Source organism: Martes martes (assembly GCF_963455335.1).
Source record: "Martes martes genome assembly, chromosome: X".
NCBI classification, from domain to species: Eukaryota; Metazoa; Chordata; class Mammalia; order Carnivora; family Mustelidae; genus Martes; species Martes martes.
Window position 1 is genome coordinate 89,944,788 of NC_137897.1, and position 68,547 is coordinate 90,013,334.

Below are 68,547 nucleotides of genomic sequence, written 5' to 3' on the forward strand. Positions count from 1 at the left end.
GTTTATGCCTGAACATAACAGTTAAGTCAAAGGGGAGGAGAAGAACAGGAAAAACATAGTATGAACCAAAGCCCAGAAGCATGAGAGCACTGTGTTTAGCTAGACCCCAGAATTAAAATCGGAGGACTGTGAGAAGATTTTAAGGAGGTTGCAAGGGGCTAGATAATGAGGGACCTTGTATGCCTTGTAAATGAATTTGAACTTAATTTTGAGAGTAATGGAACATTAGTGAAAATGGATTTGTTCAGTGTCTACTACAAGGGTTTAGTAAAAAGTTCCATGAGGACAATTTGGAGCAATTACAAGATATTGAGGGTATCAGGAATAATTTTAGGGGGTTGTGTATGCATCGGCCAGGTAGGTAGAAGCCATGATATTTAATACTCAAATCAAACATTCTATAATTCTGTGACAAGAGTTTTTTTTTTTTTTTTCTTGAGAGACGTATTGCTAAAGAAAGAACCAGGTGATGGGTATTAGGGAGGGCACGGATTGCATGGAGCACTGGGTGTGGTGCGAAAAAAATGAATACTGTTATGCTGAAAAGAAATAAAAAATAAAAAAAAAGGGGGGGACAAGTTCCTTCAAAGTAGAGAAGGAAAGTGTAGAACTCAGTGTGTGTTTGTATGTGTGTGTAGCCGTTGCCTCAGTTCTCATGGCAAAACAGCCACAGTAAGCTCCTAGTGCCCGGAAAGGAGCAAATTATCCTCTCCTTGGCCTTGATTAACTTTGGATTCACACGCAGGTCTCTCCCTGTCTCTCCAGGAGACTAAAGTACCACAGGGATACTCCAAAGTTCCCAGAGAAGCAGGACCACCTTGGCGGAATACTATGGGTACTTTTCATAAAAAATATCTTGCCAGCTCCTGCCTAAAAATGGTTCTTCAGGGCCGCCTGGGTGGCTCAGTCGGTTAAGTGTCTCCCTTCGGCTCAGGTCATGATCCCGGTGTCCTGGGATTGAGTCCCACATCGGGCTCCTTGCTTGGCGGGGAGCCTGCTTCTCCCTCTCCTTGTGCTTGCTCTCTCCGTTTCTCTCCCTCGCTGGCAAATAGACAAATAAAATCTTTTAAAAAATAAAAAATAAAAAAGTTTCTTCAAGAAGTGGCTACACAGATGCATTCTGTTTTCATGAGTTTTGACAAGACGTTGAGATTGTTGTGTTGCATTCAGGCCTTATTAAAATGGAAACCTGTTGTTAACAATGTGCAGAACTGTTGCTCTCCGTTGTTTACAAATTTCCTATTTCTAGAAAGCAAATATTCGATGTTTATTTTCTGCCAATGGCAATATACTAAAGGTGAAATATGCAAATAGGGATACCTAATGATTCCAAAGAAGGAATCTTGAGAAACCAACTCTTTGTTTGGGGCTACAGTGTGCCCGTTTCTTCCTTCCTACGAGATGCTGCATAAGACCTCAATGCAATTTGAGCTATTGAGTGAGAAAGATGTAGAGATGCTTGTGTATCGGCCAGGATTTTGGCAGGAGATGGGACATACACGTAGCTTGGATTCTGAGTAAAATGGAATGAAGGGACTCTTCGTAGGGCTGTGAGCAAGTTTAAGGGAACCAACAAGAAACAGCGAGGTACTTAGAGATGAGCCACAGAGGGAGGCTCTCCTCTTTAGGCCAAGGAGAAATGGGATCTGTGGAAGGGCATGGGGAGTAACAAGCGGGGGCTAGGATTACAAAGGATCATGGCCACTGCTGGTGCAACCCCAATGGGCAGAGAAGGAATTTTAATGGATTTGGGAAGGTGAGACAAAAGGCGAAGAACCAATACACTTATAAATTATTTATTCTTTGGGGAGGTGGTTTTTTCATAGCCCAGGCAGCCTTGCAATGAGAAGTATGTACGAGTTAACATTGTGGTCAGGCTTAAGTGATCATTTGAAAGTTCACAGATTGTCTTTCCTGCAGTTCTGAGCACAGAAGTCTTTAAGTCCAAGCTACTTTGCTTGCTCAGTATGGTAAATATGGTCTCTTTGGTCAGGTTTCCCAGGAAACATGTCCACTGTATACTTGTCACCCAAAGCTGGACTAGCCAAGTCAAGTCAGGCATGTGTGTGTTTGCTGAGATATAAAACCCTCCGATTTTTATGGATCTCACAACAGTTCTTCTTTTCCCGTCAACAGAAAGTAGTTAAGCCTCACACCTGTCAGAATGGCAAAAAAACAATAATGTAGGCGGCAGGAGGCGGCAGGTGTTGGCAAGGATGTGGAGAGGGGGAGCCTCTTGCACTGTTGGTGGGAGTGCAGACTGGAACAACCACCCTGGAGAATGGTACAGACCTTCCTCAGAAACTTAAAAATGGAACTGCCCCATGGTCTAGCAAAAATACTAATTCAGGGGGATCCACGCATCCCGAAGTTTATGGCAACAGTGTCTACAGTGGCCAGATTGTGGAGGCAACTCAGGTGTCCATCGACCGATGAATGGATGGAGAAGATGCGGTGTGTATATACCGTGGAATATCACTCGGCGGTGGAGAGGAATGACATCTCGCCATTTGCTGCAACACGCATGGAGCCGGGGAGTATTATGCAGGGTGAAGCTGGTCAGCCAGAGGGAGACAGGTGCCGTGTGATTTCACTCATGTGTGGAATTTAAGAAACAAAACAGATGAGCAAGGGGAAAGAAAAGAGGGAAGCAGGCCAAGAAACAGACTCCTGACTCTAGAGAGCGGACTCAGGGTTGCAGGAGGAAGGGTGGGTGGGGGGATGGGTGGAATCCGGGATGGGGAGTAGAAGGCACTTGCTGTGATGAGCACTATGTGATGTATGAAAGTACTGAATCACTTTATTGTACACCTGCAATTCATATGACACTGTAGGCTAACTGCCCGGAATTTAAATAAGAACTTAGAAAAAAAAAAAAGAACGGTGCAAACAGCAGTAAATTGGTTTAATGACCTTAAAACAAATCATTTCTTCCCTCTGTAATGAGGTTTCCTCATCTGTAAAATAAGAGGGTTGAACCAGTGATCTGAAAGTTCTCTTAGAGCGCTAACATTTTTGGCTTTGAGAAGAGCTATTTCCAAAGCCATTTGGAGCCATTTCCAGCATCAATGGTAGTTTTCCTACATCCTGGAAGGCTCTTTGCTCTGTAGCAAAAATAAATAAATGAAGGGGAAGATACTTATAACGTCTCCTTTCCTTTCCTTTAATCATCAACCCAACATTTTGATAAGTCAGCACTTATTAAGAATTTAAGAATTGTGCAGACATTCAAATGTTGATGCTATACAAAAAGATTAGTGAAGGGTTGATTTTATCATGTTTTTAATTTTTTTTAAAGATTTTATTTATTTATTTGTGTGAGAGAGAGAACAGAGGGAGAAGCAGACTCCCTAGGTGAGCAGTGAGCCTGACATCGGGCTTGATCCCGGGACCCTGAGATCATGACCTCAGCCGAAGGCAGAGGCTTAACCCACTGAGCCCCCCAGGAGCCACCTGAATTTTTAAATTTTTTTTAACTGGCTGCTTATTTTACAGGAATATTGATTTGGATTATTTGATAAAGGTGGGAGTGGCTTCATCCTATAGGACAAGATATCATGAATTATTACTTGAAAATAGGTTCTACCTGTGTTTGAAGATGGTTGTTCTTCTGTAAATTGGATTTACATAATGATCTTGATTGAAAAGTACACTGAAAAATGAACACTGACTTTAAATAGCTGAGAAAGACTGTCACATAAGTAAAATTTACACTAAGTTTTGTAGCACCAATGGAAAAAACCAGGACCAGGAAAATGGAAACACAAAGAGATGAGCACACAAGACATTGTCCTACAGACTTATGGTTGCCATTAAGGGTAAGTTCTCCCTGGCATCAGTGCCAGTAAGTTTCAATAACTAACCAATGCATCATACCCCAAGCGCTTTCTGCTAATTTTATGCCACCGCCCTCAGACCAAAAGGTGTAGACTGAGAGTGTGACTCAATCGTTTCATAACTAAGAAGCACCTACTCTGATCCTAATTAGTCATCTCTAAACTAGGACTTTAGCCTGGCTTTTTAACCTCGCATGACAAGATACAAAGTCATATGGAGAAGATATTTACATGGACATTTTGGTGACCATGCAAATAAATGATGTCATTAATCGTATAGATCCTTTTTACTCCAAGCAGTTTTCAAGGATGAGAAGTTCTATGTGTTTACATGTATTAAAGCTAAAGGGAAGATCTTGATGTAGGAAAAGACATTCTTTTTCTCTGAGCCTGTCCAAAGAAAAACTAGAAAATCCTTTCTCGATTCTTTCTTTTTTCTTTTTCTTCTTCTTCTTTTTTTTTTAGCAGTCTCTTAACTACAGAGAAACTAAAGGAACAGTCATTCGCTGAATATCAGCTCTATAAAAATGCAGTAGTATGAGCTGCTCATTTTCTCCTCTTAACAATCCTCTAATGTTAATATATTCCTATTTTATTGGTGAAGAAACTCAGGGTTATAGCAAGGACTAATTTGCCTGAGATTACATAGCTGGTAATTGGTAAATGAATCCAGTGTTTCTAACTTCATTTGCCTTGCTTTTCTGATGATCAATTTCGGTTTTCCTGAAACCACATTCGATTGTTCCATAAAATATTTTCCCAGGTTATCTTTAATTTTAGCACTGCAGTGTTTAAATTTTTCACTTCCTAGGCCCTATGTCCTTTGAGTAGATATCAGTCTTCAGCCAGAGCTATTAGGAGCAAACTCAAGATGATATTGGGGAACTTCTGGAACCAGGAAATCTGGATTCTGATTCCTGGCGGTTGATACTCACAAAGCTACTGTTGAGTTCAAGTGAAACCAAAAAGACAATGTTACTTAGTACTTTGGGAAACAGATACAAGTGAAATATGTATGCCCAAGGGTGTTCAGTGCAATGCTGTTTACGATGGCAAAATTTTGAAAACAGCTTCCATGATAGTGGATCAATATGGGAATGAATTCAATCATGAAAATTGATAAAATAGACCCATATTTATTGAGAGGGTTATATATTTGCAACATGTTAAAATTTCGTGTAACGGAAGATCCTAACATACTATCAAATAAAATTCAGTGCTATATTGCAAAAGGTAATATATCCCAGACAAGTTAATTTTTTTCAGAAATACCAATCAGTGAATGTAATTTACGTTAACAGAATCAAGGAGAAATTCATATTTTATCTCAGTAGATGCATAAAAACACATCTGTGAAAAGTCCATTCAAAATAAAAAGAAACATGGGGTGCCTGCATGGCTCAGTTGGTTAAGCATCTGCTTTAGGCTCAGGTCATGAACTTGGGGTCCTGGGATCAAGCCCCACATCAGGCTCCTTGCTCAGTGGGGAGTCTGATTCTCCCTCTTTCTCTGCCTCTCCATCTGCTATTGCTCTCTCTCCATGAGCTCTCTCTTTCTCAACTAAATAAATAAAATCTTTAAAAAAACTTGTAGCAAACTAGGAAGAGGTGAGAAATTTGATTCATCTGACAAGAAGTATATATCAAAAACCTATAGGAGACATATCTAATGATAAAATATGACAGGCTCTCCCCCTCAATACACAGCAAGATTGGGGATGAGACAAAAATACCCATTTATTATTGTACCAGAGGTCTTAGCAATTGCAAGAAGACAAGGAGAAAATGGTGTAAGGATTAGAAAGGAAAAAAATAAAACTCATTATTCATGGATGAAAGACTGTGTGTGTAGAAAATGCAAAAGAATCTATTAGCAAGCTATTGCAATGAATAAGTAAATTATTATTTACTTATAGATCAAATGTAAAATTGCATTTCCATGTCTGAAATAATCATAGAAGATGAAATTTTTAAAAGGCATATTAAAATACCATAAAAATATTAAATACCTAGAAAATATCAAATGAAATATACACCAGGTCGATACATAGTAAACTATAAAAAATTACTGTGGGATATTAAAAAGGCCTAAGTACATGGAGGTATATACCATGCATTTATAGTATCACACACTATTATAAAAATATAAATTTTTGTAATTGATCCGTAAGTTCTACAGTTAGTTTCAAGTATAACTGTAGCAGGCTTTTTGTGGAAATTGACATGCACATTTTATTTTATTTATTTATTTTTAAGGATTTTATTTATTTATTTGAGAGAGAGAGAGAATGAGCAGAGGAAAGGACGGAGGCTGAAGCAGGCTTCCTGCTGAGCAGGGAGCTGGATGCGGTGCTTGATCTCAGGACCAGGATATCGTGACCTGAGCTGAAGGCAGAGGCTTTAACCCACCGAGCCACCCAGGCACTCGACATGCTTATTTTAAGGTTCCTATGGAAATGGAAAGAGCCAAGAATAAACAAGACAGGAAGAGTAAAGATAGAGGACATCCGTGCCTGATAACAAGACTTAAGATAAAGTTACAATAATTAATATAGTATGATATTGGCATAAAATGAGAGAACTAAGACAATGGGCAGGGAGTTCAGAAACCAACCTACACATATAGGATTATTTGGTTGCCCTGTAGCGTGGAAGGGAAAGATGACCTTTTCAATAAATGGTGCTGGATTCATGGTCTGCTGGGTAGCAAATAGGAAAAAAGGAATTCTCCCCTCCATATTACACCATACACAACATCAGTTCTAGATGGACTATCGATCTAAATGTGAAAGATAAAATGATAAAACTTCCAGAAGAAACACACAGGAGAATATGTTTTTGTCTTCGGGCAAAGATTTCTTAAATAAAACAAAAAAACACAATTACTAAAAGACAATGCTATAAAATTGGATATTTAATTAAGAACACGTGTTACTCAAAAGCATTATTAAGAGAGTGAAAAAACAAGCTGCAGATCGGCAGAAGATGTTCACAATACATACAACCAAACAAGTCTGTGTAACCAGATGTCTAAAGAAGTTCTACACATCAGTAGAGATAGACAACCCAATAGGCAAAAGGGTTAAGCAGATTGTGACATAAAAGCATATTCACTTGAGTGGCTAAAATGAAAACGATAGGTAATAACAAATTTTGGTGAGGATATAAAGCAATTGGGATGCCCATGACCTGCTGGTGGGATTGCAAACTGACACAACCACTTTGGAAAACGGTTTGACATTCTCTACTAAACCTATGGTAGCCTATAATCTAGCAATTCTGCATTTAATTAGATATAAGAGAAATGTGACCATAAAGGTACCGAAGACACGTACAAGAAGATTCTTAGCAGTAGTGTTCATAATAGCCAAGCACTGGAAACATCCCGATGGTCATCAAGTATAGAATGAATAAATGCCTTGTATATTCACACAATGGACTTCTGTACCATAATAAGGGAGAGTGATTACTGTCATATGCAGCCACTTGGATGAATCTTATAAATATAACGAGACACAAAGGAAGCTAGACACAAAAACAACTGCATAACTACCATTCCATTTGTTTGAAGTTCAGAAACATGAAAGTCGTTGGAAGGTGAACGAAGTCAGGATATGGTTTTGCTTTTGGCATAGCCAGTATGTCTGGAAGGAAGCACAAAGCCCAGGGAACCCAGTAATATTTTATTTCTTGACCTGAATGATGATTACATGGGGCATGTTCACTTTGTGAAAAATCGTCCAACTCTATACTTACAATTTGTTCATTTCTTTATAAGTATGTTGTACATATATATAGTACTTCTGTTATGTGTACATATATATGTATATGCCTATTCATATGTAAGACATTAGGTAAGGAAAAACACTTGTTAAAAAATGTATCAAGTGATCCTTTGTTTAAAATACACACCTCTGGTTTCAGGCAAGATGGCGGAAGAGTAGGGGATCTTGTTTCATCTGGTCTCTTGAATTTAGCTAGATAATTATCAAATCATTCTAAAATTCACATCTCCATAGGAAAATGTTCAAAATTATTTATGTACCAAAACACTACATTTTTGGTGGGTGGGGTCATTGACGATTTCGGTTTTATGCTTTGGACTTTTATTTCTCGGAGGTGGGAGTAATGTAGAAAGAAACATATGGGCATCGTGAGGGCTTAGTCCAAATCTGGAACAAACCAAAGAGATCTATACTATGCCTTGAAGTGGATTTAAGCCAAGCTGGCAAGAGAGGCAAATGCTAGAGAAATATCTCAGATTCTCCTTAGTTGTAATCATTACATCGATCAGCAAGAGCTGCTTGGTTTCAAGGTCTGTGCAGGAGCCCGTGGTCGAAGGCTCACTGTAGATAAACTCTGTCAGTACGACACTACTCCTTCTCGAAGCACTGACGTACTTGGCTGAGTTAATATCGACGCTGAAACATAAGGGCAATTTAGGGAGGCTGGGACAAAACTGGAACATTTTCCACATTTTTCTCATGGCCCTCCAGGGATCTTAGACTTGGTGCCTGGAAGAAAGAAAATTTTGACGGCTCAATCTCGATGCACAGGGAAATCAACATCCTTCTTTATCTACCTTTCGAGTGCATAACAGCCTACTCTGTTATCGCACCTTCAATATTAAATCTATTGTGATTTAAGGGGGGAGATACCTGAGCTCTGGCCTCCATGTTTTCGGTTCAGGTGGTGGATTTTTCCTAGTGATACAGAAAAGGTCAAAGTTTTGGCCTCCTAATTGTATGTTTTGTCATAGGCCAATTCAGTCACACATGAACCAAACAGGTCTAACATGATTTTATTGGCCAAAATCCAGCCAGTCTGTCTCTTACAAGATTTGAATAATCCTTGTAATGGTTCCAGAGTGGCTGGAGCTCTCTAGTTCCGGGTGCATGGGTGCATATGAGTGTCAGATACTGTGGGCAGCTACAGTGGTTCCCACCATTGTCCTAGCCTAATTTTTGATAACCATGCATGGATTTAAAATTCAGGGAATCGCTTTCCTGTTACAAATAGGAAAGCTAAATTCCATTTAGACGGCACTATTATTAGCAAGGTTGTTCAGGAAAGTTTTTATGGATTAGCTCATACAAATAGATATAGTTCCACATTATATTTTGTGTTTCTAAAATCAAAAACATCAAGGTGGAAAAAAACTAGCCAAACAACTTTCCAAGAGTTTTTCTTTGCTGTTTACATAAAGGGAGTTCCCTTTTGGAGGTGCTTTTCTTCCTTTACCCTGATGAGCCCTTTATGTACATTCTATTATTGAATCATCACAACAACCCAGTGAAACAAGTGCTCTAGTACTGTCCCCATTTTACAAATGAGGAAACAGAGAGAAACTGTCCAAAATCGCTTAGCCATGAAGTGTCAGGGCAGAAAGATCCGTTTCGTTCTACACACAAAATTCTTAACTATTCCAGTCTATTTCACGTAAATATGTGCTATCTCATCGTGCAAACAATACCTTTCTTGATTCTTCTTTTAAAACGATCTAGTAGGGGAGAGGTTAATATTGTATCTATTTATACATCCCCTACCCTCTTAGCTGCCTCTACTGAGCAGAGATCTTCCTCTCAAAAGCCATTTCTCTCTTCCTTCCCCTAACCTCAAGCTTCGAGTGGAAACTAGAAGCCCAGAGCCAACCTCACTGCAGAGAAGTTACAAACACTTTCCTGAGAGCAGTAGTTCTCAGCTATAGGAGATTCTGTCCACGGCTCTCCTCCCCCAGGCACACTTGACAGCGTCTAAAGACATCTTTGATGGTCACGACATGGGTCGGGGGCTTGCTTCTGGCATCTACCAGGTAGAGGCCAGAGATGCTGCTGCACATGCTTTAATGAGCAGGAATGCCTCCCAACAGACGAGAATCATCTGGCCCCAAATGTCAACAGTGTTGAGGTTGAGAAAATCTGACTTGGAGAGCAATAATCGCAAATCGCCTTACAAGGCTTGTTGCATGAGCTTATCTGGGACAATACCGGTTCTGTGACCAGGCTGCTATCTTGTAAATTCCAACAGCTTGAATGTATTCAACATGGCTCCAGTGGACAAAAAGAATTGTCTCGAAGACTGTTTCCCAAAGGTTTATAGGATTCTCAGGCGAGTGGTTAATCATTTACTCAAAGAAACAAGAAACAGACCTTTGCAAAGCAAGCCATTCCTTTTAAGGGAAGAGGAGGGAGGGAGATGCTCTGAAAGAAGTTGATTCATACATTGGATTAGTTACGACCTCTTATTTAGTAACTCAATCCTTGGCATACAGAGACTCAAATTCTATCCCCAGATATTTGTGTGGAACTCTCAGACGTCAGCAAGAGTTACAGTAAGGGTGTCTGACGATACATATCCTGTCCCAGCAGTGTAAAATAAGAAAGTGAACATCTACAGATAGACTAATTAGATAACATTAAAATCAGAGCCACTGGGTGTAAGTCATTTCATCGTACAGTGGCTCTAACGACATGTACTTGACATAGCTGTGTTGTGCTGTCGAGTGACCGTGTTCAGACTGCTAATCTGCCCTGCAGTCGCTTATTGATTCATCTTCAGAATATTCCTGTGGTCGCAATAGCTCATGGTAGAAGGTTCTGGCTGGAAATGGAACCAAACGTATTATGAGATATTAGGGGGTGGATGAAGGTTACTGAGCATAAGAGGTGATACCTCGGTTTCAACTAAACCTCTCAGAACTTCGTGTGGTGAAGTACAGGGAGCCCCAGCCATGGTGTGAGAAGGACCGGGGTCTCATCTGTGATTCTGCCATTTCCTAGTGGTTGGAGGAGAGTCAATGAACTTCTCGAAGCCTCAGTTTTCTTATCAGTAAAACAGCCTACTGTGAACGTCCCCTAAGAGCCTTGTGATGATTAAATGAGATAATGCATGGGAGACGAGAAATACACTCCCTGGCAAATGTTACCACTCAAAGAAATGTTAGTTTTCTCCCACATAACTTTTACAGGAACTGACCGAAGTGAATGGACCTTAATACACAAAATATTAGGGAATTGCATTTTAAGTTTATTTGGCAAACTCTTCTGGCCTTCTGAGAACACACTGGCAGCTGGTAAAGATTTTCACATGGACGTTGTTCCTGTAGTTTTTACTACATTCTGGTGAGAGTTCAGAGGTAAATGGAATTTGCAGAAAAATGTGACTAAGAGATACCAGATAACAAAACCACTAACTGGACTTCATGGCCATATCAAAAAGTCATTATCTATAAAAAGGTATGGAGATCCGTAGAAAATCTTTCTGTTTCTAGGTAGTAAATTGCAGTAAATGTGGGATGCAAATAAATAAGTTAAGACCCTTGTGTATCTGGGACTGGGTCAGAGTTCCCGAACTATAGTGAAAATACTGACCCAAGGTTTTTGTGTACCAAGAAGTACCAAGGTTTTCTGATATACTTCTGGGGATAATGTGAATCGGCACAATTTTGGATGATAATTTAGAAATACGTCTTGAAGCCTGAAACAATCATTCCTTCTGATTTCTAATCATACCTCTAGGAATCTAGAAGTCTAAAAAAAATCTATCTTGAGGAAATAATCTTTAACTATTTATAGATGTTGATGCCTATCCAAACATCATTTATAACAACAAAAACTTGAAAAATATAAATCATCAAGAACAGGTCAAGTGGAAAAAAAACCAAAAACACAAAAACAAAAACAAAAACAAAAACAGAACAGGTCAAGTAAATTGCCATGCCCAGGTGATAGGACACTATGGAGCCATTTAAGAGATGTTCACATAAAACATGCTCAAAATATAATACTAGGTGCAACACATGAGATCTAAAACTTTTTTTATAATATCAAATTGATCTGATTTTGTTTATATGTACATATATACATATATATCTATGTATAAGGCATATGATGGAGTAATAGTGGTTATTCCTGGATGGAGGTACTACAGATAATTTTTGCTTTCCTTTATACTTGTCTTATTTCATGATTTTTTGAACAAAGATACTACTTTTATAATCAGCAGGTAAAATAAATACTATATGCTATCCCGTTTTGGAGTCCCTGAAGAAGGCGTGGTTTTACCCAGCCCTGAGGGGTCAGCCTGCTGGTCTGTCAGGGAAGAAGATGGCCAAATGTGCGAGCTGTCCAGCCTTGGAGAAAAATCTAGAACAACAGCCTCTTTAAGGCCTAATTAACAAGTAAGCTGTGTTGTGCTAATTTAAATAATAAGCCTGTGTACCTGCAATTTACCTAATCTATGTATGGTTTATCCCCTGAAATTGCCACGCTCTGGCCATTGGCTGACTGAGCATGTGTGAGCAGTAGACCTGGGGCCGAGGATGAAGGCAATGGAGAAGGAAAGAGGAAAGCCTGGGGGCCATGGGACATGGAGTTCAGAGAAGAGCCACCCTCCCCTCTGCTGCCCAAGTATTACCCTGATGATGTCAGCAGAAAGTTAGCCAGCAGGGAACTGCCTATTTGGGCTATAGTAGCCCTATTTCCTAATACTCATAATTACCATGAAGTTGGGAGGAATTAGAGAAAACACTGCCAAAACTTCTATTTACTTCCTTTTTAAAAATTTTTAGACCAACTTTAAGGACAGGAAGCAGAAGGATGGAGGTTTAGGCTAGAATTCAAAAAGCTTCTTGGGCTCAGAGCGACACATACCACTCTCTCCCTATCCTGGGACATCAGAAAACAGAGGACCATCTGAATTGAACTGTAGTTTTGTTTTCATTTTTGTTCTTCTTTTATAAAAACTTCCTGTTGTTGTTTGCATGGACGGTCATCCTGGGGCAGAAACATGACGGGAAGGGAGGAATCTGCAGGATCACTCTGGGAACGGGCTTCGGGTACCCAGGTATAGTCCCTAAGTACCTATTGGTATGTTCCAAAGTTGCATTGAATTTATTGTTACTTCCATCTCTCTGTCCCTTTTCTTTTTCTTTTTTTTTTTTTGCCTCTGCAGTAGATATGAGAAGATAAAAAGCAAAGATAGATTACAAAATAAACTCAGAAAGTGTAGTTTTTCTTTGATTATAAAAATATGCACGAGAATTTGGAATATAAATTATTAATCCTCTCACTGCCTCGAGAAATCTCCTTTTACTATTTTAGCTAATTTTTTTTCCAGACTTTTTCCAATCTCTCTGGGTATATATTCACGTTTTTATGTCATTATTCTACAACAGAAATTTTCTTGGTTGAATAACATAAAATTTACTTAAACATTCATGAATGCTTAGTTACTCTGTGTGTTATTAGTTGTGCTTGATTTTGCTAAATTTTTGTTTGTATCTTCATTTCCTTAAGCTCCATTGCTAGAATGAAGAAATACCAGGTCAAAGGTTATGGACATTCTTCAAATTTTTGACACATGTTTCCACATCGCTTTTCAGAAGTTTATACAGATGTACAGTGCTATCCACTATGCAGATAAATGTGAGCCTGGATCTTCAACCCACAAGAAATAACGCAAATATTATCATAAATTCTATGCTGATGACAGCCAAAGAAATAAGACTGAACACTACTTGGGTCATTGTTTGGCCTTATTTCATGGGAGGAGACTGCTGGTTTGCTTGTATTTCCTTTGAGATATCCTTGGGTAGGAAAAGGGTGTGGGATGATGAAGTCTGGATACAAAATAAGCCTCAAAATAATTCTAAAGGCACTTTGGAAAATGCTCAGGTGGTTTTGCTCTTGATGCGAACTCTGAAGGCTCCTTCTTCCCTACAGCACAGAATCCAGGTTCAAGGATCTCCATGCTTGGGCTCAGCGAGCAATAACTACTGAGTTGAGCCCATTGTGTTCCAGGCTTCCTTCAAAACACTGGGAAGATAACCTGGTGAACAAGACAAGGTCCCTCTGTGAACTTTGCACTCTGGTAATTCCATGGAATGGAGCCGTGGAATCTCCCTCCCCAATGCAAAATCTTTTGCCCCAGTCAGACTTGTATTTGAGCTTCTTCGTGTTCATTCTTGTACGATTACAGTTATCTTGTCACATAAGCTCTAATCCTTGCAGTCAAGGCTTATCATAAGTCCCCGGTGAAACTGTCTCCAGGGACTCCTCTCAACCAAGTGCTCAAATCTGTATTTGCAATTGATTCTTCATTTTCTTCCACTCCTTAATGCCCTCCAGAGAGGGACTGCAAGCTCATTATGCATGGCTTACCCACAGCCCCTAGCGGAGGGTATGCACCAAGCAACCCCGTCTTTACCGGAACTTGGCTTTTATCGGTGGGATGAGGTTCTGAATAAGGCTACTCTGTGTTGGACCAACCCTGCCCAGGGAGAATTCATGAAAGAGGCCCTCAGGGTCTCCTTGTCAGTCCAACTGCAACTATAAGGCCGAGCCCCTGAGGTCAGTGTTAGAGTCTGGCTCCTGCCCGTGCCACGGGCCTGGGAATCAGGGAACCAGGGTTTGTTCCTGGATCTATCACTCACGCAGGGGACCTTCGAAAATACATCTTGAGGGAATCATATGCTTCTTGTGTTTTAGATTCTTTCGTCAAACGGAGACAATGATATATTTGCTACCTATTTTATAGTATTGTTGGGAGAATCATACGAGGAGTTAGATGTAAAAAGCTCTATGTGTGAAGTATTATCGTTTTCCTCATTTTCTATAGATTTCTTTTTCACTGGGGCGCCTGGGTGGCTCAGTCGGTGAAGCATCTGCCTTTGCCTCAGGTCATGATCCTAAGGCCCTGGGATCGAGTCCCTCATCGGGCTCCTTGCTCAGCGAGAAGCCTGCTTCTCCCTCTGCCCCTCACCGCTCCCCATTCTCTCTCTCGCTCTCTCTGTCAAATAAATAAAGTCTTTAAAAAAATAGATTTCTTTTTCATTGAGATATAATTGAAATATAACACTATGTTTATTTCATGTGTGCAACATGATTTAATATTTGTAGATATTGTGAAATGATTACCACCACAGGTCCTCTTTCTTCTTAAAGAGGAAGAGGAGATGTGTTCCAATGACAGGGTAGGGTGGAGAGGACTCCAAGAGAACTACTGCCCAGAAATTGCAAGTTTGGCAAAAAGAGGACACCTGCCTGTCATTGTTTTTCTTTAACCTCCACTTATCTAGTGGACCATTTGATCTGTCCCTTCCGATGCTTTGAGCAGCAGGAGAAAATAATCAAAGAGAGATGGCAGGGCAAAGAGAAGGAGCTGTCAGGAGCAGCCTGAACTCTCAGTTTGGCATAGAGTTTCCTACTGGTTTTGGCATAGGGTTTCCTACTGGTCAAGCCGATGCCACCAAAAGCAGGTGGGCTGGAGTCATCTCACCAGGATGCTCCCCAAGAGGGCTGCCAATGGGTGAAGGTTTCCCCATAGTCAGAGGCTCCGAAGCGTACTACAGATGTTGCCTTAGAAGAGGTGGCAACTGGAGGTCAGAGGAGAGTGCAAGGAGCAACCCCACATCCATATGGTTCCAGAAGATGTCATACGCACCTGGGGTTTGGCTACCCCCCTGGCAGAGGGCAGGGATGGCCAGGCATTCATCGTCAAGGATGACGGCTGAATGCAGATTATCCCAGAAGCTCTTCCCACCTCCAGTGCTGCAGAGGAGAAAGGGACTCCATAAAGAGAGGGGAGGAACAAGAGCCACGTATATTTTCTTACCGCTCCAAGTCCCTTAAGCCGAAGTCTGGCTGTTACTAAGGAGGGAGAGAACGTGAAGAGGAGACAGGCAGTGAATTGGGGTTTTAAAATGGGTTGGACTACTTTGGACTTTTTCATATCTGAAGGTGATCAGAAAGCAATGCTATATACCTGAGGTGTTGGAGAGCTTTTCCTCATATGTCCTTCACTTGGTTTTTTTTTTTTTAAGATTTTTAAAAAATTTATTTGACACAGAGAGGGAAAGCGCAAGCAAGGGGAGTGGCAGGCAGAGGGAGCGGGAGAAGCAGGCACCTCATGGAGCAGGGAGCCCGACGCAGGGCTCGGTCCCAGGACCCCGGGATCATGACCTGAGCTGAAATCAGCAGCTTAACCAACTGAGCTACCCAGGTGCCCCTGTTTTTTTTTTTTTTTTTTTTGGAGGTATAATTAGCATATAAGATATGAGTTTAAGGCGTACAATTTAACAACTCGATATTTGTATATATTCCCAAGTGATGACAACACTAAGGCTAGTTAGTATGTCAACATACATAGTTTAAATAGATTTTTTTTCCTGTAACAAGAACTTTTAAGATTTATTCCTTTAGCAATTTTCAAATATGCAATGCAGTATGATTAACTATAGTTAATCATTAACTATATAATATATAGTTAACTATATATAATCAATAACAGAAATTATTAATTGTATAACTGGACATTTGTACCTCTTGATCCCCTTCACCCTTTTTGCCTAACCTCTCTATCCCCCACTTCTAGCAGCCACCAATCTATTCTCTGTATCTGTGAGCTTTTCAGATCCCACGTATAAGTGAGTTCATGAGGTCTTATACAGGGAGAAAGAATCTCAAGCAGACTCTGTGCTGAGTACGGAGCCTGACACGGGGCTTGATCTCACAACCCTGAGATGATGACCTGAGCTGAGAACAAGAGTCAGAAACTTAAATGACTGGCCCACCCAGTCATTTTCTTTCTTTATTTCTTTCTTTCTTTCTTTCTTTCTTTCTTTCTTTCTTTCTTTCTTTCTTTCTTCTTTATTTATTTCTTTATTTATTTTACTACATTTTCTTTATCCATTTCTCTGTCGATGAACACTCACATTGATTCCAAAGCTTGGCTATTGTAAATAATGCCACAATGAACATGGGGGTACAGATATATTTTTGAGTTAGTGTTTTCCATCTCTTTGGATAAATATCCAGGAGTGAAGTTGCTAGATCATATGGTAGTTCTGTTTTTATTTTTATTTTTTGAGTAAACTCCATACTGTTTTCCAAAGAGGCACAAATTTACATTTCCACCAATAGTACACAGCGTTCCCTTTTCTCCACATCCTCTCCAACACTAACTTCTTGTCTTTTTGAGGATAGCCATTCTAACAGGTGTGAGGTGGTATCTTGTGGTTTTGATTTGCATTTTCCTGATTAGTCATGCTTAGCATGTAATCATGTGTCTGTTGGCCATCTGTAGGTCTTCTAGGGAAAAATGTCTATCTAGATATTCTGCCCATTTTTAAATTGGATTGTCAGTCGGTTGGTTGGTTATTGAGTTGTATCAGTTCTTTATATATTTTGGATATTAACTCCTTAACATATGTACAATTTGCAAATATCTTCTCCCAGTCGGTACATTCCCTTTTGGTTTTGTTGATAGTTTCCTTTGTTGTGCATGAGCTTTTTATTATTTTATTTTATTTCATTTTTAAATATTTTATTTATTTATCTGACACAGAGAGAAGGAGAGAGAGCACAAGCAGGGGGAGCAGGAGGCGGAGGGAGAGGGAGAAGCGGGCTCCCTGCTCAGAGACGTGGGACTCGATCCCAAGACCCTGGGATCACGACCTGCGCTGAAGACAGACCCTTAATGGACTGAGCCACCCAGGCGCCCTTGCACATGAGCTTTATAGTCTGATGTAGTCCCACTTGTTTATTTTTACTTTTGTTTCTTTTGCTTCTTGATGTCATTTGATATTTAAAATATCATCACCAAGACTGACATCAAGGAGCTTACTACTGATATTTTCTTCTCAGAGTTTTCTGGTTGCAGATCTTACTTCAAACCTTCAATCTATTTTGAGTAAATTTTTGTGTATGATGTAAGAGTTTTATTCTTTTGCATGTGGTTGTCCAGTTTTCTCAACACCATTTACTGAAAGGACTGTCCTTCCCCCATTGTATATTCTTGCCTCCTTCGTCGTAAATCAATTGACCATTTATGCATGGGTTTATTCCTGGACTTTCTAGTCTGTTCTTTTGATCTTTGCATTTTTTTATACCAATACCACACTATTTTGATTACTATAGCTTTGTAATATGGTTTGAAATCAGGGGTTATGGTGCCTCTGGCTTTGTTTTTCATTCTCAGGATTACTTTGGCAGTTCAGGGTCTTTTGTTCTTCCCTTCAAATTTTAGGACTGTTTGTTCTATTTCTGTGAAAATATGCCATGGGAAATTTGATAGGGTTTGCATTGACTCTGTAGATTGCTTTGGGTAGTATGGACATTTTAACAATGTCCATTCTTCCAATCCATAAACATGAAATATCTTTTCATTTATGTGTGTTTTCTTCAATTTATTTTATCAACATCTTATAGTTTTCAGTGTACAGAATTTTTAAAAATATTTTATTTATTTAACACAGAGAGATCACAAGTAGGCAGAGAGGCAGGCAGAGAGAGAGGGGGGAAGCAGGCTCCCCGCTGAGCAGAGAGCCCTATGTGGGGCTCGATCCCAGGACCCTGAGATCATGACCTGAGCTGAAGGCAGAGGCTTAACCCACTGAGCCACCCAGGTGCCCCCAGTGTAAAGAATTTTTATATCCCTGATTAAATTTATCCCTAGGTATTTTATTCTTTTTTAAAACATTTTTTAAGTTTTTTTTATTTTATTTATTTGATGGACAGAGATCACAAGTAGGCAGAGAGGCAGGCAGAGAGAGAGGAAGGGAAGCAGGCTCCCTGCCGAGCAGAGAGCCTGATGCGGGGCTTAATCCCAGGACCCTGGGATCATGAACTGAGCCGAAGGCAGAGGCTTTAACCCACTGAGCCACCCAGGCACCCCTATTTTATTCTTTTTGATGCAATTGTAGCTAGGAATTTTTCCTTAATTTCTCTTTCTGATAGTTTGTCATGATTATATAGAAAAGTAACAGATTTTTGTATATTGATTTTTTTTATCCTGCACCTTTACTGAATTATTATTATTATTATTATTATTATTATTATTTTTTAGTTTCAACAATTCTCGGGGCGGGAGAGTCTTCAGGGTTTTTTTTTTTTAATACATAATATCATGTGGTCTATAAATAGTGACAGTTTTACTCCTGAGGTATTTTTAAGGTTCAGGAAATGGAGACTCAACACGCCATCATTAAAAGCAGTAATCAGAAAAAAAATAACATGTGTACACAACACTGTTCAATAAACTGGATATCCATATGATTATTTTTTCTATTTCCTAAAGGACATGCTAGTCAGAATAGGTAATAGGAAAAAAAAAAAGAATAGGTAATAGGATTTAGTACCTATCTCATCAGGAAATGTCACCGTTTTTCTAGCCCCACAGATTTTTTTTCTTTTCCTCATGAAGTTATGCAACAGCAACCTGAGTGTTTTTTCTGTTAACTATTTAGGAAAATAAGACTAATATTCATTGCACCTAGTTCACTTGGTATGCCGCATTGGAATGAGCCACTCCCCTTAGTAGAATGACTTAACAGAAAGGTAGTATGTAAGAGGTAGTGTTTTCATTTTTCCTGCACTGTTCAATAATATTTCCCACTAAGTCTTAACCATATAGCTCTCTTCATTTCTAGACACAAAAGATCTAAACAAATGAGTCAGTTTGTAACCCACTAAGGAATTAGCTGGTGTTGTGTAATTACAAAACAGGTGTGTCACCACTCTTAACCCTGAAAACAACAGTATCCCAATAACACTGGGTCTTGGGGAGCCTGAAATCCTGACCACCAGTGACTGGTGGCTGTACCCCCACTATGTTAATAACTATAAGAAAAAAGATTACAGTGCTGGACTCTATTTTATTTATAAGCCCTTCCTCCCATGGGTAATGGCAGAGGTCTTGGTCTTGGTCTCATGAACTGATCTCTGATTGTAGGAAGCCTATGGAACTGATCCAGTTGAATTATACACTGAGTCACCCCTCCTCTCTTCGGCAGTCTCCCAAAAGAAATCCCCAGCTTGGAGAAGTGAGATACCTGGCAGGTGTTAAGGTGTTGTCTGTTCAGACTGATGATGAATACTGATTAACCCATGTTTGTGTTTTAGAGAGAGACTGATTGAGAGGGGAGGAACCAAAAGAGGGAAACGGCCAAGAATGGGAATATAATTTGTATGAAGGATTGGGTTATCCATGATAAGGGGTAAAGAAAGGAATAATAGAAATAAACAGCAGAAGGGTGGAATGTTGGGGAGAGGGAAAGAAGTTATAGAATAATCCAGGAAGGCTGAGGTAAGACGGAGATTTTGTTAATAGAACTGGGTTTGGATGTCTGCCCCTAGATTTTCCAACCTTATGACTCCTGGACAAGTTATTTTGCCCCTCTGTGCCTGTTTATTAATCTCTAAAAATGGGGATAATAATAGTAGCTATTTGGTAGGGTTGTTGGAAGGATTGAAGAGAATGTACATAGTGCATGGCATATGGCAGCTACCCAAACAAAAGGTAGTTGATATTATTACTGTTGTGGTGGTTATTATTATTCTTGGAGGCGGTAATGTTATTGTTGTCAGTGATGGTGTTGTTTGATGATCATAAAAGACAAATCAATTGCTATGACATTCATCAATAAAAGAAAGTCCATAGATGAAGACGGTCTCCGCAAGCCCTCCAGATGTCAGTTTTTAGCAAAAGAAGCTAGAACATCGCTGTCTTGGTCTCCGCAAGCCCTCCAGATGTCAGTTTTTAGCAAAAGAAGCTAGAACATCGCTGTCTTGGTGAAGGAGGGAAAGAATTGCATTCTATGGCTCACGTATTGGACATTCTACTGCACATCACTTCCACATTAAAGGACCTCAGCCAAGCAAGAAAAAAATGAATGCTGTATTTTATACACATGACCCGTGCTGCTCATTGTACTTCCTCTTCCCGTTCCTTAGAAGATGTAACAAGTCCCAATTTGATCTTTCTTAATTAGAATAAAATACTGAAAAATCCTGCACATGAAGAGAGAGAGTATTAACATAACTATTTTTTAATTGATTTTATCTTCTTAAAGGATTTTAGTACGTAGATTTCAGATAGGTCCCACAATGACATGATTTTTTTTAATGCTTGCTTTTATTTAACAAGTTAACAAAAGCAATGATTCTGTGGCTCGTACGAAGTGAATGATTGCAAAGTTGGGAAAGCAAAAGACTGGGCACCTGGATCTCTAAAGGGCCTGAATGCCTAAGAGCTAGTTCTGATATAGTTTTGATACAGTTTATTACTATAAATGCAAACTGAGAGTTAGCATGTCTTACAGCAATGCTTTCCAAGGGAGAAATACCAGTGCATCAAGAGTGAAGCCTAAATATTTTTTTCCTTTAACGCATCATTACAATAGTATCAGATAAGTAGGTCAAATTAAAATGTTTATTCATTGTTGCTAACAATTTAAAGAGAACCTCTAGTGGCTACATGGCCAATGGATTCAGTGTGCTGGAAAGAATGATGCTGATGCAGTGAAGAAAGGTCTTGTATATCCTAGGAGAGAAAATTCTTGATTTGTTTATTCACATGCACAAAATAAATAAATAAATAAATAAATAAATAAATAAATACAGACCTAAAAAAGTCTCACTAGCTCTATTGCCTGGTTTGATTCAGGTATCTCTCGTATTAAGGATTGGTTTGGTTAGGGGCTTCTGGGTGGCTCAGTCGGTTAAGCATCTGCCTTCAGGCTTGGTCATGATCCCACTGTCCTGAGATCGAGCCCTGCATCAGGCTCCCTGCTCAGTGGGGGGAACTGCCTCTCCCTCTCCTTCTGCCCTCCCCCTACTCATGGTCTCTCTCTCTCTCTCTCTCTCTCTCTCTCTCGTGCTCACTCACTCTCTCTCAAATAAATAAATAAATATCTTTTTAAAAAGTACTGGTTTGGTTAAAGATGTTTAAAAAAAAAAAAAGCTGCATTGCATGGGATTTGGTCCCACAGGCTCCAAGTCTTCTGTGTTTGTCGTTACAGAAAGAGCATTGCATGTCTTTCTTTGCTTCTAAGCTCTAGCTACTGAAATCCAGCCCTCACCCTGAATACTGAACACTACACATCAGCCTTACTATGACTCAGCTGAATCCGAATCTCTCAATGGTGACCCTTGCACATTGACAGTGTGAGACTCAGTTGGAAATCCTAATTATCTACATCATGACTTCTCCTTCAGGGAGGCGATACGGAAAAGCCTCTTCAATCTTCCCAAAGATGAGATTAAAAAGGTTTCGTTTCGGTGGACTGTTCTAACGGATAGAGGATCAAATGATGCCTAATTGTTCCAATTCATCCTTTCTGCTGATGGAGTGCCAAGTCCTCTGTGGCAGGAATTCCACAGATAAAGCATTTTCTGACATTTTGTACTCATGTCCTTACAATAAGGCGGTTTGGGATAATCAACTGGAGAGTCAGATAGTCTGGGTTCAAATATCAGACCTGTCACTTAATAGTCGTTTAAGTCAGTTAGCTTCTCGGGGCCTCTGTTTCTGTGGTTGTAAAATGGGTGTTTCTACCTCAAAGTGGTTCTCTGAGAATCAGATGAGATCTGAAATGTTGCTCACTTAACACAGTACCTGGCCCAGGATGTATTTCTCCTCTTTTCCCATCACATGCCCCCTTCCTTCCATCTTCCTTCTCCTTCCACAAAACCATTCTATTCTACGTGGCCTTTAAAGTCGATATGGTAGTGCTAGAGGGAATGCAGATTGGAAAATCACTTTGGAATAGTGTTTGGCAACATCGGCTAAAGACAAATAAGCTATATCCTGTGACCCAGAACATCCACACTAGGTCTACGCCTAACAGAAATACACACAGAAGACCCTGTTACAGGAAAGTTCAGAGCCACGCTCTTCAAGATGGCCCCCATCTGAAAACAGCCCACATGTCCATCAGCAAAATACATCGATAAATTGTGGTATAGTGATACATTCGAATACCATGCAGAATGACAATAGATGAACTATGGGTCTATGCTACAGTATGGTTAGAGCTCCAGAATTTATTGTTGAGCCCAAAGAAATGGGACATAAAGGGGTATGTGCAATAATATCCATTTATATGAAGTTCAAAAACTGTCCAAACTAATTGATGGGGTTAAAAATTCAAGATCGTGGGTAACCTTGAGGACGTTAAGGAGGGGTCTTCTGAGGTTCTGGTACTATTGTTTCTTGAACTTGAACTAGATGCTTGGGAGTGCTATGTTTGTGAAAATTCATCAAGCTGTACACCTACGATTTGTACACTTAGTACTTAAGAAAAGGTGTATGGTATGCCACAGTGAATATAGAAATTATGAAATTTGGGGTGCCTGGGTGGCTCAGTAAGTTGGGTGACTAACTCTTGACTTCAGTTCAGGTCTTAATCTCAGGGTTTTTGAGTTTGAGCCCTGAGTCAGGCTCCATGTTGAATGTGGAGTCTACTTAAAAAATTATGAAATTTGACAGGTGAACTTTTCCTGTTTAGAAAACACCCACATGAAATTATTCACCAAGAGCTATCATTTTCTTTCAAGTTTCTCTGGCATGGTACCCTCTAGTATTCTGTAAGAAAGGAGTGTGTATTTTCTGCCCCTTCACTAGTAGTTCCTGCTAGAGAATCATTACCTCCACAGCTGTCAGCAAGGACATCTATGCAATCTGTCTTTCCTAAGTCTTGTTTCCTAGAATTGAAAGAAACGTTTTTTTAAGAAACAATTTATTAATTACTTATTAATTTGTTTTGACTATGGGTAGAGTCTAATTTTAAAAATTTTTTAAAGATTTAATTATTTGAGAGAGTATGAGAGAGAAAGAGTAAGAGCATGAGCAGGGAAGAGGGAGAGGGAGAAGCAGACTCCCCACTGAGCAAGGAGCCCGATGCAGGACTTGATCCCAGGACCCTGGGATCATGACCTGAACCAAAGGCAGACACTCAACTGACTGAGCTGCCCAGGTGCCCCTAGAGTCTAATTTTTAAATCAAGTGTTTAATGTCTGAAATGATAGACTTTAAGTGTTTTTTTAAAGATTTATTTATTTATTTATTTTAGAAAAAGAGTGAAAGCATGGTGGGGACGGTCGGAGGGAGATAGAGTCTTAAGTAGACTCTGCACAGAGCCCAATGTGGGGCTTGATGTCACAACCCTGAGATGACCACCTGAGCTGAAACCAAGAATCATACACTTAACCAGCTGTGCCACCCAGGAGTCCCTGAAATGATAGACCTGGAAGGGATAATTCATATACACACATTTACTATGATAGGATTTTAAAAATATATATTTATTTCTTTTTCCTGTTGATAGACTAGTAGGGTTGCATTTCTTAAGTCGTTCAGCTGGTGAAATTCAATGGGATTCTTGTGGGAGAAGGCTACAGAACAGTGCCGTTTCTCAGTAAGACACTGGGTTTGTGAGACTGTTCAAAGGCCTTCTGATTAGTGCAAACTTTTCATATCCAAATACCTGGAAGAAGGCTTTAGGTAATGAGTCTCCTTTATTTTTGTGACTAAAAATATCGGAGGGACTTCCACGAATAATGACATAAATGGATTCTTAGTACTAAGGGCAAAGAATGTGGGAGATAACTATTGGATTGGTTCTTAACCTTTTTCCTGGCCAAATCACAGTTACAAGATGATCTTTAGTTGCTGGCCACATACTAAATAAATTTTTAAATTACTGTCCGTGCTTCTTTTTCTTTTTTACAGCTAAGCAGATTCATGGCTGTGGTGTGGGTGTCCTGGAAGAGCTGACCCATAGTTAAAAGTCCAGCATTGCACAACTCAGTGCATGGAGATCATTATTATAATTTTGAGGTGTTTTTGCACAACTGAAGTAGAGTGTACTATGTATCATTCCCAAGTTAACAATCATTTCACTATTGCCTGCTAGACCAAGGCTTAGGCCTAGATTTCGAGGCACATAAATGGCCACACTTTTTCTCTCCAACCTTATTTCTTATTAGCCTATCAATTAGCAGACTCTTCTCATATTCTCCCACATCCTGCTCATTCATACCCCTGTGACTGGATTTATGTCGTTCCCTCTCTCTTATGCACACCCAAATTCTTTTTTTTTTTTTCAAGATTTTATTTATTTATTTGACTGACAGAGAGTGAGTACAAGCAGAGAGAACGGGGGAGAAGAAGCAGGATCTCCACTGAGCAAAGCGTCCCATGAAGGGGTCGATCCCAGGACTCTAAGATCATGACCTGAGCGGAAGGCAGACACTTAACTAGCAGAGCTAGCCAGGCGCCCTACCCAATCAACTTCTATTCTTCTTTCGAGTCTCATATAAATTTAAAAAATCCATAAATACAATTTGTTAGTTAATAAGTCAGAACCCAAAGAGAAGGAAAGGCAGTCCTGGTATTTTATGATCTCTTGGGGGTGGATGATAAACCAGTTGTCCTTTCCCTTTCTGGACCACAGAGTTGTTAGATGGCCTCTCTAAATCAAATTTCCTAATAAGCATTTACTGAGTGCCTGTGTGGGTCAGGTTTTGTTCGAGGTGTTGGGAATACAGGAATGATTAAGACCGTTTCCCTGTCCTCCCTCAGAGAACCGGCAGTCTAGAGGATCATAAGCAAGTAATTTCACATGATGTAATGTGAGTGTGGGGCTCATAGGACTATAGAGGACAGGTATCCAAACCCAGTGTGCCCTAATTGGGGTGCAACCATGTGGAAAGACCTGGAGGAAGTGACCCAAATGAGTAGAGTGGGAATTTCCAGAAGAAATATCATGAGCAAAGGCCCAGAGGTGAGAAATGGCACGCAAGCTTAAGAGTTTGAGGCAGCGAATGGCAAGAGATGTATGACAATGGGAAAACATCCCTCAAACAAATAAACAAACAATATTTTCTCTCAAATACCTTCTATTTTAAATGCTATGCCCCTGATGCTCTAAGCTCTCCAAGTTGCCAGACGTTTCTCGACTGCGTAATCGGCAGGGAGAATTGCTAGTTGTTTCCTCTACACCCCCCTACCTCTGTCTTGATATCCCCATAATCTATTTATCCCTAAGACTCCTATTCTCTTTCTAGTCCCACAGTCACCATTTGTTTGCGGCACCCCTTGGCCCATCCCTTTAATTTCTATTTGATAATTGGGCACATGCGATTAGATTCAGTTTTCAGCTCATCCTTTTACAAAGAGGGTTATATGTCCCTTTGCCTCTCCTCTCTTCTAGGTCTGAGACATGCCAATAATTCCTTCATTTTAACCTTTAGGTCACACCTAGTTGTGTGTATCTAATACTAATGGGCGCGCGTGCGCATGCGTGCGCACATGCGCGCGTGCGCACGCGCGCACACGCACACACATACCAGCCTGTGCTATGTTCAACACAAAGCCAGGTGAAATTCATTAATGCTTTCTCATGACCACCTTTCCACTTCCCTCATGAGCTTTCCTCTGCTTTACTTGCCCAGACTTCTCGGGGTGTATTTCCGTTGCAAGTGGGAAATTCACGTCGGCGGATGGAGAACAAAGGAGCTGCACACAGGCTACAGGTTTTGACTCTCCACTGGTTCGTCTGTGTGCCCTGATTCCACCCTCTCTGACCTGAATCAGATGAAATCCTTTGAGCTTTCTGAGAAAAAGGTGCTGCCTGGGAAACAGCATTAGAGTAATTCTCTCCTCCCTGGCCAAGCCGAGAGGTTTCCTCATAGTTTACTTTCTAGGCCTTACTCTTGCAAAGTGGAGTCCTTTGTTAGGGTTAGAATTTCCCATAAACCCGCTGGATAATTTGTTTTTGTTTGCCCTCTTTAAAATACTACACAAAGCAATCTCTGTAAAGGGCAACGCTGTCCCCGAAGGCTGAGAAAGGTCCCTGGGACAGCGTCTCAAAGTTGCTCTTTTCAGGCAGAGCCAGCGGAGTAACCTTATCTCAGGTGGCTGCTTTTCAAGGTGCCCAATTCGGGAGCTTTCCCTCTGGGAGCAGCGTTTGCCCCAGGGGATCACGTGCTTTGGAGTGAGGGGCAAAACTGGGAAAATCCCAGGGCCCAGGACGATAGGGTCTGTTCAGGAGAATCTGGGGGAACAGAACGCACCCCACAGACCATGCCCTTCACACACACACCCCCCCCCCCGCCCAGGCCCCACCCCCACCCCCACCCCCACCCCAGCGCCGGTGGAGATCAGCACTTGGCGTCGGGACAGAGACCAGATTGAGAGAGAAGGTTAGGAGGAAGCAGGGAACCCGGGAAGGGAGGCAGGCGAGATTTCGAAGGCACCTGCAGGGCTCTGAGTCAAGGGCTGTCAGTCACTTGGGCTCAGGCTGCTCGGCTCCTGAACAGCCCAGCCCTTTCCCGGGGCCGGGACAGGGGATTGCTACATGCCAGCTTACCTGGGGAAAAACCAGAGCCTCACTTTGGTCCCTTCCGGTAATTGACACGACAGGGCGCCCTGAAGGGGGAGGGGAGAGCTCCCTCCATAAATGGTCCCACCCCTGGGCAAGGTGGCTCACTCAGGCAGGTAGCGACTGGGGAGTGTGCACCTGCCACCAGTCGAGCTAAGCCAGACTGCGAGACGAGGCGGAGCAAGCTGAGGGAGTGAGTCAACCATGGACAAGTTGAAGTGCCCGAACTTCTTCAAGTGCAGAGGGAAGGAGGTAGGGGTCTGGAAACTGTGGGAAGGGTGGGGGGCCTGGGAAGGGAACACTTCAGGGGAGGCCGTCTCAGGTTTTGCCTTCTGTGGCTGTTCCCGGTTCTCCACCTTTCTCTTCAGTTGCCTTCAAGTGTGCCTGAGATATCCCTATAGGGTAGAGGGAAAAGGGACCAACTCTTACCGAGGTAACCAGAAGACTTAGGATCAGTCATCTCAACCTCTGCCTTGGGTATGCCCACACAATCCTGGTTTTTGTCCCTCACCAGACTGTGTCCCTATGCTGGAGGGAAATGAGAAAATGCATTGTCCTTATTTGACCCGAGGAAACATCCATACCCCAGAGCAGCTAACAGGTTGGGAGGGAACCCCTTCCCTCTGAGGTGGAGAGAGAGCTACTCCACCTGGTGGGACAGGGGAATTTGTCTCTGAATATTATTCTGTGGCTTCCAGCCAGGGATAGGGAGAGAAGTTAAATTTACCTTAACTCGGTACATCCCAAACTATCAGCCTATAGGAAAAGGAGTCTATAAATCTTTGTTTTAGTAGAAGCTATATTGGTGCCTTTTTCTCAAAGATCTCCTGCAAGCTCAAGAGTGTTGATTTTACCTAATTCATTTTTAAGACTTCTTTATCTGAAGCCTTATTTGTCCACCTTCGTTTGTCCTTCATGCTGGGTACCACATGTAACCATCCAAAATTTGGATGATCTCACCCAAAGAAGTAGTAATTATAGCCACCTAAAGAGGTTTTCAGTTTTGGTTTTGTTTTGTTTTGTTTTGTTTTTCATTTCAAGGGGTAAATGTTGTAAAGTAAAAACAGCCATTAGCAGAAATCTCCTCGACCTTTGAAAAGTGTTTCTCTCAGCTAAGGCTTTTGGGTTCATTCTCCCCCCGCACCCCCCCATCTATGTTTGTGCACACCCACATGTGTGTGTAAAATTACACTTCTGTGGATTTTTAATAGCAGACAGACCAACTCTTGATATTTTCTCCTTCCTAGAAAGTGACGGCTTCATCTGAGAATTTCCATGTTGGTGAAAATGATGAGAATCAGGACCGTGGTAACTGGTCCAAAAAATCGGATTATCTTCTATCTATGGTTGGATATGCAGTGGGATTGGGGAATGTGTGGAGATTCCCCTATTTGACCTACAACAATGGCGGAGGTATTCCCCACCCCCAATTTCTTTCCCTTCCAGTTAAAATGATGTGCTGTGTGACTTCTGAGGTTGTTTAAGAACTGAGGGAAGGTGCATGACAGTTTGGGTCATTAGACTGTGAGTTGCTAGGTCAAGTTAGGAAGCCAGCTTTGCAAAAATCCTCAGGCATGAACTTGATAAAAGTTGTACATTTAACACTTCTGCATCTCTGGTTTAGGATCCAATGTAGTCTTCCATTATGACTTGCTTTTCTTCATTTATACATGTTCCTGTGATAATCTTTTCAGACTCAAGTTGTGTTTGGCTTAATTTAAGACTGAATCTAAGCAAGAGGCTAGGGATTTTCATTCTAATATGAAGCTCAAGTACACCGGAGGTTTAAGTAGAGTAAGGCATTGCATTTTGGAAATACAAATGTGGAAGAAGCTGATAAAAAAGTAAAGGTTTAGTATTTTAAGCTGCAGTGTTCAGTTACATGTATTCCAAATTGGATTGACCATGTACGTAAAGGATCCTTCTAGAATGTGCAACAGACTTTAGTTCAAGACGAGGTGTTTAATTTCTGCAAAATGATACTGTTTATACCTCAGAGATCATTAAGGAAGACTCAATTAGAAAAAAAAAATAACTCTGAGGTGACACACAAAGGGAAACAAAATGAATTGCCCAATTCTCTAGTAGTGTCGAAACAACTTTTCACTTACACCATATTTTATTTACTCGTAATTACAGGTTCTATTAGAAGTGTAGAGGTGACATGCCCTTAGATTTCATAATTGGGAACCAGTGAAACTGTGTCACTATAATTATTTTCCTTGGTATAATAGGATTTTCTGTGGTGATGTTTCAATCTTGTAGTCCTTGTTAATTGGTTGCCTTAGAACATTCATATTGGCCTGTGGAGACTTAAGAGAGAAGCTCTGTTTATCAAACACTTTAAGTGTTGGTGGCAATAAATTCCCCTCTCTGGAGCCTACATCGTTTAGTCATGGGTTGGGTCTAAGTTTGAACTGGAAAAATGAGTTAGGAATCCTAGGCCTGTAGGTGTCTAAGTCCTAAGGTCTCCTGTAGTGAAGAGCATTCAGACTCCTTTCCAGCCTCTAGTATTCAGGTTCAGAAAAACCACAGGTTCAGAAATTTCCTGTGACTTGTCATCATACATCAGCCCAGTGGTGGCCATAAACTTCCGGTAACTATATTAAACTAGGTTTAATAGAGAAATTGAAATGTAGCCCCCCTTCCCCAAATGCCATTATTTATTGTATGCTATTATCTCTCTCACGTTTTCCTCTAAAAATTAATATCTCACATCAATTCTCAGTTTTTTTTAAAGATCATATCGTTTGGGCAATGCGTAATCTAGGCTCTTTTGATCGCTTCTTTCTCTGCTGTCCAAATGGAGGAGAGGAACATGAAATTCAGATTTGCCACATGTCAATAGATCAGATTTTTAAATATGCTTAGGTTTGGAAAACTATGGGTAAAATCTGGCATCGTTTTTATCCATAGATTCTTTTATTAGTTTATGAAAGAGATGCATCATACAACCACAGGGTCTAAGACAGCAATATCAACAATTTGGGAACAGGGTATTGTATTAGCAGTTTACCAATTATGGCTGATAATAAAAACAATAATATAATGGGTAAAAAGCTATATATACCACTTAGGAAAATAATCCTTTTTTTTTTTTTTAAATACACACACACACACACACAACTATTTATAATGGGCTTGTAACATTTCCCTTACTGTTGTAGACAGGGATAGTCTGTATTACTTTTCTTCATATTTATCATTGCTGAGACTAAAACTTGTATTAGTCATAGCAATGACGGTATGTACATTGCAACATCTATAAAGACATATTTGTCTTTATGTTCTAGTGATTAGGGATTTGTACATAACAAGTATTTTATTGTCTCATTATTTTTAATGGAATATATTTTGAGGGTTGGGAAAAATGTAATTCCCAGGTATGATGTTATGATATCATAATATGAAAAATACATGAGGACAACAAGTGCCACGTAGGTCGATGACATATATGTAATGCAAAAGCCCATTTTTAACGTATTGATCCCATTTTCTTATTAAACTTTGTTAAGACTTGTCGAGTACTTGATCAATAAGTTTAATATTCTGTCCCTGCTTCTACTTACAGTCTGGCCAAAGTTTGAATGAGCAATTTATTATATCTCAAAAGTGGGTGGAAGAAAAAGTTAAGTAATAAAATTTTAAAAACATCAAAAAGGGATCTGGATAATCTAACTTCAGGAGCATTGGTCCTTGCTTTTAAAACAAAAGTTAACTTTTTGAGAGAGAGAAAGAGAGAGAGAGAGCAAGTGTGCACGTGCTGATGCGGTGGAGGGGCAGAGGGAGAGAGAGTGAGAGAATCGCGAGCAGACTCCGCGTGGAGGGTGGATACCGACGCTGATCCCACGACCCCGAGATCATGACCTGAGCCGAAATCAAGAGTCAGACAGCTAACCAACTGAGCCACCCAGGCGTCCCAGAAAGTTAACTTTGAATCCATCTCCAAACTTCAGAATCTTTTAACAAAGCCAGGAAAATTCTTACTAACATTGAGGAAAGACCCTTATGACTATTTGGGGAAGAATCCACTTAGCCGCAGCAATAACTTTCGCTCTGAATCATCACATTAAGCATTTGCACCCAAAGTCTTACAAAAACAGACTATTATTTGGAGAGGAGAAAGGAGGGAAACAAACTTTGAATACATACTCTGTGCCTGCCATTTTGCCAAGTGTTTTCACAGAGGTTCTAGAGCTGAACCCTTACCACAGACTGAAAAGCTGGCTTCGCTCTCCCCATTTAGGAGGAACCCAAGGTCCAGAGAGGTTAGGTAAATTGCCCCAGGTCACATAACTAGTAAATGGTGGAGTCAGGATAGAAACCTAGGTGTATCTGACTCCAAAGTCTGTGATCATTCACCGCCTATGGATTCCTTTTTTACAGGCTATTGTTTTTAATAACCACAGCAACCTCTTTAGGTAATACTAGAATCTCATTTCACAGATGAGGAAACCAAGGTTTCGAGAAGCAACTACTTTCTCACAGAAACTAGTAAATCTGGGGCCTAAACCTAGGCCTCTGACTCCACTATATTAGAATGCTTTCAAAACGTTAGGCTGGTTTATCAACGTGCTGTCGACGTTTGGGGACCTAATAGCCCTTTGGTTCTGTTTCGCATTTTCTAGGTGCCTTCTTGATACCTTATGCAATCATGCTGGCCCTGGCTGGTTTACCTCTGTTCTTCCTGGAGTGTTCATTGGGACAATTTGCTAGCTTAGGTCCAGTTTCAGTTTGGAGGATTCTCCCATTATTTCAAGGTTGGTATTCAAATGTTTTTCTTATTGTGCCTATCGGTCTCTCGGTGTCTATAACTGTCCTCACTGGGGGGTGGGAAAATGTTTCGTATTTGGACCTGGTAAAGGCAAAGTAGCAGATGTTGTTTCTCTGAATGTTTGCTGGAGAAATGAAAGACCAAATGCTAATCTGTATTTCTGTTTCTCTCGGGCTGAAGATACAGAAGGTGTCAGGAAGGATACCAGAGGGGGTTGTAAGGGTGTCGCTACTGTCCTACATTCACCTTTTACAGTCCCGGGGCACACAGTTACAGTCCAGTTGTGTGTTCACTTTGTGGCTCTGGCTTTTTTTCCTCCTTCATGTGCCGTCTTTTGTCTTCTTTTGTGTATCTTTTTTGTGTATCTTTTTTGTCTTGCTTTTGTGTATCTTTTAAAATGCCTCATTCAGAAAAGTTAAAGGGCAGGTCACCCTGTTTTCTGGGCTATTCCCTAATAGAAGAGGACCCTGGCGAAGTTTTTCAAAGTGCCTCAATTGTTATCAAACATCAAACAGCCTTCCTGTCTGAAGATTAGATATCATTTTGGTGTGAGCTAGTGGCCGCCAACTATTTGCAAAGTCTTCAACACAGCATCAAAAATAAATTGAGAGTGAGGCGAATAGAACATTGTGCGGGAATATTAAAGAAGTCACCTCAAAAGTGAGCCTTGAGCACACGGGTTGTACTCAGTATGCTGAACTGCATCTTGAAACCGCAACATTCAAGAAACTTCGCAAATTTAAATTCAGATTGTTACTGAATTATTGACTTTTCTTTACACGTGCTTGTAGAAATCTTGTACATTAACTCCGAGCCTTTGTCTTCTGCTTGCCACAATATTGGTTTATAGAGGAAGATGTAATTAGTGGTCAGTGGGTCAATAGGATACAAGCTTTGCATAGTGTTTGCTTGTTTTTAAGAACAGGACCCAGTCTGACGAGAACTTTCAGACATAACGAGAGAGTAATGGCCATGGGCGATTACTTGAACTTGATGGATCCCTACAGGTCTTCTGCCCTTGATCTTAGTACCATTTTCTAGTTAATTAAAAAAATGGTTTCAGAAAGCCAGTCATCAAAATAATTTTAAATTTGGGAAAAAACTATTTAGACAATGGTCCTTCCTCCCCACTCCCCTACCCCCCGCCGAAAAAAAGAAAAGACGCTGCTTGAACCTGCTTTCTCATTTTCAAATAGATTTTGTGGAAATTGAGATGCAGCTTTTTTATGAATTAGCAAAATAAATTGCACTTGTTTGTTTTTTATTTCAATTGTTCTCTTTTCCAGGTGTGGGAATTACAATGGTCCTGATATCCATTTTTGTGACAATCTATTACAATGTCATAATTGCCTATAGTCTTTACTACATGTTTGCTTCTTTCCAAAGTGAACTACCATGGAAAAATTGCTCATATTGGGCAGACGAGAACTGTAGCAGGTCGCCTATAGGTAAACGTCATTTATTTATCTAAACATGTTGTGCACAGAGAATCATTCTATCTTTTCAAGGGTTACATGATTTTCCAACCAATTTAGGGGCAATTTAAAGTGAGCCACAGGTGGGGTGCCTGACTGGCTCAGTCGGTCGGGAGAGCATGCAACTCTTGATCTCGGGGTTGTGAGTTAGAGCCACATGTTGGGTGTAGAGATTACTTAAAAATCAAAGCTTAAAGTGAGCCGTGGGTTATTGATGAAAGCAGGATAAAGCATGCATAACTTTGAAAATCGATTAATGCAATATGTTATTTCTGAGGGCCACTGGTAAAGCCAAGCCATTCTTAAGAGTAGTCAGGAGAGGAGGAAGAAAGTGGGAACGTGGTAGAGATAAGCGCTATCCATGATAGTGCTATTGTGTTTCAGGAGCCCCCGAGTGTCATCCACATCTTAAATGGCTGATCTTTGGAATTACATAGTATTGATATTGTAGACCGTTACCACTGGGATTGCCTATGTATACCAGAGAATAAACTAATAAAGTTTTAAGGCTTCTTAGGAATTTAAAGGTGTCATTTATCTACAGAGGTTAAATAAGTCCACATACTAAAAATTCCTTAGAGCACTAAGTCCCGTCTGAAATGATTTTTACTTTATAGCGGTTATTACTATACATATAATCACAGTTTAAAAGGGCAGATATTTACTCATTCCAGCTTAGTAGCAGAGATTTAAGATGCTGAATGTGCATGGCTTATTCCGCTTGTAAGATTTCTCTTCTGCCCTCACCAAGTAACAATCTAAATGGCTTAATAATTTTATCATTAGAACTTTCATTCAGGAGGGGTGCCTGGGTGGCTCAGTCTGTTGAGCAGCCGACTCTTGGTTTGGGCTCGGGTCGTGATCTCAGGGTCCTGGGATCCAGCCCTGCATCAGACTCCACACTCAGTGAGGGGTCTGCTTCTCTCTCTCTCTTCCACGCTGCCCCTCCACTCACACACTCTCTCTTTCTCTAAAATGATAAATAAACCTTTAAATGAACACTTTTTTCCCCAAAAAAGTACTTGTCTAAAACTAAGTATGTGTCTGTGTTTGTATTTTTTTTATAATATTTAGTTACTCATTGTAATGTCAGTACAATTCTGGGGGAGATCATCCAAGTGAATAAAAGCTGGGCAGACATCAACAATTTAAACTGCATCAATGGAAGTGAAATTTATCAGCCAGGACAGCTTCCCAGTGAACAATATTGGAAGTAAGTATGCTAGATGATCTACTTCTTAAACAGGTGTTGTTTAAAAGTTTTTGGAAATAACAATGAAATATGGATCAGCTCGTTCCTTACCTCATATAAGTAGAAAAAAAGGGGAATCAGAGCAAACTACACTTGATAGGACTCAAATGCTTACCTAGCCTGCGTGGGTAGTGGTAACTTGCAAGATCAGCTTCTAGTCAACCAATTGTCATTTATAAATTGTTTATCAAATGAGTGCAGTACTGTCAGAAATGATTTGTTCGGTGCTTATCATGCATAAGTTAGGGCATTGCTCTGAAGAAAAGAATACTCAAATTTTAGAATATAATGAGCAAATTCGAATAATAAACTGTTCGGTGATGAGTAATATTGGGGGCAAAATTGTTATTTAAAGCTGCAATCTGGGGCACCTGGGTGGCTCAGTGGTTAAGCCTCTGCCTTTGGCTCAGGTCATAATCTCAGGGTCCTGGGATCAAGTCCCGCATTGGGCTCTCTTTTCAGCAGCGAGCCTGCTTTCCCCCTCTCTCTCTGCCTGCCTCTCTGCCTACTTGTGATCTCTCTCCCTCTGTCAAATAAAATCTTTTAAAAAAAGAAAAAAATAAAGCTGCAATTCTTCATTATCCATTTTGTTTATAATTGTCATTATATGAAAAAGTGGACATTCGGGCTTATATTTATTTGCATTAACATCAGTTGATTACTCTCTACTCTCCTGACTTATACCTATCTCTTACTCTTACCAAACTACCTTGATTATTGCTATAATGAGCCCTTCCTCATCTAAATGTTCATGCTCTGTGGGACCGTTTTAAAATTTGGATTTTAAAATATTTTATTTATTTGACAGAGATCACAAGTAGACAGAGACGCAGGCAGAGAGAGAGGAGGAAGCCAGCTCCCTGCGGAGCAGAGAGCCCGATGCAGGGCTCGATCCCAGGACCCTGGGATCATGACCTGAGCTGAAGGCAGAGGCTTTAACCCAGTGAGCCACCCAGGCACCCCTAAAATTTGGATTTTAAAATGTTCCCAAACATCAAGCTAAGAACTGAAATCCTAGATTCATGCACGTTCCTAATAGAAATCATTGATTTTTACAGACAGCCTTTGAAAAAGGTATAAAATTGGGATCATTTAGGTTTGATGCTAACTACAAGAATGATGAGTGATTTAATTTTAGACATTTTCTTTATCTTTTTACCTTGAGAAAAATACTGTAACAAATAAACGAAATAATCTGATGTAAGGTTATTATTTTATTTTTACATAAAAGAGCTTTGAAATACTAGGGGGTGAATCATAGCTAAAGGAATTAATAGATCTTTTATTCTAGGGTTTGGAATTTGGGATTGGCTACAGTTAACCCTAAAGTTCAGAGCCTAGCTTTTCATTGAACTGCTTTCACCCCTCTTACAATAGCATCAATAAAAGGCTCACATGGGGGGCACCTGGGTGGCTCAGTCAGTTAAGTGACTGTTTTGGGCTCAGGTCATGATGCTGGAGTCCCAGGATTGAACCCTGCGTCGGGCTCCCTGCTCAGTGGGGAGTCCGCTTCTCCCTCTGACCCCTCCCCGTTCTTGTGCTCTCTCTCTCACCCTTTCTCTCTCTCAAATAAATAAATAAAATCTTTAAAAAAATAAAAGGTTCACATGAAATTGATGTATTAATAAGATAGAATACTCCTGAAACATCTCCTGATAGATATTACAAACTTCAATGTATGGAGACAAGCGATTCTGTGTTCATAAAAAGGGCTTGTGTGTTTTCAGTAAGGTGGCGCTCCGGCGGTCAAGTGGAATGGATGAGACTGGAGAAATTGTGTGGTATTTAGCACTTTGTCTTCTTCTGGCTTGGCTCATAGTTGGAGCCGCGCTATTTAAAGGAATCAAGTCTTCTGGCAAGGTAATTTGGAAAACACATTAGGTAGTGATGTAGGTCTTTTCCAATTTCATTGCAGTTCAATGTCAAGCATAATCAAATGCATGTTTTTTTCTATAATGGGAACATTTGAATGTGTGAAAAGCTTTCTAAGTAGGCAGCCTAGCTGTAAGAAAATACATAAGATCTCTGCTCCTGGTAGAAACACAACAAAACAAGCAAAAACTTGTACCAGGATCATGCAATTATAGCTGACCCTTGCACAATGTGGGGGTGAGGGGTGCCAACCCCCCTGCAGCTGAAAATCCAGCTATAACTTTTGACTCCCCCACAATGACCAGAAGCCTTTCTGATAACCTAAAGTCAATTAACACCTATTTTAGTATGTTTATATAATCATCTGCCTTATTCTTATAAGAACGTAAGCTAGAGAAAAGGCAATGTTATGAAGAAAATCATAGAACATGCATTTACAGTACGTATTTACTGAAAAAAAAATCCTCATCTATGTGGACCCACACAGTTCAAGCCTGTGTTATTCAGGAGTCAGCTGTACTTACAGAAGTTGGACCCCATTAGCTAATATAGCATTCAGAGGCTCGAGTGTCTATTATAAAATTGTGTCACCTATTATATAAATAAGCATCTTGGATGGAATTATACATTGCAGTGTTTGGTTTGGCAAGTCTAGATTCTCGTTATACAGGGTTAGTGTCAGGATTCCTTCAATGAGAGAGAGGAAGAAAAAAAAAATCAAATATGCATTCTCTTTAAGCTGTCCAGAATTGACTCAGAACCCTCTTTTCAGTGAAAAGTCCTCTTCTGAAAAACCTGTTTCCCCCTTTATTGCTTTATTTTTTGAACTTTCCTGAGAGCATCATGGCAATTTCAGGGAACAACATGAAATTTTCTCCAAGAACAGTTGTACGGTACCCAGAAAAGTGAATATTTATGTGTAACTACTAGACTGAAATCTCCTTAAAGGCGAAAGGCCGGAGTAACTGTGGCTACTATCTTTGTATTCTGGATATAATATCTAGTGCATTCAGTTAATGCTAAATTATGGAGACACTCTGTTTAGATCAGAGAAATACAGTGGGCCTCACAAAGTCAGTGGAAACTTTCCAAAATAATGTTTCAGTTGCACATTTTTGAAACCTGTGGTTCCTTTTTGACGTTAATATTGAAATAATCCATTAAAGGCCATTTGCCTAGACGATTAATTTTTATTGGTCTCTGGATGACTTTAAATTGTCTCCTTGGGCATATTATCAAACATAGGACATCTATGGATCAAAGAAATTGTCCACATTAATGAAAAGCCAGCCTCAAGGGCAATCTGCTCATCTGGAACCCTGTGTTATCCAGGATCCAAGTACACTGCAATGTGTGTTATCAAACTCTCTTAATGGTAGCTCTAAGGATAATAGTATCAAGTGTTCGATATTCACTTTAATCAACTTTCATGGGATTTGGACATCTACTAGGAGATTATGTTCCTCCTCCTTGGGGACTGAATATATACTAACTATCACAGGTATAAAATCATTTCCCTTCCCACCTCAATGCAGTAATTTACCAAGAAGTGATATTCAGTCCCTTCAGACATTTATAAAGACACATTTAGGAAAGCACTCTACCTCAATTCCGGGTTACCACGGCTGATGTAGTGTGTATTTATAACGCGAACTCAGGAAATATTGCTTCATATGTCAGGGTGTTTTGAAAAGGAATCATCAGAGTGGGGAGAAGAGAAAGAGAAAATGATGCCAGTTCGGGTAATGGTATCACCAGGTTTATTGAGAACCTACGAAATCTTTAATACTTTATTCTACTAATGTTAACTGGTTAATGACTTTGTTCATATACAATTATATAATGGGCCTTACAAGTGTAACTTACTCACCTCTGGTTGTTTTTCTTGGTAGGTGGTATATTTCACAGCCATTTTCCCCTATGTAGTCCTGCTCATCCTTCTAATCCGGGGGGCGACTCTGGAGGGTGCGTCGAAGGGCATTTCTTACTATATTGGAGCACAGTCAAATTTTACAAAACTTAGGGAAGCCGAGGTAAGACTTCATTTGGATTTCAAATGATCTGAGGAGGCAAACCTTAAAATCCAACACTGAAAATCTTTGATTGCATATGAGTGTCATCATGTTGTGGTTGGTAAAAGAATAATGCAGTTAAATGTATTAGTGTTTCTGTCCACAGGAAGTCCGGTGGAGCCATTTAACATGACACTAGTGCTTTCCTTTTAGAAGTGAGATAATCATTTTTAACAGTAAGGTTTTAAAAGTCATATTATTCATATAACTGATTCTATTTGACCAAAAGCATTTGCGGCGTGTTAATCTGACAAAGCACCTTTCATGTTGGGACACCGACCTACAAGTTGATGACTAGTATGGTGAGACTTCTTGGATAAACTCAGAGATCTCAAGATTATAGGTGAAAGCCTAATGGTCTAAGACATATTTTCATTGTCTTCCACAATTAATATCCCCAAGTTAAGACCAAAGTGTCCTTAATGGGTTAGGAAGTTAAACCACAACTTTGAAATGAATGAAGCATTCCATAAATGAAACTGTTACTTGCCGTGAATATGAATTGGGTAACCCTCTTTTAATTTTAGTCAATTGCCAGATAATGGCTGTGTGTATGAGTTACGTAAAATCTTTTACACTTTTGACTGCAGAGACCATATAGATTAAGTGTACTCTATATAGGATGGTTCTATTCGCACAGCCCAAGAATGGTTTCACTTTGTCAGTAATCACATCACGTTCTTGGCACACATTAAGCTTCTGGCCAACTAAAACACCAGGTCTTATGCTGAAGTCAAGGAACACTATGTTACTATTATTTTCCTAACTAGCAGTGCTATCCAAAATGGATATTGATTCTTTGAGGAACTGGTGCTAATTTCCAGCAATTTGCCTTTATCTAAATACTTACAATCTGGATATTTATTTTTTTTTAAGATTTTATTTATTTAGAGAGAGATCATGCAGGGGAAGGAGTGGAGTGAGAGAGAGAATCTCAAGCTGACTCCACATTCAGCATGAAGCCTGACCCTGGGCTCGATCTCATGACCCTGAGATCATGACCTGAGCCAAAATCAAGAGTCCAAGGCTTAATCTACTGAGCCACCCAGGCACCCCAGAATCTGGATATTTAATTATTTGTTGTAGAATTTTTCTGGTAATCAGTTTTTAGTCATGGCAATCCATCCTTTACTTTTTTGAAAACTTTTTTCAAAAAATTGGTTTCCTATACCCAAATAATTTTCACTCAGTAATTAACCACAACAGCCTTAAATTATTTTAGAACTATGAACTTTTATTATCTTAGTCTTGGAGATTAATGTAGTTTGATGTGTCCACAGGCCATTTGTTTATTTCTTCATTTATCTTGGGCCTCACATCTTTTAACCTTGTTTGTTAATATCCTCCCAACTCGAAGACCATTTTCCATGATGAATAAGAAACAAATAAAATGGAAGCTGGGATTCATCATCTTCTCTCTGTTAGGTTGTTAAACAAGATAAAATATTAATTAATGCACTTACAAAATGGCATACTGTTATATAAATATGAGCACACAGTGATTTCAATTATTGCTGTTATATTATGCCCTACTATTATTAATGCAACATTTTCCCCAGAAGTGGACCCTCCATTTTCTTTAAACTTCTTAACTTTGGGCACAGGTGAAATGCCCCTTATGTGACTATTCCAAGCCTCGGATCACCTGAGCTTTATAGTTCCTGAAAATTTTATATGATTATTTTAAATTGGTCTGTTTCAATGTCTCTGTATTACTTTTAAAATATCAGACCTAAACCTAAAGTTCCCTTGGAAACATACAATTTAATCCTCCCTCCTCTTCACCCTGATACAAACAGTACTTCCGCATTCCTTCTTTGGGTTTGCTGGTAATGAGAATTTTTTCCTAGATCTTTTTAAATTTCTCACAATCCATATTCTGAGCATGGGATCATAAATATATACTCTTTCCTTTTCTTTGAATATCTGAACTTTGTTGCAATCTTTAGGAGAGCAGAGAACCATACAAATTTATAGCAAGAAGTGTCTTCTGGTCTTCAGTGATTATTTTACTAATGCCTTCATTTTACAGTGATGACATTGACACCCAGAAAGATTCACGTGTAGTTAAGTTTACACAGCCAGTTTGTGCATCTCGAATTAAGATTTTCTAATCTCTAAATTAGTAATTTTGTATATAGCTATGAGATTGATAGATATGGAGATTAGAACTATGTTTGGAGTTTTGCTTCACTTTATTTGCCACCTAGGTACACATCTTGGTCTGCAGCAGCATTTTGATAGAACCCAGACCTGCTACATCAATTTCCAGCTCCCCCTAACTCACATATGAATACAAAATGGATCAAGTAAAAACAGCTGAGAGATCAACATAAGCATGTTGTTCATCTCTTAATATGTTCCTAAGAAATAAGAGCATTTTCTTTGTAATGATTTTGTTATAAGTGAAATTACATCTATCTATCTCTTCTTCCTGTCCATCTGTCCATCCATCCATCCACTTTGCTTTCTACTGGCTGCCTGCCAGTATAAAGCAATTATAATGTAATAATAATCGAATATCAAGCTGTATTCTGAAGACCTAGTAAATTTTACTATCACAACTTATATTTCTATTGAAATTGGAAATAGATTACATATCTTTCCAGGGGGAAATTATAGCTTTTAATTTCCATAAAAGAAATTGAGTATCAATTTATGATCATTTTCCATAATAATAGCTACCATTGAGCATGCTAATTGCTTTACATATGCTATCTTATTCAATTCTCACATCATTCTTAGTACACTTAGATCATCACCATCATCATCTTCATCATCTCCATTTCACAGAAGAACAAACAGGCTTAAAAATGTTAGATAAATTGAAATCAAGGAGAGTAAGTCATTCTTTTTGACTCCAGAGTTAGAGCTCTTTGTCGCCATGTTATATTGCCTGCTTTTCACTGAGCAGTCCTGTTTTTCAATGGACTAAAAAACAAACAAAAAAATAACACATTTGCCCAAATCTTTGGCAATCTATTTAAAATCTACACAATTAGGTTTTTTCTTTCGTATTGTTATATCTACAGAATTTCACTGTTAATATGGATTTGCTTAGATTAGTTTCTAAGATTATTGTCCTTTAGCAAAGATACAGGAGGGGTAAATTGTAAAAGGCAGACCAGTAAAAGGCTCGGATTAGATGGAATGAGTGAGAGGCCGCTTAAAGAGTTGAGGCTGGCTCTGTGAGGCTCTAATCCAACAAACGGGATGAGAGAACTAGTGATCTAAATATATTATCGTTCTTCAAAAATTACCTAGTATTGTCCTTGTTAAGAATGGATATATATTGGGATGCCTGGGTGGCTCAGTCGGTTAAGCGGCTGCCTTCGGCTCAGGTCATGATCCCAGCGTCCTGGGATCGAGTCCCACATCGGGCTCCTTGCTCCGCAGGGAGCCTGCTTCTCCCTCTGCCTCTGTCTGCCTGTGCTCACTCTCTCTCTCTGACAAATAAGTAAAATCTTTAAAAAAAAAAAAGAATGGATATATATCTCTCATCTCTAAATTGGTATGAAGAGTCAATAGAATTTTAATCAGATTGACAGCACAGTTTTCCTTAGATCTCGAGAATGGATTGTAAAATTTATGTGAAAGAGACAAAGGAAAAAGGTGTTTCTGAAGAAGGAAGACTTGTCCTACCAGATATGAAACAATATTATAATGCTATAGGAATTAATATAATGTGGTGTTAGCGTATAGACTTATAGGCCAGTGGAACAGTAGTCTCAGAAATAGATTCACGAACATTTGGAACTTGCTATGTGGCAGAGGTGGCAATGCAGATCAATGGAGAATTGATGGACTATCTACTTCAGATAACTGACATCCAAGTGATGTAACTGGTAGTATCAATTATCCTTAGACAACTGATACTCCATTTAGAAAAGAAAATGAATTGGGCTTTCCACTTTAATAATGTACTGTATCAATTTTTCAGGTTAATTGAAGATAATATGAACAAAGCTTTAAATCTTTTAGAAGAAAATGTAGGACAGTATCTACGATCTTTGGCTAAAGGTGTCTTTTTAAGTCAGAGAAATCAAGGAAGGACAATACATTAAGGCAAAGATGGGCACCTTTAGTTACATCAAAACAACGATAAACTCTTTGGCTCATCAGAGGTCACAATGTTAAGAGGCAAAAAGAGTAAGCCACAAATTAGGAGGAAAAATAACATATATAACAGACAAAGGATTAGAAACCAACATAAGTAAAGAATTTCTAGAGATCAAAGAAGACAAATAACCCAAACAAAAAATTAGCAGAAGACGTGAGCAGGAACTTTACAAAGAAAAAAAAAAAAGCCTGTGGAATATAAAGACATAAAAACATACTAAACCTTATAAGTAATTAGGGTAAAGAAAACTCTCATTTGACAGCCACCAGATTGGAGAATATTAAAAATTCTGACCAATATTGGCAAGAACGTGAAGGAATAGGAGCTCTCACACCTAGCAGGTGAGAGTCCAAAGCAGTAGAATAATGTGGCAATATTTCATGAAAGAGATGTGTATACTCTTCAACATCATCGCAGTTCCTCAACTCGGTATGAGGAGACACGCATGGGAATACTTACAGCTACATCATTTTTAATAGCAGAATATTGAGCCACCTCAATGTTCCTCAACAGGATAGAGGATGATCTGTGGTATATACAGTGGGGCAACACGGCAGTGAAAAAAAATGTTCAAAACTACATATATTTATCTAAACCACATGAATTTGTCTATATTTTTCTGTTTTGACACAAAATTGAAATTTCATACAGTTCAAACTGATAACGAGTAACGCTCATACAATACTGAATGAAAAGAGGCAAGGTGTATAGGTTTACATACATGAAGAAAACTTTTCTATCAACTCCAGAACATGAAAAGCTAAATACCATACTGTTTTGGGTTTACATGTTTCTAGGGTAAAAATCTAAAGGAAAAGGAGGAAATGAGAAACCCAAAAGTCAGGATAGCGGTTAGCACTGGAGGGGGAAGGGTGATCTATCTGATCAGTAGGGGGCACTGGGAGGCTTCCAAAGACTGGTAACATGTCATTTTTTAAGCTGAGCTGTGGGTTTGGTTTTTTTTGGTGCTTATTTCATTGCTATTCGTATTTATTCATTTGTATATATGAAGTCTTTTGTAGAAGTAAAAAATTTAAAGTGTATGTTTTTAAAGATGAAATTGTCTTCTCTTTTAGGTTTGGAAGGATGCTGCCACTCAAATATTTTACTCCCTTTCAGTGGCTTGGGGTGGCTTAGTTGCTCTATCATCTTATAATAAGTTCAATAACAACTGCTTCTCAGATGCTATTGTAGTTTGTTTGACAAACTGCCTCACTAGTGTGTTCGCTGGATTTGCTATTTTTTCTATATTGGGACACATGGCTCATATATCTGGAAAGGAAGTCTCTCAAGTCGTAAAATCAGGTATGTGGTGCTATACATTAATAACTTGTATTAATTCGGTGTAGCTCATTTAAGAAACACTAATATAACTTATGGCAATTTACTTAAAGCACTCAAGCAAGGTTTAGGGTGTTGCATTTTCTTTCTCATTTCCTCTTATATAATTTGATTACTTTAATGATGTAATAATTTTTAGATGGTCGGAGAAAACAGGGCTCTATTAGGAACAATTGTTTAAGAAGATAATTTTCTGAATTTTTGTGTAGTCCTTAATATGAATTGCTTTCTGTACAAGTGTCAGGCATCATGGATCCCTTTACGTGTGTTACCTTCATTTAATTTATGTATGTATGTATATATATGTGTGTGTACTCATATATCTATGACTGCATGAGAGCATATATGTGAGTGTGTGTGTATTCCCCCATGTACAAGTGCAACCTTGGGTCTGAATTTTTACAACACATCAATATCATATAGATAGAAACCCAGGTAAATTTGAATGTCCAGCTGTGTTCAGCTTTAAAGGAATCTGAATAATGAACTTCCTAACTTTAAAGACATTAGCTAGGGATGCTTAATTATCTGGCTAAGATTCTTAGGAAAAGAATTCTGATGTTCTTAGTAGTAAGAATCCCTTATTAAATTTTTTTCATGGGCAGTATCATTTGATGGCAGAATGTTAGGACTAGATAAGTTAATGTCCAACATGTCTTGCAGATTAAATCATTGGAAGTGACAGAGCCTAGGCTGAAGCTCATTCTTCTGACTCCTAGGTCAGTCCCCTGGGAGTCTGGAGAAACTTAAAATACTTAAAACAACAAAGTATCACATAATATGATTGAAAAAAGAATGAAAACACCTCTAACAATAAAGTACATGAAATAGAAAATAAGATTCAACTTCTAGTTTTGTTACATCCAATTTTGCAAGTGTCCATATACGAATTAAAATGGCACTATGGCTAGTGATTCTGGGTGAACATTTGGAGAGACAGCTGAAGACTAAAAAGGTAGTTCCGTAAGCATAGCTTTCTTGATAGTGTGATTCTCTTAAAATTTCTAGGCCTAATTTAGGTTTCTGGAGTTTAAGACAGTTGTTACTCTTTATGAGTCTCTAAAAAAATGAAATAGGTGAAACAAAATCATTGAAATAGTTAAGATTTCTTATGTGAGCAATGTACCATTTACAAAATTCATCTCACTAGCTTAATTCACATCACATGCTCACATTATCACTTCGTTGAACAATCAAGTCAAATATTTTAAAAAGTGCAAGTGAAATAGTTGCCTGAGAGTGTGTATCATGGATTGTGTCACCAAATTAAAATGTAATTTTTCTAGTATCTTATTTTGAAAATGTCCAAATGTGTGAGCTTTTTGGCAACTAATTTAAATGAAGTGTCACACATTTTTCTTAGGTTTTGATTTGGCATTCATTGCTTATCCAGAAGCTCTAGCCCAACTCCCAGGGGGGCCATTTTGGTCCATATTATTTTTCTTCATGCTTTTGACTTTGGGTCTCGATTCTCAGTTTGCATCCATTGGTAAGTAATGCCCCCGGTGTTACCATATCCCTCTTCTATTTTACTCATGTTTCCTCTACTTAAAAACATCCTTTTCTTACCCTTGTTGTCCCCATTAGCTTTTACTCTTAGAATCTGAAAACTCTGTTTAACTCGATTTTAAATACAGAAAAGTACAAAGTACTCATGCAGTAGATACCCCAAAGAAACACTTATTAATATTTTATATTTGCCTCAGGAATGAAATTGAAGTCCCCTCTGTTTCTCTCCCTAATATGATTCACTTTTCTTCCTTCCTAGAAGCAACTGTCACCATGGCTTATGTGTGTTATCCAGTCCATGTCTGTATCTGTTATATATGTATCCATAAATAACATATAAATGTCACATAAATGTGAAGTTTCATAACACACATATCATTCTGACCGTTTTTTACATGTATTGTGAATCTGTGTTGATATATACTCATATAGCTCGAGCTAGTTCGTAGTCTTTTGCCATAATGATGGGCATTTGGGTCATTTCCAATTCTGACAAATGACACATGCTACTGCAATGATTGTTTTTGCACGTGGCTCTATGTACACATAGGGATTTTCCCTATGGTACACACCTAAATGTTCCAAAACATTATTCATCAGATCAGTCTTACATAACACACTTTAATAATTGACTATGATACAGTATAAAGTCTGGCCTCTTCCAGTTGACTTTCAAAGCCTTGGAAATTTCAAGCTTGTATCTTAATCCTCTCACCCCCACATCCTTCTGTTTTCAGCCAGTACTGTTTCATGAACATATTTATTTCTTAAACCTAGAAGGCCTTTCTGTTTCCATGCCATTTATTCAAATATTCACCTTTTTTTAAAGTTCTCCAAAAATTCTTCCTTTCCCGTAACCCTCTTTCAAACTACGTCAGCCCTCAGGGGTCTGTTACCTTGTAGTTAGTACCAAAACCTTGTAAAACAGACTAAAAACAACAAAGAAAGAGAGCAGCATTTGGTTTTTATCTGAACCAACAACTGGTGACTGCCAAGAGAAAGAACCCTATGGATTTTTAAAAGCAAGGGGTAGGCACTGGGTGTGATAGTCAACTGATGAATCACTGAACTCTACCTCTGAAACTAGTTAATTGAATTTAAATAAAATAAAATTTAAAAATAAATACATAAAGCACTTCATTTAGGGGAAAACAAACAAACAAAAGGAATAGGACCCAGAGTATATTTTCAGCATATATTTGTAAATTTGATTAATAGAAGTTGAATTCTTTGATTAAAATTATTGGCAAATGAGTTGACCTATGACATGTCATTTTTTTCCCCTCCTGAAGAAACAATTACAACAACAATTCAAGATTTATTTCCCAAAGTGATGAAGAAAATGAGAGTTCCTATAACTTTGGGTTGCTGCTTGGTTTTGTTTCTCCTTGGTCTCGTCTGTGTAACTCAGGTATTACTACAGTATTTTTTCATAGACAAATCGTTAGTTGCAATGTACTTTATAATCTAAATGAGGAAAACAAAGGTTCAACAGGATGTTAGAGACAAGTCCAAGTCTGACTCAGCTCAGGGTTTTCTGAGTTTTAGCCCAGAGTTTTTCCCCATTTTAGTATAATTTCGATAGCTAAGTATACTGTGAAGAGGACAGGAGACTCAATAATGGACAATTCCCCAATTACAATAAAGTTATAGACTTTAAACACATACTGTATTTTTTGGCAACTACCACACAGCACACAGACACTGCATATCATTTTGACCAACTATTCTCAATGCTTTTTTTCCCAATGACTCAGTATAGGATGAAAGGTGCATCCTTTTTGAGATATTTAAAGCCACATTTGTGTTTACGTTTGAAAATACTCCTTTTTCACATCTTAGCACAGGTGAAACCAAGAAGCACATGTTAAGATCAAAGGAATAGATTTGATATAAAGACTTCATCAGTCATAAAAATAATTAAAAATATACTTAGATGTAATTTTTTTTTTTTTTTGGTAGGCTGGAATTTACTGGGTGCATCTGATTGACCACTTCTGTGCTGGATGGGGCATTTTGATTGCGGCTATACTGGAAATAATAGGGATCATCTGGATTTATGGTACATAGTAACTACAGAATTATCTACACATCTTATTAAAATAATTTAGTGTGATTATTTTCATTATGTTTACTAAAATCGTAAAGTAGACTACTACTGGAAAAATTGATTAGGAATAAAATGTAGTTAAAGGTGTATACTTCATTGCTATAATATAAGAAAATGTTTAGACAGAAAGATAATTTGGGGCCACAGTGATTAATGGAGGAAAACATGAGCAAGAACTGAATGCACTCTTTTTTTTTTTTTTTTTGTCTAAGGCGGGAACAGATTTATTGAAGATATAGAAATGATGATTGGAGCAAAAAGGTGGATATTCTGGCTATGGTGGAGAGCCTGCTGGTTTGTCATTACACCTCTTCTTCTGATCGTAAGTATTAATATGTCAAGAATTTGGTACTAATGATATGTATATATTTGAACATTTCTAAGATAAACTTGAATAATTCAGATTGAAGACAATAAGGCAAACTAGGATCATAAATTAATGACTTCCAACTTTTGCTTTATGACTGCAAGTTGCCTCAGTTAAAACGCCTTTGCTGTACTGTTTTTGAGGCTATAGGTTTAAACACTTACCATTTGAGAAAATGAACAGGCTCCTATAGACTTAAAGGTCTTATGTAGTTAAAAATTTTCAGTAGAATAAATAAAAATAAATCATTTGTCTGCCGTTGCCTAAAAAGTATGCTGAGTTATCTGCAATGTTCCTAACTTCTCTACTAAGGCCCAGACTCGGCCTTCAAGGCCTGTGATCTAGATATACTAATTGCAAAGAAACACTCACATTTTAATGCATTATTTTTTTCCTTATGGGAGGGATTTGCTATCTGAAATTGCTAAAAGAAACTCACCCCTGTCAACAGAGGTGATAGTTTATGTTAAATTCAACAATTGGTGCTATTTAGGAACTGAGGGAAAGAGAGACCTGGCATATAGACATGATGTCGTTAAATAACAGTTCAGGACAGTCAATAACAAAATAAACAATAAGATGGAGAATTACTGCAGTGGTAGAGGTGCGGGAGTCACAAAACTTCATAGAGGAATGTGTTTTGGTTCTCGTTGTCTCCATGCTTCAAAGCTTTTCCCAGGAAAGGACGTTAAATAATTTGATCCAGAATTTGCTTCACACTGGAAGTATTATTGTTGTTTTAGAGGGTGTTAAGTTTTATTTTTTCTCACATTTTTTAAGGTCAGTTTCAAGCAGGGAGCAGTTTGGGACTGGATATACTGAATTAAAATATTTTGGATGCTCCATATTCTAACTAAATGATTTAGACAGTGGTACTAAAGATTGTTTTCCTCTTCTGACAATTCTCCATAATAAAATAAACCCTTTATCAATTAAGAAGCTCTCACTAGACTTTTTAGCCAGCTAGTTTTTAATTGACTATATAGCTTTGACAACTGGATTTAATTTCAAATGTAAAAGTATTAAATATTAAATATACATTATCATCTATTTTGTATAAAAGGATGTGAAGTCATAGGTACTCCAGTATCCCTCATCCATTCTCTTGTAGCTATGTAAAAAAATTAAGATAACTGGGAAATACATCTAAATTACTGTAATTAAGTAGAATTAATCTATTTTAAAATTAAACTCGAATACCTATTTGATAAAAATTCTTACATTCCATTTCCTCACTTTTAGTAAAACCTAGACAGTTAAGTAATTTAGAGGAACCTACTGGGTCACTCTGGTTCTTGTTTACTTTCTTTTGTTTGCTTTACAGATTTCTAAATAATTAGTTTTAATGCTGCAACATGTCTAGTAGGTTTCTTTTATAAAGATTTTATTATTTATTTGACAGGCAGAGATCACAAGTAGGCAGAGAGGCAGGCAGAGAGGGAGGAAGGGAAGCAGGCTCCTTGCTGAGCAGAGAGCCCGATGTGGGGCTCGATCCCAGGACCCTGGGATCATGTCCTGGGCCGAAGGTAGAGGCTTTAACCCACTGAGCCACCCAGGTGCCCCACTAGTTGGTTTTTTTAAAGAGGATTTTGTTTGTTTGTTTGTTTGTTTTGGTTTTGCCTTGGCTTACGAGTTTTTTCTTGTTAAGATTCAGATTTCACTGTTTTACCCCAACACACCTTGAGTTTGTTTTTCTCTCAAAGAGAGGCTGGAAGTGAAGTGTGCTTTAGCAAATATGCACCAGTAGCGTGTGAATGTGTTTGTGTTCTGGGTGTGGAGTAAGGAGTGCTCTGTGCAGTGGGAAATAATAGAAACATCTGCTAAGCAAGGAGCAAAGCATTTTCACTAAAGGGTACTTTACGTTTTCCTTGAATTTATATGCTGGCTAGCTTATAGCTTAGAATAAAACCATACTGTTATAAGTGAAAGTTGAAAGTTCAATTGTGGAAATTGTTCAGATATTATTTTATTTTCAATCTGAAATATTTCATGGTAAAGTAGTTTATTGAAAAACATGTTGGACCAGTATTTCTATCTTTTATAAATATATGGAGGTGCTCATTTTGGAAGAATCTATTCAAAGCCAAATACAAGTTATTTAGATCAGTTCATTTAGTATTATCTTCTGGCTAGTTACTGGATTATTTTAGTTGCTTGACTATATCTCCGTTTTAATTGCTTTTGATAGACTATTTCTAAGGAATGGGATCAAATTCCTAATCATTAGTGCAATTGAAATCATTAGGGCAACAAAGTCTAACCTTTAGCATTGTCTCATCATATTTTACTTTCACAGGCAATTTTGATCTGGTCACTGGTGAAATTTCATAGGCCTGAGTATGCCAAAATTCCGTACCCTGACTGGGGAGTTGCTCTAGGCTGGTGTATGATTATTTTCTGCATTATTTGGATTCCAATTATGGCTGTCATAAAAATAATTCAAGCTGAAGGAAATATCTTTCAAGTAAGCACATTTATATTATTTATACTTTATAGAAAGCACTTATCAAAATGAAGATTACTCATATGGTAGTAATATGGGATTATGAACCTTTAGGCAACTTCTACACCTGTTACAGTCATCTGATTACCATGTGCACAGCATAGCTTTATGCCACGTATCTATTTGCATGTCTCGTACTAGACTCTAAGCTCCTTCAGGGAGAGTCTTATATTGCTTACTGCTATATCCTCAGGCACTGTGAGAGTGCTTAGCATGTAGAAGTTATATTTATACTTGTACTGAGTTGTCCCTGAAGATGGTGCAAAGCAAATGAACATTTTGCTTTATATCTGTAATCTTCAAATACATTGTCTGGTTATAATACATGACCTCATAGTGTGTTTAGACTGGAAAAATCCTGGTAAATTATTTCAAACCCAGTCTAGACCCCGAGTGATCCTTCTTGCATGGAGGTGTAGGCAGATGGAGTTGATTATGACATCTCACTAGGACAATGACGAGAATAAATTCTCAGGAGTCAAATTTTTAGATAATTTCCCAAGCCCACCCTGATCAACGGTTTGACCCTGGAGCTCCCTTTGTTGGGTTCTTTTGAAACCTCCCAAGTATACACTTGTTTAAATCCTCACCTAACCCTCCCTCTAGGGGCAGGACCGAAATGTCAGACAATTCAGTGAAAATGCGTGGATTGATTCCGTTGTTTAAAGGGGCTCACACAATTTCTCTTAAAATCATTTACATATTCAAAAATCATTTACATATTCATCAGTTATTTTGGTTTCGTAGTTAGTGTAATTCTAGTAACAGTTAAATTTGGGTATCTTTTTTAAAGTATACTCTATTAAGAATTCTGATGATCACTTTTTTTTTTTTTAACCTTTCTGTGGTTCCTATTTCATTTTGGTTAGCAAAGAAACTTAATAATATGGTTTGGTATTTGCTTGTTTACAGATTGTAACACTTATGGTCTGAAACAAGGTTTTTTTTTTCTTTTTAGCGCATTGTAAATTGCTGCAGACCAGCTTCTAACTGGGGTCCATACCTGGAACGACATCGTGGGGAGAGATATAAAGATATGGTAGATCCTAAAAAAGAGACTGACCATGAAATACCTACAGTTAGTGGCAGCAGAAAACCAGAATGAAATCTAATTTTTAAAAATATGTGGTCATACAATGTGATTATTTTAGAACAGAGGAAAATTTTATTTATTTTTATGTTAACTTAGTAGAAAAATGTATATACTATGCTCATGATAGTGTAAGCTTTTTTCCCCCATTTAAGCAGGAATGTAATATAATGTGAATCTACTAGTATTTAACAATGTGATTATTATATTTCTTTTTAGATTATCTATCTGTATAACACAGATATAGCTGTCTCTGTGTCACAGTAACACTTTTGTAAATATTACCTTATTTTTCTAACATACTGAAGACTTTATTTTGAGCCAGTTATTTAGAAAATTGTTATATTTTCTATCATACAGGTTTTAAAATACGATTTGCTTGTATTTTCTTAGTATACAATCTTTCTTTTCCATAAAGCTGGGGAAAATAAACCAGTATATTTAAAAGAAAGTGTTAAAATTGAAGGCCTCATTTAACTAGAAATGCTATATACATATATGAAAAAAAATGTATGGTATATATGAGCACTGTAGTTTAATACTTTTAATCCAAATATATCTAAAATTTTGCTGTATTTATGGGTCTCTTTTTCTATGTGAACTTAGTGGTTATTGTTCTTTACTTACAAATAGTGAAATAAGACAGAAAAATAAGAATTCTATGGCCAGTAAATGATAAATCTAGCAAATGGAATCCTGGAGCTTTGAGTACTTCTTGCCCCAAATAATGTCTTCCTTAGGTTATACTTGGAAGAATATGTCTCCCACCTAATTTCTACTGTTTCACAAAATTAAGAGTTGTTAATTGTGCTCTCTGAAATCTAGATTTTCCAATAGAACATGGGACAAAATACTAATGAGGAGATGACTTTCAATCAAATCTAAGATCTTATGATTGTAATATATCATCAATAGATCAGGTAAAATGATTTTTGTCTTATTTGAGTAAGTTTCTACTTGCAGGTGATAATTTATTTACACACTTAAAGGAGATAAACTTGTCAAACTTGTCAAGTACGAGAGAAGGCAAATTACAAAATCCTATGTCCCAGTTTCATTTAAAGAAAGATAATGAAAGCGTCATTAATAGGCTTATATGTTGATATTATTGACCACTGGTTTAAACATCACAGCCTAGGATAGTGAACAGTGCCTAAATATGTAAGAAACTTCTCAGCTGTTCTTAAGGCTCTTATCCTGGGCTTCAGAGAACATATGAAACCAACATTATACATAATATTTTTCTATGTGAATGTGTACACGCATTTTTCTAGGGAGAGAGTCTAGAATTTTCATAAGAATATCAAAGAGATCTGTGACTCACAAAAGTTTAAGAACGCATATACTACTACTTCTGGCTTTTTGTCCTCAGCAAGTGAGGAATAAAAGGAATCATCTTAAGCCTTAATTTCTGATACATTTTCCTCTTCCCTTTGATTGAAGATTAAAGGAGTAAGGGATTAGTGTATTTAATTTATACTGTTAATTTATTTTGGGGAGAAGGGACATGAAGGTAGGTAAACAGGCCTATAATGGAACAACCTCAGTGAGCTATGTAGATATATATAAAATGAACCCGTGTATTAGATATTCTGAGGATTCTGAGGGTAAGTCAAATGCCATTAGTGAACTTCAACAGATTGTTAATTCCTCAGTTACACTGAATTTTATAAAATATTTGAAATAGATGGCTGACTAGAGTTAAGAAACACTTTTTCTTCATTTTAACCCATATTACATTACACGCATTCTGTCATTCTATTTTGGTGCTGTCTGAGGTGTCAATTTTCCACTCAATAGAAAAAGGTATGCCCTTTTCTATAGGCGATTCTTGTAACTCAGGGAAGATTTAGGCACATTTCTATCAAATTGGTGGAGGAGAGGGTGATGGGGAAGAAAACCCCATCAAGAGTTGACTGCAAAGAGTAAAGAGTTTGTGTGACTATCTTCATAAGTGTCTAAGGCCAGATCTTAACAGTGCCTGGCATATTTTAGGGTGCTCAATGATAGCTCTTATTACAGATTTGACAGTGGTAAGAGAGTATTCTGTATAATAGAGTTCCATCAAATCCCATTTACTTGAATGCAAAAAGACATTTGCAATATTGTGTTGTACACCAAAACTATTTTTCACGTGTGAGTGAAATGGAAATCACCATATCTCAACTATATTCTTTTTGCTGTAGCTTATTTTTTAATGCAAAACTTAGGAACTGTTTCTTTCTCTATTGTACTTTCATTCCTTCCCCAGTAAAACATATATATATACACGCACATATATATGTTTATAAACTTGTCAAACTTGTATATATATATATAAAAAATATATAAATGTATAAGTATATAAAATATGTAATCGATTCTTTAAATGTCAGTAAAAGCAAATTGATAAATGTCTGGATCTTGTACCTGACTTAGCATCCCCTCCCCCTTTTGCAACAATTCATTTGGTATAAACACATATAATCAAATGAATTCACTCAAAATGCCTTTAATGATTGTCTCCACTGTTGTTACATTCTCTAAGCCTGTCAGATTTCCAGTTAACTAATGCACCATTTAAGCCCTTGATAACTAGGAAATGTTCCAATTCAGCCAGCTTGTATTCCACAATCCTGAGGTTTACCAATATTCGCTTCTGCATGGTTATTATGTGTGGGGAACTGATATCCCGAGAGAGGCTGATGACTGAAAGACTCTTATCAGTATTGCTCATAGTTGACCCAGTAGAAGAGGTTGGTCTTACTAGTGCAAGAGAAGTCGAATTTGATGACATTTCACCAACGCTGCTCTGTAAGGGAAGGAAATTATACATATGTAGTTTATTGAATTTAGCAATTTCCAAATACAGTTGACCTTTGAACAAGGGGGGGGGGGTTAAAGACATCAATTCTCTGTATAAAAACCCATGTGTAACTTTTGCCTCTCCCAATAGTTAACCCTAATAGCCTAGTGTTAACCAGAAGCCTTACAGATAGCAGTTGATTAACACATATTTTGTATATGTGTAATATACTGTATTTGTACAATAAAGTAAGCTAGAGGAAAGAAAATGTTATTAAGAAAATCATAAGGAAGAGAAAATACGTTTGAAGTACTGTATCCAAAAAAAGAGAGAGAGAAAGTAAAGACCCATGGAGTTCAAACCTATGTTGCTCAAGGGTCTACTGTACTACCAAATAACATGCTTAGTCTTGGTTACCAAAATAAACTGATTGTCCTCCCCTAAGAATTAAAGACTGAAAATCTGTTGAACAACAATGTTGATCTGGAAATATGCCCTTCCAAAACACTGAAAAAATGTATATGAAAGTAACCTTTAAATATCAAAATTGTCCTATCTTTGGTTTACATTTCTTGTACAGAAAAGTAGGTCTATCCCTGGACCCTAATCCTTAACTAAAAGGATCACTAAAGATCTAAAGTCACTTGCAGCTTTCAACATCACCAGGAAACCCACATTCTGACCTGAATTATTTGTGAAAGTCCAAATACCTGTCATAAAGATGGTTGAAACCATGGGGAAAAGAGGCAAACAAACATAAAGGCTGTAGTAGAAGATAGAGAAGAGAGAGAAGGTATAGATTCCTAAAATAGAAAGTGGTGGGAAACGGGCACTTTCAGCTCTACTTTTCAAGTGGGTGAAAAGCACACCACATCACCCAGTGATTTTTTAAAGCAGACCACAGCTGCCCAGTCATTGGTCAATAAGAACAAAGAGTGGGGGAAAACATCTGGGGCTCTTGCAAGAGAAGAGGAATGAAATGATCTTCCCTTACCCTTATTTTACTATTTTAGTACCTTTCTACTCTCTCAGACACACACCTCCCACCCATGAACCATCTAACTTCATCTAATTCCAATTTCTCTTACACACTTTACCTGAAAGCGGCTTTTCCAGAAGACAAACAGAAAAGCAAACAGAATGCCGCTCAGTAGAAGCAACAGCATGTTCATGTTTCCTCTTCCGCCTCTTTCTCTCTCCTCGGGTACGGAGGCACTCGGCTGGTAGTTGGGAAGCAGGGGGACACTAGTCGCCCGGACTAGGGAAGCCGCGGGCAACGATGCCAAGCGTCCCACACTGCCTGGTGCAGCTGAAAGACGCTTCCGCTTCTGGCTTTATATACTGCAAAGGGCATGTGATGTCACAGTGGAGCACCTACGTGAGGGCGCTGCGTCACAATTTGATGACGTAAAACCCGTAAGCAGGAGGCACGAGGTCAGCCTACTTGGTTGTGCTGTCAGGTCGGTAGGCAGGGAGGGCACTCAGAGACACCCGGGGCAGTTGGGATCTCCAGGAAGGTGAAACACGGTGGAAATACAGACTCCAAATTCATTGGTTAAATACAAGATTTTGAAATTGCTCGTCCCTCCTTTTCTTCTCTTTTAAATTATCTCTGTCTTTGCTGCAACCACCCCATTATTCATTTCAAAAACAAGGTCAGAAATGAGATGGAAATGTACTGTGAAAAGCAGTTACCCACAAACCGCGTAAGTCTTTGCCAGAAACCTTTTCCACAGTCCCATTGCTATTTTAGGATTCACTCTGACCCTCTTCTCCATTGGGCTAATTATGTACATTAGTGTCACTGTACAGTTTAAAAAGTAATTCCAGAGACATTCTCTCATATAATTCTCACAATAATTTTGTGCTACAGGTATTTTTTTAATACTGTGTTTACTTTCAGGTATGCAGAAACGGAATCAGGTATTAAGTAAACTCATTTAAAACTACTAGCAAAAGCAGACCTCAAATCACAGAGTTGAGTCCTGAGGTAGACTCCCTCATTCCCTTGCCCTCTTCCCCGTCCTCAGGACCTCTACCTGTACTTTCTGACTTGTAAGCATCAAGTATTTAATATTTTCCACTCAAGGAATTGAACAGTATATTTGGATTAATATTAATGAGAAGTAACAGATACAGGAATCGTTATACTCAACAGGAAATATTTCAAGAAACCTGCACTGAACTAAAAACTCAGAACTAAAAGCAATAGCCAGGGTAATCTCAAGGTGAATGTCAAACTACAACCCCTAACTGCTTGGGGGAAAGACTCACATCTTCATATGGATAGGAAAGAAAGGAATTATTTACAAATTTTTCACATCAAACTTATTTCCCAATTATAAGTTCAAAGCTTAAAGATTTATTTATTCAATAAGTATGGATTAAACACTCTTGTAAAGGCAGGCACTGTGATAAATTCTGGGGATCTGATTATGAGTGAAAATAAGGTCTCTGTTCACCTGGAATGTGCACTGTAGTGTGGGGGACGTATATTAATCAAACACTCGCAGAAATGAATGTAAAAGTGCTAATGAGATAAGTGGTAGGAAGAAGTACATGGTGGGTGGCACAGGAGCTTCTAACAGGATATGAGCTATAAAGGAGAATGATGCTCCTGGCTTTAGGGCTTATTCAATTAGATGGGTGGGACATAACCATGTATGGGATTACTAATCATGAATTTGGTGTTGGACATGTTGAGTTTGAGGTGACCCTGAGACATGAAATAGTTGAGCTTGGGGAGATCACTGAAGACATAAATTTTTGAGGCATCTACATACAAAGGATAATTGAAGCTCTAGATATGGAAGAAATTCTCTCATGTCAGTGTAGGACATACAAAGAAAGAATAAAGCATGGAAGGATTTCAATATTTAATGGCTGGGTAACAACACTTCCTTTGGTACGTTACTATGGTTATGTTGACATCTAACTTTCTTGTTTCATCAAATAAAATTGAGTGCAGCCCAGTAACATTGTCTCTAACAAAAGCGTTTTGAATTTTGACCCTACTGGTATCCAAGAGAACACTTCAAAAACCTTTAATAATATTCTCATCAAGCACATTAGAGTACTCTTCTAACCACTGAGTTTTTCATTTATTTTTTTATTGCAGTGTAATATACAAAACGTAGAATTTAACATTTTAAACAATTTTAAGGGCACACTTCTATGGCTGTAAGTACATTCACATGGTTGTGCAACCCATCACCACCATCCATGTCCAAAACTTTTTCATCTTCCCCAACTGAAAATCTATATGCATTAAACAGTAAATGCCTATTCTTCCCTCCACACAGCCCCTAGAAACTACCATTTTTCTTTCTGTTTTTACAGATTTGGATAAAATAGTTACGTCATAGAAGTAGAATGACACAATATTTGTCATGTTGTGACTTGCTTATTTCACTTAACATAATGTCTTCAAGTTTCATCCATACTGTACCGTGTGTCAGAATTTTATTCCTTTTTCAGGCCAGTTAATACTCTACAGTATAGGGCACCTGGGTGGCTCCGTCATTAAGCATCTGCTTTTGGCTCCGGTCATGATCCCAGGGTCCTGGGATCGAGCCCCATGTTGGACTCCCTGCTAAGTGGGAACCCTGTTTCTCCCTCTCCCACTCCCCCTGCTTGTGTTCCCTCTCTTGCTATCTCTTTTTCTGTCAATAAATAAATAAAATTTAAAAAGCATATTTCAGTATATATATGCCACATTTTGTTTACTCATTTATCCATCAATGGACACGATGTTGCTTCTACCTTTTCTTATAGTTCTGTTATTTTTCTAAAAATAGCTGAATGCATGTTTCTCTCAAGTTCATGTGAAAACATTCTTCAGGATAGACCAAAAGGCCACAAAACAAGTCTTTTTTTTTTTTAAGATTTTATTTATTTATTCATGAGAGACAGAGAGAGAGGCAGAGGCAGAGGGAGAAGCAGGCTTTCCTCAGAGCAGGGAGCCCAATGTGGGACTTGATCCCAGGACCGCAGGAGCATGACCTGAGCTGAAGGCAGACGCCTAACCAACTGAGCCACCCAGGTGCTCAAAACAAGTCTTAATAAATGTGAAAATGTTGAATCATACAAAGTGTTTTTTTCCAATCGCAACGGATGAAACTGGAAATCAACAGCAGAAGGAAAACTGGCCAATTCACAAATCTGTGGCAATTAAACAGCACACTATTAAACAACCAATGGGTCAAAGAAGAAATTAGAAAGGAAATTAGAAACTATCTTGATGCAAATACAAATGAATATACAATATACTAATACTTATGGAATGCAGCAAAATCAGTGTGGAGCAGGAAATTGATAGGTTTAAATGCTTTCTTTTTTTTAAAAAAAAGGACTTGAATCAACAACTTAGGGGCACCTGAGTGGCTCAGTTGGTTAAGCGTCTGCCTTTGGCTCAGATCATGGTCCCAGGGTCCAGGGACTGAGCCCCACATTGGGCTCCATGCTCAGCGGGGAGCCTGCTTCTCCCTCTGGCCCTCCCTGCCAACTTGTGTTTTTGCTTGCTCTGCTCTCTCACTCAAATAAATAAATAGTAATCTTTTAAAAAAAATCAACAACTTAATTTTATACTCCCTTTTGATTACTGCACGAAATATCTTTTTTCATCTTTTTACTATCAATCTCTGCATGTTATACCTAAAAGTACTCCCTTTTAGACAACGTACACTTGGATTCTGCTTTTAATCCATTCTGCCAATATATGTTTTTTGATGGGGTGTTTAATCTGTTTGGATGTGAAGTAATTACTGGTGGGGAAGCATTTACTTTCATCACTTTGGTTTTGTTGTTGTTGTTGTTTTCTATACATCTTTTAGCAATTTTGTCCCTCCTTTTCTCCATGACTGCTTACCTCTTTTATCTTTAGTTCAGTTTTTTGTAGTGATGCATTTTGATTGTCTTCCTATTTCCTTTTGTGTATAGTCAATAGATATTTTATTATGGTTACCATGGAGATTCCATATAAACTCCTAAAGTTATGATTATTTGTCTTAATTGATACCAAATTAACTTCAATTGCATACATAAACTTCACTCTTTTTTTTAAAAAATATTTTATTTATTTATTTGACAGACAGAAATCACAAGTAGGCAGAGAGGCAGGCAGAGAGAGAGGAGAAAGCAGGCTCCCTGCTGAGCAGAGAGCCCGATGCGGGACTCGATCCCAGGACCCTGGGATCATGACCTGAGCCGAAGGCAGAGGCTTTAACCCACTGAGCCACCCAGGCGCCCCCTAAACTTCACTCTTTTACAACTCTGCCTCCTGCTTCCACTTTATGTCATCGAGGTCACAAATTACATCTTTTATATATTGGATACCCACTTACATAGATTTATGATTATTTTTATGATTTTGTCTTTCTAAATCCTGTAGAAAATAGTTGAGTGGAGTTACAAACCAAAATCACGATAATACTGTGTTTTTGGTTGTTTTTTTTTTTTTTACATTTGCCCAGGCATTTGCTTTTACTAGAAGGCTTTATATTTTCATATGACTTCGAGTTACTATCTAGCATCATTTTTCTTTAAGATTTTATGTATTTGTCTGAGAGAGAGAGAGAGAGAGAGAGAATGCAAGCACAAGCAGGAGGGAGAGGCAGAGGGAGAGAGAAAGGGAGAAGCAGACTCTCCGCTGAGCAAGGAGCTGGATCCTGGGACTCTGGGATCATGACCTGAGCTGAAGGCAGATGCTTAACCATCTGAGCCACCCAGGTGCCCCTATGTAGTGTCTTTTATTCCAATTTTAAGGATTCTTTTTAGTATTTCTTTTAGCATTACTTATTAATATTATTTTTAGAGCGAGAGGGAGAGAGACAATCTCAAGCAGACTCCACACTGAGCGTGGAGCCTGACCTAGGACTCCATCCCATGACCCTGAGAGCATGACCTGAATGGAAATCAAGAGTCAAGAGTTGGACACTTAACTGACTGAGCCACCTAGGTGCCCCTCTTTAGCATTTCTATTCATAATGAACTCTTTCAGATTTTGTCTGGAAATGTTTTAATTTCTTCCTTATTATTGACAGATGTATTTACTGGATGTAGAATTCTCGGGCGACAGTGTATTTCTTTCTGCACTTCACATACATCATCTTACCACCTCCTGCTTACCACCTCTCTGCTGAGAAATCCACCCATATTCTTATTGGGGATTCCTTGTACATGATGAGTCACTTTTCTCTTGCTATTTTCACTATTTTTTTTCTTTGGCTTTCAAAGGTTTCATTATAATGGTGTCGGTGTTGGACTATTTGGGTTAACCTTAAGTGGAATTAAGATTCTTGGGTTTGTATATTCACATATTACCTTATATTTGAGAAAATTTCTGTCATTATTTCTTCAAATAATGTGTCTTCACCTTTCTCTATCCCTCCTCTTCTGGGATTTCCCTGAAGTGTGCATTGTTTCACTCCACTGTATCCCATGAGTCCTTTAGTCTCTGTTCACTTTTCATCAGTCCTTTTTTCTTTTTACTCTTCAGACTCAATTATTTCTAATGTCTTTAACTTCACTGACCCTTTTTTCTCCCTGTTTGAGTCTCTTTTGAATACCTCTCTAGTAAATTTTTCAGTTCAGTGATTGTATTTTACAGCTCCAGACTCCGATACTTTATTATTTCTATCTTTGTTGATATTCCCATTTTGTTTATATATCTTTTTCCTGAATTCTTGTAGTTTTTGTCCATGCTTCCCTTTAGCTCTTTGAGCATATTTAAGATAGATCTTTTAAAATGTTTGTGTAGTAAGTCTGATGCATATGTTCTTTAGAAATGATTACTGGAGATTTATTTTATTCCTTTGAATGGGCCACGTTTTCTTGTTTGTTTGTTTTTTTTTTTTTTGTATGCTTTTTGAAACCTTGCTGAAAATCAGGCATTTGGGAAAATGCCCACCTCTTCTAGTCTTTAAAGACTGACATGGAAGACCTTCACTATTTAGAGGGACCCTGAACCTTGGGATCAGCCTGGGGCTTCTATGGGGATGTGTTTTTTTTGTGAGTCTCTGTGTGTACTTTTTTAATTTCTAATTTTTATTTCCCAGCTGCTTTTAAATGTCTCAATTTCCCCAAAGTCTCATTCGAGCTTCTTGGGAACTTAGAATTTCTATTGTATTCCTCTACTTAGACTCTGGCTCACAGGCATCCACAGGTCTGCACCCCTCTGTAATGTTTGCATGCCAAGATACTCTCTGTTGTCTCGCATGACTTCCAGACTGAGATCCAAAAGTTTCTGCTGTTCCTCAACTGAGCTTTGAGTCACGCAAGACATAAACCAGTCACTCCAACAGCCCAAGGACACACCAAATCCTTGTAAACAAGTTTCACTCTGCTTCTGCCGGATGGATGGAACCAGGAATTGGGCTGCTATTTTTCAAGCATGCCCCCATGGGAGGAAGACAAGAGTGAGCAGAAAGGCTGCAAAATTTCCCACTAGTTTTCATGTGTTTTTTTCTTGATTGGGCAATCACATGGTTGCTATAGATCTTTCATTGGTTTACAGAGTTCCTATAAAGTTATTTAAGTCAATCTGTAGTTGTTTGATATCTCCATGGGGAAAAAAGGGTCTGTGGCCTGGGGCTTTCTTGTTCTGTCATCTCGTTGATATCACCCACTAACAACTGATTTTTAAAATACTACAACTGGGGCACCTGGGTGGCTCAGTGGGTTAAGCCTCTGCCTTGGGCTCAGGTCACGGTCTCAGGGTCCTGGGATCAAGCCCCGCATCGGGCTCTCTGCTCAAGAGGGAGCCTGCTTCCCCCCTCTCTCTGCCTGCCTCTCTGCCTACTTGTGATCTCTCTCTCTGTGTGTGTCAATAAATAAATAAAATCTTTAAAATACTACAACTGGAGGGGTGTGTGGGTGGCTCAGTGGGCTAATTGTCTGCCTTCAGCTCAGGTTATGATCTCAGGGTCCTTGGATTGAACCCTGGGTCAGGCTCCCTGCTTGGTGGAGAATCTGCTTCTCCCTCTCCCTCTGTGCTCTCTCTCTCTCACTCTCTCTCAAATACATAAATAAAATTTTTAAAAAATAAAAATAAAATATGGCAACTGGAAAAATAAATAAATAAATGAAATATGACAACTGGTATAAATAATTGGAAGTATAGAGTCCTGGGGCACCTGAGTGGCTCTATTGGTTAGGAGTCCAACTCTTGGTTTTAGCTCAGATCATGATTTCTTAGGTCATGAGATCAAGTCCCACATCGGGCTCTGTGCTCAGCAAGGTGTCTGCTTGAAAGATTCACTCCCTCTTCCCCTACCCACTGTCTCTCTCTCTCAGTAAATAAGTAAATAAATAAATCTTTTTAAAAAAGTACAGAGTCTCTCCACTTGTGAGAAACTAACAGAAAAACAAAAATAAATTATGGAATGAATGTTACACATATTATTAACCTTTAATTTTATTATCTCCTGTTCATTAGATGCTAAGTTTTCTATTGGCATAGGTTGCTAGGTAACGAAATAAGCAGAAAAATGAGACACTCAGTTGTTTTGGGGATGATTTCAAGAGTAAAGAGTTTTATGAATTGTATCAGAAAATAATTCATGTAATATTCCAAATAAGAAGACATTTGGACAAATCACAGTGGCTTAATTTTAGTTTAATGACAATTTTTTGTTGTCTCCCTGATTTTACTACCATGTAAAAATAATAAAGATATGATATTCTTGATAGTTTTAGACTTTAATTTATGGAGGTTTAAAATATTTAAATTTCCTACTTTTATAAGTCAAATAAATTGTCATTATTGTTTTCACAAACAGTTTTAAATTACTAAAATGTAAAATTTTGTGAACTAAATGAATTTGCAATAATAGGTATATTAAACATCTCAGTCTTGTGAATTTTTATAATGTTAAAATCATAAAGTCTTAATGTGTTGGCTTCAATTCTACATTCCATGTCCTTAGTTAACTTTATGTCCTTAAATTCATATTGAATTGAGCTAATTAGTAAATATTCTTTGGGTATCTGGACAATTTCTAGGCAAGAAAAGTATATAACACATTGGTCACTACACAGAATTTTTCATTTACTCTTGTCCCTTATTTCTATAATAGCTAATAGTTGATAGGATAAATCAAGTCTTTGGATAGTTTTAACATATATGTTTGTTGTAACTTGAAAATTTTATAAGTAACATGAAATGTATGATGGTGAAAAAAAAGGCCAGGCAGTTCTTGACTTCCTGGCTTCTAGTTTTCTCTGTAAGGAAGGAAGTTTTAATGGTTGGTTCTGGTAGAGATAAATGGTTGAGTTTAGACTAGGTACAGTAGTTAGAAATGAATACATATGAGATAATGTGTATGATTTATATTGTATTTATCAGAAAAATTATTAGCCTCATTAAGATAGTAAGTTCAGAATACCCTACACATTGTCTTATTTAATATGCTTATAAAGTTAATTATATTTTAAAAATAAGATGGACAAATTCACATTTTTACATAACTATATATTTATATATGTATGAACACATTCATATGAAGCTATGTTAGAATTAGAAATAAAGGTGGTTTATGAATCCTTTACTGGAAAATAATTATATTAAAATACACAGAAAATAAAATCAGATTTTGAGTTTCTTTCTTTTCAAAGACCAGCTTATTGTGTATACAGAAAATAGGTTACTTTTTATTATTGAAATATTTTGTAAACTGTCTGTGTTTCTGGCTATAATTAAACCATTTTTTAAAAAGTTCTTTTTTTCAGGGAAAAAGTTCTTAATAATTATTGTTGCTTATTGTTGTGCTTTCAAAATATTAGCTACAAATGTTTCAAAATTTGTTATCTTGGTCATGGTCAAGAATGCGCTTATTCAATTATAAAATACTGTTTCAATGGTCTCTGCTGAAAATTTATTTAATTTAATGATCATATATTTATATTTCTTTACTTCTTCTCTCCTTTGTAAGGATTTTACTTTTATGTTAGCACAAATAAAAATCCATTCTAATTCCCTCCAAAAATCTTGGTTTGTGCCATGAAGTGATGTTTCTGACAAATCTGTTGTCTTTGCGAAGGACTGTAGATAAAAGGAAAAATTTGCATTTTCCTTTAAGTGCTTTTTCCTATTTACATATGCAGGAGAGAAAGGTGCCTTCCGGGTCTTTCTCTCTGCTAATGACTATTCCTTCTCTGGGCCTCTAAAAACATGAGTTCAACTTCAAGACACTGTGTAGAACACACGCTTTCCCAAGTACCTATTCCTTTATAAATCAATGAAGTCTCATCCTTTTGCTTATTGCTTAAGTATTGTGATTTTCAGAAACTTTGGGAAATGTGAAATGTTATTGATTTGCTGAATTTTACAAAATGTAACGATTACTGATGTTTTAGTCATACTATTTTTGTTTTTTTAAAAGACTACTTATTTGACAGAGATAGAGTGAGAGAGAGAGCTAGAGCATGAGCAGGGAGGAGGGGCAGAGGACGAAGCAGACTCCCCACTGAGTGGGGAGCCAAGTGGGGCTGGATCCCTGCCTGAGCTGAAGGCAGACACCCACCAAATCAGCCACCCAGGTGCCCCATTATACTATTAATTTTTAAAATATCTCAGAAAGGTTATGTTTGCTATGAAATGTGATGGTAGGCATTAGACACAGGCAGGTTGTTGGCATTGATGGAAATCCAGGGTTCAGATAGAGTTTCAAGAACTGGATAACTGCCTCTTGGTGCAACAGGAAAAATTAAGCCCTTTAGGGGGGAACCCGTGTAAGTGGGGTTGAGGAGGATGGTTGAGAGGTGAGAGGTTACAGGTGTGTGTGTGTGTGTGTGTGTGTGTGTGTGTGTGTGTGTGTGCTGGGTGGGTGGGCATCTCAAATTATCCAGAATAAAGGAAAGCTAGGAAACAAGCAGCAATTTTCTGCTTCTAATTGAATTGTCCTTAACAAGCTAAACTGGTACAGTCTTATAAGTGCTCTTTTGTAAATTACATGGTTTAGACAGGAATTGCAGAGGCCCATCTATTGGTGGGATATGACGGAAAAAGTAGGTTTTGCCCTTGATTTCCCATCAGAATCAGGCTTATCTCATATGCTCACAGAATGTGGTTTTAAAGTCCATGGGCTGGTCCTTTGCCACTTCAGTTTTTACACTGAAGAAGATTATTCCCCTACTAATGAGCTGAAATTCTTAGGGGAGGAGGTCGTGAAAGCTTTTGTTTACTCCACGTTTTAGAGATAAAACTTAAAGTTCTTCTCCCTCCCGAGACTTTATTTTTTATTTTATTTATTTTTTAAAAAAGATATTATTTATTTATTTCAGAGATTGAGAGAGAGAACATGAACAAGGGGGAGAGGGAGAAGCAGGCTCGATGCACAGTGTGGGGCTCGATCCCAGGACCCTGGGATCATGACCTGAGCCGAAGGCAGATGCTTAACTGACTGAGCCACTGAGGAGTCCGTGAGATTTTAATTTATGCCAAGATGTACATGACATCAATTTTTTAAATACTGGGGTTACCTTAGTTATTTGCTGGGGTTCTGCTTGTGGAAGGGGATAAAATGAAAAAAATAGGTTTAATAGAGTTGTATGAGGGTAGGGAGTAGGATAGAATCAAGGAAAAAAAAGGATACTGAGGACATCATGTATAAATTTTACTACAATTTTCCCCAAGTCCTGACATATATACATCATACAATATTAAACTTGAAAATACCAGATTCCTCAGCCATTTGGATATTATTATGAAATATTTGTGGGCAACTTGGTGAGTGTTTCCCAGGCTGGTATTTGAATAAATGTGATTTTTACATTACAGTGGGAGCACTGACAGTGCTTTCTATGGTGATGGAAGTTAGTAAGTGTATTTTGTTACATGGTCAATTTATTCATGGAAAGAGTTTGTTCTCTAATAATCTGGATAGAAAGGTAACGTTCTTATAATTGTTGATCATTTCTTTGATTTCCAAAGTATCTTTATTTACATGATTTCATTTAATCCCTCCCAATAATCCTGTGTGATAGGTGTGACAAATGTAATTGCCATTTTAGGGCAGAGGAAGCAGGTGTGATTTAATTGCTTTGCTTAAGGTCTCAGAATTAGGGGTGCCTGGGTGGCTCGGTTGGTTAAGCCTCTGCCTTGGGCTCAGGTTGTGATCCCAGGGTTCTGGGATCGAGCTCCAGCATGGAGCCCTGTGCTGGGCCCCCTGCTCAGCACAGGAGTCTGCTTCCCTCTCCTTCTGCCCCTTCCTCTACTCATGCTCTCTCTAGCTCACTCTTTCTCTCTCTCAAATGAAAAAAAAAATCTCAAAAAAAACAGTTCTCAGAATTAGTTAACTCAGAACCAGGCCTCTCGATTTTGTGTCCTGTCATCATACTTCCTTGATATGTTCATCCCCAAATAGAGAAGAGTCACAAGTTAGATAGTCTATGGTATTAATTTTTTGTTCCTGTGTTGAAAAGATGAATAGGGGTGCCTGGTTGGCTCAGTGGGTTAAAGCCTCTGCCTTCGGCTCAGGTCATGATCCCAGGGTTCTGGGATCGAGTCCCACATGGGGCTCTCTGCTCAGTGAGAAGCCTCCTCTCTCTGCTGCCTCTCTGCCTACTTGTGATCTCTGTCTGGCAAATAAATACATGAAATCTTTAAAAAAAAAAAAGATGAATAAATGGAGATATCTTGGTGGCAGTTTACCATACACATTGAATCTTTTAGTGTTCACCCTCAGGTCCGTTGACAAGCAACCCATCATCTCTCTAGTTGTGAAATTGACAGAGGGGATATCAAATGATATTAAGACATTGTTGTAATTGAAATGTTCGCCCCTTTTGGTTGTGCTATCCAGGTCCTGCCATTGCTCAGGAGCTTCTCTTGGGTTATGCTACCATATTTAACCACCACCGTAACAATGTCATCCATTTAAAGCTCAAAGTATAGTAGTTCCTGGTGTCTGGAAGATGTGAGCCCATTTCTATTTGATTTTGAAGGAAGATTAGAATGAGTGTAGAATGAAATCCGAGTTTCCTCAGAATAATCCTTTGCATGTAAAAGGACACCCTATCTTCAACGTGAATCACCAAGGAAACCCTCCTTAACAAATGAGTCAACATAAGCACAGAAGTAAGGATAAGGAACTGGTATCCAGAAAATATTATAATATTTTTCATTCTATAACAATAAAATTTACCTTAGGTTTATACAATGTATCTTTAACACACTCAATGGAAATTTAATGCAAATGTATTTGAGTAATGTGGTAAATGTGCGAATAATCGCTATAAAGCAACTTGTCATAATGCTTGATGGGTGTCCTAGTCTCTGAAAGTTTTTACCCAATACTCCTTTTTTTTTCATGTAGGTTTAGATTCAGGCATAGCTAAGATGCAAAATAATAACTTGACACAAAAAATAGTTGATTAAGAGACAGGCAGTCCAACATGAGGAGGGGAGATTCATAAATGTATTGGGAACACAAATGTGTTATATTCTGTTGATTTGTCATCTTCAACATACATGTTCTTCTTTATGGCAACATACATGTTCTGCCTTGTGGTCCAAGATGGTTGCCAATTGTTCTTGCTTACCAGGCTGGTGGAAAAGGTGAAGAAGGACACATGTCCTCCCTTTTAAAGACATTTCCTGGAAGTCACATATGTTACTACCCTTTTCATTTTACTGGCCAGAATGTAGAAACATGGCCAAATCTAGCCGCAAAGGGAGGCTAAGAAATAGAGTGTTTATGCTGGGTACCAATATGCCCAACCAAAATGTATGATTATGTTACTAAAAAGCAGAGAGAGAAAAGTCGTCAGAGGATGTCTATCAATCTCTTCAACACCTTCTGGAAGAGGGGACTTAGATTTTGTTTCCGGGTACCAACCCATCCTTGCACCCATAAGCCACAGGTGAACTCCAGCAGTTGTAAGGACTTAGCTGATATGAGGGAGGAGAAGAGCCATCGGCCTTGTTCGGAAGACTGCCCAGCTACCTCTTCTGCTCTGCTCTACCTGAACATCTCTAAAAATGGTTCTTCCCTCCCTATTGTTGTTCTCCTGGAACGAGGTCAGACTAGACAATACCTGTTCAAGGCCATGTGACTGGAACTACTGCATTAACCATTTTTATTTTGATTTTTCCCCCTATTAATTTATATACTTCTGTGCTGACTGCTATAAAAACGGAACATTCATTTTATGAAATTAAGACATATTTTAGAGAAACTACTTTCAACTGATACAAAAATGAATTAAGAAACATATGTTGAATTTTTCCTTTTTGATCATGCATTCTGTAGTCACCCATTTCATCAACAGAGGGCACTGTAGG

General features: G+C 38.4%; 2 protein-coding genes across 2 annotated transcripts; one reads left to right on the forward strand and one right to left on the reverse strand.

Moving 5' to 3' along the window:
* The first annotated feature begins 27,100 nt into the window (after window positions 1–27,100).
* SLC6A14 (solute carrier family 6 member 14) lies at window positions 27,101–52,173 on the forward strand. Its single transcript, XM_080795719.1, has 14 exons — window positions 27,101–27,248; window positions 28,244–28,409; window positions 31,625–31,756; window positions 33,057–33,218; window positions 34,320–34,458; window positions 36,225–36,357; window positions 38,262–38,402; window positions 43,638–43,866; window positions 45,266–45,391; window positions 46,704–46,822; window positions 47,374–47,473; window positions 47,734–47,843; window positions 50,185–50,352; window positions 51,350–52,173. The coding sequence occupies exons 1-14, from the start codon at window positions 27,201–27,203 to the stop codon at window positions 51,494–51,496; spliced, it is 1,920 nt and encodes a 639-aa protein (XP_080651845.1). The 5' UTR covers window positions 27,101–27,200; the 3' UTR covers window positions 51,497–52,173.
* Window positions 52,174–53,972: 1,799 nt separating this feature from the next.
* On the reverse strand, window positions 53,973–55,438 carry CT83 (cancer/testis antigen 83; the record flags this gene model as incomplete). The annotated part of the gene is made up of 2 exons (XM_080795767.1): window positions 53,973–54,272; window positions 55,364–55,438. 2 exons carry the CDS (start codon window positions 55,436–55,438, stop codon window positions 53,973–53,975), a joined length of 375 nt encoding a protein of 124 aa, XP_080651893.1.
* Window positions 55,439–68,547: the final 13,109 nt, after the last annotated feature.

Excerpts from the sequence above, each read along its gene's own strand:
- SLC6A14 (XM_080795719.1), top strand. The coding sequence starts at position 27,201 with ATGGACAAGTTGAAGTGCCCGAACTTCTTCAAGTGCAGAGGGAAGGAG. Across the intron at positions 27,249-28,243 it reads TCAAGTGCAGAGGGAAGGAG|AAAGTGACGGCTTCATCTGA; the intron begins GTAGGGGTCTGG and ends TCTCCTTCCTAG. Across the intron at positions 34,459-36,224 it reads CCCAGTGAACAATATTGGAA|TAAGGTGGCGCTCCGGCGGT; the intron begins GTAAGTATGCTA and ends GTGTGTTTTCAG.